The sequence below is a fragment of the Brassica napus genome, chromosome C6 (genome assembly GCF_020379485.1).
Source record: "Brassica napus cultivar Da-Ae chromosome C6, Da-Ae, whole genome shotgun sequence".
NCBI classification, from domain to species: domain Eukaryota; kingdom Viridiplantae; phylum Streptophyta; class Magnoliopsida; order Brassicales; family Brassicaceae; genus Brassica; species Brassica napus.
The window spans coordinates 44102082-44163029 of NC_063449.1; the positions used below are offsets into that span (position 1 = coordinate 44102082).

The 60948-nt window shown below is 35.8% G+C and overlaps 11 protein-coding genes and 2 pseudogenes across 13 annotated transcripts; 8 read left to right on the plus strand and 5 right to left on the minus strand.

Moving 5' to 3' along the window:
- Positions 1-3121: 3121 nt before the first annotated feature.
- Positions 3122-3943, plus strand: LOC106405187 (kunitz trypsin inhibitor 2-like). The gene has a single exon (XM_013845774.3). The coding sequence runs from the start codon at positions 3167-3169 to the stop codon at positions 3821-3823; it is 657 nt and encodes a 218-aa protein (XP_013701228.1). The 5' UTR covers positions 3122-3166; the 3' UTR covers positions 3824-3943.
- Positions 3944-11402: 7459 nt separating this feature from the next.
- On the plus strand, positions 11403-12605 carry LOC106405415 (annotated as a pseudogene).
- Positions 12606-12991: 386 nt separating this feature from the next.
- On the plus strand, positions 12992-15862 carry LOC125589111 (annotated as a pseudogene).
- Positions 15863-20666: 4804 nt separating this feature from the next.
- On the minus strand, positions 20667-24546 carry LOC106405993 (tyrosine-sulfated glycopeptide receptor 1). The gene has a single exon (XM_013846564.3). It carries the CDS (start codon positions 24146-24148, stop codon positions 20885-20887), a length of 3264 nt encoding a protein of 1087 aa, XP_013702018.2. The 5' UTR covers positions 24149-24546; the 3' UTR covers positions 20667-20884.
- Positions 24547-30645: 6099 nt separating this feature from the next.
- Positions 30646-31966, plus strand: LOC106406256 (RING-H2 finger protein ATL3-like). Its single transcript, XM_013846882.2, has one exon. It carries the CDS (start codon positions 30903-30905, stop codon positions 31809-31811), a length of 909 nt encoding a protein of 302 aa, XP_013702336.1. The 5' UTR covers positions 30646-30902; the 3' UTR covers positions 31812-31966.
- A 733-nt stretch (positions 31967-32699) lies between these two features.
- Positions 32700-37370, minus strand: LOC106406780 (pumilio homolog 23-like). 2 transcript variants are annotated; one of them, XM_013847513.3, is made up of 12 exons: positions 37130-37370; positions 36511-36721; positions 36082-36445; positions 35711-36013; positions 35419-35592; positions 35097-35240; positions 34847-34966; positions 34573-34758; positions 34319-34467; positions 33999-34181; positions 33512-33895; positions 32700-33057 (listed from the first exon to the last, which is right to left on the minus strand). In XM_013847513.3, exons 2-11 carry the CDS (start codon positions 36696-36698, stop codon positions 33514-33516), a joined length of 2193 nt encoding a protein of 730 aa, XP_013702967.1. In that variant the 5' UTR covers positions 36699-36721; positions 37130-37370; the 3' UTR covers positions 32700-33057; positions 33512-33513. The 2 variants fall into 2 exon arrangements, with proteins under 2 accessions (XP_013702967.1, XP_013702969.1); XM_013847515.3 differs by having other exon boundaries at positions 36511-36742; positions 37130-37361.
- A 278-nt stretch (positions 37371-37648) lies between these two features.
- LOC106404686 (60S ribosomal protein L16-like, mitochondrial) lies at positions 37649-39395 on the plus strand. Its single transcript, XM_013845551.3, has 3 exons — positions 37649-37960; positions 38317-38451; positions 38544-39395. The coding sequence occupies exons 1-3, from the start codon at positions 37664-37666 to the stop codon at positions 39174-39176; spliced, it is 1065 nt and encodes a 354-aa protein (XP_013701005.2). The 5' UTR covers positions 37649-37663; the 3' UTR covers positions 39177-39395.
- A 703-nt stretch (positions 39396-40098) lies between these two features.
- LOC106402537 (translation initiation factor eIF-2B subunit alpha) lies at positions 40099-41893 on the plus strand. Its single transcript, XM_013843301.3, has 5 exons — positions 40099-40552; positions 40767-40919; positions 40989-41130; positions 41217-41458; positions 41539-41893. The coding sequence occupies exons 1-5, from the start codon at positions 40139-40141 to the stop codon at positions 41743-41745; spliced, it is 1158 nt and encodes a 385-aa protein (XP_013698755.2). The 5' UTR covers positions 40099-40138; the 3' UTR covers positions 41746-41893.
- Positions 41894-42276: 383 nt separating this feature from the next.
- Positions 42277-44295, minus strand: LOC106403274 (MADS-box transcription factor 23-like). Its single transcript, XM_048761369.1, has one exon. The coding sequence runs from the start codon at positions 43294-43296 to the stop codon at positions 42655-42657; it is 642 nt and encodes a 213-aa protein (XP_048617326.1). The 5' UTR covers positions 43297-44295; the 3' UTR covers positions 42277-42654.
- Positions 44296-45286: 991 nt separating this feature from the next.
- LOC106405225 (ethylene-responsive transcription factor ERF073-like) lies at positions 45287-46326 on the plus strand. The gene has a single exon (XM_013845804.3). It carries the CDS (start codon positions 45408-45410, stop codon positions 46170-46172), a length of 765 nt encoding a protein of 254 aa, XP_013701258.1. The 5' UTR covers positions 45287-45407; the 3' UTR covers positions 46173-46326.
- A 1681-nt stretch (positions 46327-48007) lies between these two features.
- LOC106406427 (40S ribosomal protein SA-like) lies at positions 48008-49594 on the minus strand. Its single transcript, XM_013847092.3, has 5 exons — positions 49337-49594; positions 48901-49163; positions 48628-48825; positions 48333-48540; positions 48008-48246 (listed from the first exon to the last, which is right to left on the minus strand). Exons 1-5 carry the CDS (start codon positions 49470-49472, stop codon positions 48173-48175), a joined length of 879 nt encoding a protein of 292 aa, XP_013702546.1. The 5' UTR covers positions 49473-49594; the 3' UTR covers positions 48008-48172.
- Positions 49595-49755: 161 nt separating this feature from the next.
- LOC106405778 (protein PHYTOCHROME-DEPENDENT LATE-FLOWERING) lies at positions 49756-55845 on the plus strand. Its single transcript, XM_048761370.1, has 12 exons — positions 49756-50118; positions 50199-50253; positions 50329-50393; positions 50468-50551; positions 50960-51040; positions 51343-51480; positions 51570-51668; positions 51748-53099; positions 53351-53568; positions 53645-53790; positions 53910-53948; positions 54034-55845. Exons 1-12 carry the CDS (start codon positions 49990-49992, stop codon positions 55669-55671), a joined length of 4044 nt encoding a protein of 1347 aa, XP_048617327.1. The 5' UTR covers positions 49756-49989; the 3' UTR covers positions 55672-55845.
- Positions 55846-58664: 2819 nt separating this feature from the next.
- On the minus strand, positions 58665-60407 carry LOC106404523 (chaperone protein DnaJ-like). Of its 2 annotated transcripts, none has more exons than XM_048761372.1 (6): positions 60032-60407; positions 59808-59892; positions 59638-59711; positions 59358-59414; positions 59068-59260; positions 58665-58888 (listed from the first exon to the last, which is right to left on the minus strand). In XM_048761372.1, the coding sequence occupies exons 1-5, from the start codon at positions 60119-60121 to the stop codon at positions 59084-59086; spliced, it is 483 nt and encodes a 160-aa protein (XP_048617329.1). In that variant the 5' UTR covers positions 60122-60407; the 3' UTR covers positions 58665-58888; positions 59068-59083. The 2 variants fall into 2 exon arrangements, with proteins under 2 accessions (XP_048617329.1, XP_048617328.1); XM_048761371.1 differs by having other exon boundaries at positions 59063-59260; positions 60032-60405.
- Between the last annotated feature and the right edge of the window lie 541 nt (positions 60408-60948).

A 60948-nucleotide genomic window follows, 5' to 3' on the forward strand; every position in this document is an offset into this window, starting at 1 on the left:
TTTCTCTATAAAAATGAAAACTTTCTAAAAATAGAATTTTTGAGAATTTTATCTAAAATATACAACCTATTGATCAAAACTTTTAAAAGAATGCTCATCTATCAATAAAAATTCTCGTTGTTCTAATTTCTAAATCAGAACCTCAAATCTACAATATTTCTCAATAAAAATAAAACTTTCCTAAAATAGAATTTTTGAGAATTTTATCTAAAAAATACAACTTATTGATAAAAAAATTCTAAAAGAATACTCATCTATCAACAAAAATTCTTGTTATCCTAATTTCTAAATCAGAACACCAAATCTACAATATTTCTAAATAAAAATAAAAACTTTCCTAAAATAGAATTTTTGAGAATTTTATCTAAAAAATACAATCTATTGATCAAAAATCCTTAAAGAATACCCATCTATCAACAAAAGTTCTTGTTATCCAAAATTCTAAATCACAACCCCAAATCTACAATATTTCTCTATAAAAATGAAAACTTTGTAAAAATAGAATTTTTGAAAATTTTATCTAAAATATACAACCTATTGATCAAAAAATCTAAAAAATACTGATATATCAACAAAAAATATTGTTATCGTAATTTCTAAATCACAACCCCAAATCTACAATATTTATATAGAATATGAAACCTTTCGTGAAATAGAAATTTTGAGAATTATATTTAGAAAATACAACTATTGATCAAAAAATCTAAAAGAATACTCATCTATCAACAAACAATTCTTGTTATCCTAATTTCTAAATCAAAACCCCAAATCCACACTATTATTCACAAAAATGAATACTTTCCAAAAATAGAATTTTTGAGAATTTTATCTAAAATATACAACCTATTGATCAAAACTTTTAAAAGAATACTCATCTATCAACAAAAATTCTTGTTGTCCTAATTTCTAAATCAGAACCCCAAATCTACAATATTTCTCAATAAAAATAAAACTTTCCTAAAATAGAATTTTTGAGAATTTTATCTTAAAAATACAACTTATTGATCAAAAATCCTCAAAGAATACTCATCTATCAACAAAAATTCTTGTTATCCAAAATTCTAAATCACAACCCCAAATCTACAATATTTCTCTATAAAAATGAAAACTTTCTAAAAATAGAATCTTTGAGAATTTTATCTAAAACATACAACCTATTGATCAAAACTTTTAAAAGAATGCTCATTTATCAACAAAAATTCTCGTTGTTCTAATTTCTAAATCAGAACCCCAAATCTACAATATTTCTCAATAAAAATAAAACTTTCCTAAAATAGAATTTTTGAGAATTTTATCTTAAAAATACAACTTATTGATCCAAAATCTTCAAAGAATTTTATCTTAAAACTAGAATTAGACAACAAGAATATTATAAAAGAAACTTAATAAAAAACATTTTTGAAAAGATACGTGAAGACATAATTATTGCACAAATTTAAATATTACAACAATACTAATAATCTAGTAAATTTGCTCTCGAACCTCTAAAATATTTTCCAAACAAATTTTGTGTAATTGAAAGTGGATCATTGCCAAAATAATTTTATGGAATAATGTGATATTTTGCTTGTACTTTAATAACTAAGTATGTATTACTACTTATAATTTTATATTTTAGTGTAAGATTTTATTAATAATATTACTGTAATATTTTTATATATGTGCTAATCATTTATAAAACTTTAATGGATTTATATTAATTATGACAAATATAAGGATCTTAGTGTAAATCACAAATAATTTTCAAGTTAAATTTGAAGTTTTGTTTTTAGATAAGAACACCTTGAAACTTCAAATATAAAGTTTTACAAACTCTAAAATAGAAAGTCTTTTTTAGAGCATCTCTAAAAGCACTCTCTCTATTTTGAAGTTTGCAAAATTCTATATTTGAAGTTTCAAGAGTTCTTCTCAAAAACCAAAACTTCGAACTTAACTTCAATTTTTTTTGTATTTTACACTATCGTCTCTATATTTATCATAATTAACGTAAATTCATTAAAAATTATAAATAACTAGCACATATATATAAATATTACAGTAATATTAATTTATAAAATCTGACGCTAAAATATAAAATTATAAATAGAAATACATAATTCAATGTTAAACTACAAGTAAAATACCATATTATTCCATAAAATTATTTATGTAATGCTCATAATTCGGTTATACAAAATTTGTTTGGATAACATTTTGGAGATTCGAAAGCAAATTTATGAGACAATTAGTATTGTTGTAATATTTAAATTTGTGTAATAATTATGTCTTCATGTACCTTTTAAAAAAAAATATTAAGTTTTTTTTGTAATATTCTTGTTGTCTAATACTAGTTTTAAAATATAATAAATCTTATTTAAAAAATTATTTAATTTTATGTGTAAAACTTGAATTTATAAAAACAAATTCGAAAAATTTATGAGATATAAAATTTTACGGATTAAAATAATAAATGATAAAATACTTAAAAATTATAAATGTGATATATAGTTAATTGTAAGTACTAAAATGTAAATAAAAAGATGAAACTTCAAATATAAAGTTTTGAAGTTTTTTTTTTTTTAGAGCAAAAAACTTTGTGCTTGAAATTATAGAGTTTGTTTTGGAGATGTCTTATTCTTTTTTTTGTTTGAAACTGGAGATGCTCTTATTCTTGTTACGGTTACTTACAAAACTGGAATTTTCCTATTGATATATATATATAGTCCGACGGAAAGAATTAGGTTTCTTTTCTTTTTCGTTTTTAGTAACTATTTAACAGAGAGAAAAAAGACAAAGATGTCTAGAATCATTCATACTTTGTATCCTCCATCCCATCACTCTGTATGAAGTTATTGTCTTCTTCCCATCAATTATTTGACAAGAACCGTTTTGCATGATCCTCGTGTTAAAAATCGAAGATGGAATTGAATAGCATAAAGTCTAAACCTCTATTTTTAACCCTTACAGCTAAAATGAATGAATGATCAGAATGCGACGTGAGTAATAAAAAAACCTTTGAAATTTTTTTCAAAGCTGATTACTGTAGATATTTATTTAACAGAAATGAAAGATTTTCAATCTTCTTTTGAACATTAAGCGGTTTAAAATTTAACCCCAAGACTTCCTATAAATACGGATACAATGTGTATGATCTCTATAACTCAACTCAAACAAACAAAGAAAAACAATGGCAATCATGACATCATTGGCCTCTTTTCTCCTCATTCTCCTGTTGGCTGCAGCTGTCTGCACCCACGGAGAAGAATCGGTAAGGGACAGCAATGGGAACGAAGTTCGACTCAAAGAACAATACTACATACAACCGATCAGTAACGGGATTAACGGCGGTAGTCTTGCTCCACTTGCTGGTATAAATCCCTTTTGTGAACCACGTGGTATTAGCGAAACATTTACGGGAGAACCGGGAGTGCCAGTTAGCATAGCATATCCACCGGGGTTCATCACGCCATTAGAAGTTGTCAAAACAAATTTCAGTATAACCATCGAGTTCAAGTCCAACGACTGTAAGGAGCTATCCAAGTTCTGGGAAGTCTATGAAGCACGGTATATCATTGAGCCTCCAATTCTCATCGGTGGTAGACCTGAGGAACCAAATAGCCGGTTTAAGATAGAGAAAGTCGGAGAAGAAGATGGAACAAACATTTACAAATTGACCACTTCTGCCGGAAACGTTGGATCCATCCCACTATTGGGAACTACACCACAACAAGTTCTAGTTCTCACCAATGATGTGGCTAAGACCATATTCGTCAAATTCATCAAAGTTAAAGATGCTACATCTCGTGTTGAGAAGTTAGGTCTAAGGATGATCCCATTCTACTAATCAAGACCATGTAATGTAAAACCTTAAAACCCGGCCCATGACCAAAAATAAGGGGGTTGAGATAATTTAATACCCGTCAGAATAAATAAAATAAATAAAATTATGTTTTCAAACATAAAATTCGATATCCAATATTCTTAATTCTGTTTGAAGTCAAGTAACCCATCAAACTTAAATGGAATTCTAAAATTATTTATTTTCAAGTATATTCGTAAATCATTGTGAGACTAGGCATTGAGTCTATCTAACAAATAATTTTCATGAAGGTTTTGTTAAACCGGCACATTGATTCCCCGCTTAATCATCAATTTTCAAAAGTGTACGTATTCAGAAGCTACAAGCATAAAGCAAACCATTCAAAACCAAAATAATTTAACTTTTGAGCCTTTTGAGCTTTTGACGTTAGTATATCTCTTGCGGCCGAATCAACTGGGATTTAGGCCAATCTTACCAGAAACCAGGAACATGTACCTTGTTCGAGGCCAAAAAGGGTGCAAAGATAGATACTTTTTGTACACAAATCTTCCTAGAAACTTCTTTGTTCGACATCTCGTTGACATACATCAACATCAACTAAACTTCTCGATTAAAACATACTTAAAAAGAACTAATATACAATGAGAAAAAAAAAAAAAAAGAATACTAAAAATTCCGGAAGTCAAAGTTACATATGTAGGCAGACGCATCGTAATTTTTTTTCATATACAAGTGTATGGTTTTTTTTTACAAGTGTATGATATATATAATGAATTATATGATTAAATCTTTTGACGTTATATGTTACAACTTGCAAGTAAATCTCGTTCTCGAACGGCGAGATATTTGTCGAGGCCAAAATCAGACCACATTCAGCGTCTTTGAGATTCCTTCATATCCAAGAAAATCAGCGGTTTCTTGATCTCTACGATACTCTTTTAGCCCTTATCATTATTCACTAGCTCCATTTTCTATGTCATTTCCAAATTCAAGAACAGACGTGTATATATATAGTTATATCCTCATACTTAGAATTATCAGACGAATGAATTTAAAGTCCATGGCTGAGTTTCCGGCAAAGAAAAACTCTAATTCCAAAACAAGAATTAATAGCTTCACGACCAAATGCTCTTCGTTAGGGAAACAGCATCGTGCCCGTCTATATATACTCCGCCGCTGTGTCACCATGCTCCTCCGCTCCTACATCGATCAAGATGACTAAATTATCAATATATATAGAACACCTTAATATATGAGTTATATGGCTATATTCTAGTTCTTTGTCTTCTAAATTTCGTTTTTTTGTTGGCGAGTCTTTTGTGAGCCTTTTCCCCTCAACATGGATTAGGGTTTTGGCTACCGTGCTTGCTTACTTGCTTCATAAGCGACTTAGGAAAGACGTTTTGTTGGAGAATATACTTCAAGTAATATTGTTTCCCCACAAGGTTGACAAATATTACTAAGATCAAGAATAGAGAGAGAGTATAAAGAGGGTCTACTTGTTAATTTTAATCTAAATAGATTAATTAGATCGTTTTGTTCTCTCCCTCTGTATCATGATGTTCTTCAAGTGTATTTGTCCCTGCTATTTTAGTTGTTGGTCTTCTCAGCTACATTTGTTAAAATTACAAAAGATTCAACAAATATAACTTGTTGGTCTTCTCGACTACATTTGTCAAAATTACGAAAGTGTCAAAAAAAGAAGTTAAAGCCCCAAATTTAAAATTATATTATTTTTGGATTTCAAAAGAGAAGCTTACCTAACGAATTTATTTTTCAATGGAGATTAGTTATGATTATTACCGCATCTTCTCCCAATAACCACCAAACGCCGGCGTGTTAGCTCCGTAAGAACCCTTCCAAACCTTCAACAAAAATAATCTTCGTCTCTTCGTCAACGTCTCTGCTTCCTCTCCAATCTCCATTGATGTTTAGGTATGTCTCAGATTCTAACCTTTACGTTGCTTCCTCTTTCTCGTGCGCCATACTAATCATTGCTCTATGTCTAGCCTTTGTTTTTTTTGCTCGATGTCTCTTAACGTAACTATGCACACAAAGCTTCATACTTTCCCATGTTCTTTACATCATCAAGGCTTATATCACCATGAAAACTTTTAATTTACAAGGAAATGATGGTTAACAATTTCACCTGACAAGAAAGAAAAAAATAAAGTGTATATTTACTTATGCAGAATGTGTGATAAAAGTATAAAAAGGCATACAAGTTACTACGTCTCTTCATCGACTTCTTCTCTGTTACTTTGGTTTGTTGTTTCCTGCGTCTACATCATTAAGTCAGTCCACAACTTGTTGTATGACTGGTCTTTTCATAGGGTTTTGGTTCACACACATGCAGGCTATGTCAAGCACACGAAGCATCTCTTTTTCCTGACCACTCTTTCTCAGCAACGCATCAAACACCTCCTCCGGTTTCTCTTCCCTTCTCATTTGATGCACCCATGCCACTATTTCTCTCGACATCTTTGGTCTGAAAACCTACATTGGTCTTTTCCCTGTGAGAAGCTCGAACATTACGACGCCAAAAATGTACACGTCACCTCTCAGAGTGGCTACCCATGCTTGTCCATACTCTGGGGAAATGTAACCCAATGTTGCATTAAAAACTAAAAAGACATTAAAGTAGTAGGTTGCGCCTCTCTGCTGTTTTCTTCCTTTATCTTGGATTCGTGTCATTCTGTGGTTTATAAATCTAAATTGTGATAGAAATACAGTTGGAGGATATTGATGTCAAGAAAAGAAAACACCAGATAAATCTTAAGCGCAACCTCCAACTTTAATTTCTTTTAAAAGCGCCACTTCCAACTATAATTTCCTTTAAAAGTCCAACATCCAACTTTAATTTCTTTTAAATATCCACCAACTGTATTACAAAGCAGTTATTTTTGATGGATGTTGCTTTCTCTAATTAACTATTGTGGTCACTTATTTGTTTGCTTGAAAAAATGTCTATATCATTCTGTGATTCTTCTTTTAGCTAGTGGCCTGAAACAAAGATGTTAACAACCCTACTCTTTCTTTTTTTGTCAACCAACAACCCTTCTCTATGCTTTGAAATCTTGTGTTCTTGCCATGAGTTATTGGTTTGTGATATCTTTCGTCTTTATTTTCTATGTTAGTTATTATATATTTATATTTTTTGAATTCAATGTTAAATATAATTTAAAAGCCTTTTTTACATTAAGTGTAACCTATAAACAATAATCAAGGAAAAAGTTCTATGTTTTCCTACTTTTATTTTCTAAACTCCATATTCCTTTTGATAACTGTTGGAACTCGTTTTTGACAAAATGGTTTTAGACCATATTTCGGTAAGTTTTCGGACGAAGGCGTTTGTCGGAATAACCGAATGTTAGGCACTACGAAGTAGTGTAGATACATGTCAAAATTAGAGTTGGTTTGAATGAGAAATGAAGATCCAAAGTGAATGTTTTACAAAGATGGTAAAACTTTAAATTGACTAAATATGAAAAATTAGCAATTGTTTCACTTTGAAATATTTGGTTTGAATTTAGATTAAATTTGTTAATTGGATACTAAGTCCATTAACTTATTAATCTTATTCACAAAAACATTTTATGTTTTTAAAATATAAAATATGAACTCATTAGAAAGTATTTTGTTGCAATTGATTTGGTCAATCAAACAAAATGAACTTTGAAAAGTAACGTGTTATCATTACTCATGGGAATCATTTCACCATAATGATAATTCAAACGTTATTGAATACACCATAATGGTCACAATAATGTACGTTTTACTCTTTGAGAGTTATAAAACAACACTTGTGCTCTCATTTAGAAATATGGATTCATAGGATCAACAACAACAAAACCAAGATACTCTACTTGAATATTTATTTTTTTTATTTTTTGAGTCTGAGAGTACATCACAGAAATAGGGTCGATAGATTCTGTTTTTCGGTGATGGTAAACAGAAACAATGCTGCAATTGTATCCTGGAAATCTGAGCGCCATGAAACTGTCACACTACAGAGGCATTTAAAGATTTAAGGAAAGAGATTAACTATCTCGACTCTGCAATTCTTCTTTATTTTTATATTTCGATATTGAAATTTTAATTTATGTTCTTATTATTCTTTACAAATATCAGTTGTCCTATGGTAGTAAAATAAGGTTCATACACTCTTAAATCTTTAAATATTGTTTATGCTTTTGCACTAACAATACTGATATTTCTTAAAAGTTTTTATTTTTAAGAACAGGTTAAAGAAGCCGGAATCGGATCTTGTTTTATCATAAAAACATGAATTTGAGAATTCGAGAATTCATGGTGATGGAAAATACAAGCAATTGTTATGATCTTTTCAGATCGATTATGTGCAGGGATCTTTTATAATAATCTTAGCTATTGCTTTTCTGTGAATCGTCTTTATCATCAAGCGTTGATCATTAGTTACAGATTGTCTGGAAAAAAAAAACAATTTGATTTGATTTTTCTATTGACGTGTTGAAACCGTCGTGTTGCACTTTCGCTTTGATTTTTAAAATTATTTTGAAACAAAAGTGTGACTTGTATGATCTAATTTTGGTTTACTTCTGGTTTAACCATGCTTATACGGCTGGTTTTTATCAAAATTCAAGCGTTTGATCTTGCATATATTAGCAAGAGTCAAGCGTTTCTTGTAACATTTTTAATATGAGTTAAATGATTAGTATGCATATATTAGCAAGTGTGGAGCGTTTGTTCCAGTGGCATATTTAAGCTTTTAATGCATTTATTTTTGTGTATTTGTTTTGCATTTAGTTGTGAACAAATAATTTATTTGTTCAAAATATGTTACTGCTTTGACTTGGTTAATGGTTTCTTTGACTTGGTTAAAGATAATTATTTCGCTTTAATTATCAAAAATGTCTAACGTTTTGATTTCTTGTTTCAGATATTTTCCTTGTGGTGTATAATTTAATTTAATTGTTAAGTACATGTGCGACCAATGAAAAAAGAAAAAGAAATCCGAGGTTTTAAGTATGGTGAAATACATCAAATTATAAAAACATTTTGATCTTTAAGAGATAAAATGGTATATATGGAAATAGATTTAGTGAGTCGACGCCCCAAATTTAGTTTGGGAGAAGTCTGCCACATATAAATCATTTGTCATAGAAAATAAAATGTTTGTTGATACTTATCAAAACATTTATATTTCGTCAATGCTTAAATGCAATTTGTAAAAATATTGACCATGCAAAAACAATGAGAATTTTCAGACCAATATGACTAAAACTCACATGTGTATTGTAGTTTATAAAATCAATATGGTTGAGAATAATCATATAAAATTGTGTGGTTTTGATGGAAAAAATAATATCTTGTAATGATATGTATATTTGCTAAAAAAATGTTTGTAAAAGATCCAAAACATACAAGTTAGATTTATTAATTAACTTGAGAGAACTATGAAATATGCATATTCTTAAGTTATCTCAAGAAATGCGGGGGAAACTTTGCTTACCATATAAAGTCATTGGCAAGACGCCAAATGAACTTAGTGATAGTTATCACAATATGATTTTATTTTTAAAAGAAAAGGAAAAAAAAACTATTGTCATGCACTGAGTTTTGTGTACAATGATTAATTGTATCTTAAAAAAAAACAAAATGACAAAAATCATTAAACAATTGATCTCGACTAATCTCAAGTGATTATGTTCATTATGATTACAACCTAGGATCCTTATATTAAAGGTGTGTCATGAGATCAAGTTGTTATATCATCTAAAGGAATGGGTAGCCTGTGAATTAAGATGAAGTTTGGCGGTAACTCTACCTAACTGACTGGAGATCCCAAGAAATAGGTTCAACGAGACAACTAAGTCAAATTAAATCTGCCCAAAGCACTGTAAGACTTCGGTCTATACCCAGTTCCTATGATGATTAAACAGTGCTACATGTAAGGAATATAGAATAAGCATTAGCTTTTAATGATTTGTGTCCATTGTTTTGAAATATGAATGGAGTAGTACATCATACTCCTCTAAACAAAACTAATGGCAAATCACCTGATGAGTGTGAAATGCGGCCGTTTCTAGGAGAATGAAGGAAAGGCTATATCCACCAAGTTCACTCATGATTAACCAGGACTGTTCACGGCCAAAATGAACACAATAGAGAACGTAGTTCTGTGAGAGAATGAAGCTGTGTTATAGCTATTGTCTAGGTTTACACCAAAGCCCGGTAGGTTCAAGACATCATGGTCACCTCCTGGCCGAGTAAATTCGATATCTATTAACAATGACTGGTTCAAAGCTGAAAAATTGCTACCAACTCATCATGCAGTAGATTTTTCGTTTGTACTCTCAAAAGTCATTAGGTCGAGTCTTGTCTAGGAAGTCAAGTCTGTCGAGTCCTCTAGTGTCTAGAGTAATTTCTATTCATGTGGAGGATTGTTGGAACTCGTTTTTGACAAAATGGTTTTAGACCATATTTCGGTAAGTTTCCGGACGAAAACGTTTGTCAGAATAACCGAATGTTAGACACTACGAATTCGTAGTGTAGATACATGTCAAAATTAGAGTTGGTTTGAATGAGAAATGGAGATCCAAAGTGAATGTTTTACAAAGCTGGTAAAACTTTAAATTGGCTAAATATGAAAAATTAGCAATTGTTTCACTTTGAAATATTTGGGTTGAATTTAGATTAAATTTGTTAATTGGATACTAAGTCCATTAACTTATTAATTTTATTCACAATAACATTTTATGTTTTTAAAATATAAAATATGAACCCATTAGAAAGTATTTTGTTGCAATTGATTTGGTCAATCAAACAAAATGAACTTTGAAAAGTAACGTGTTATCATTACTCATGGGAATCATTTCACCATAATGATAATTCAAACGTTATTGAATACTCCATAATGGTCACAATGTACGTTTTACTCTTTGAGAGTTATAAAACAACACTTGTGCTCTCATTTAGAAATATGGATTCATACGATCAACAACAACAAAATCATTCTCTACTTGAATATTTTTTTTTTTTTGAGTCTGAGAGTACATCACAGAAATATGGTCGATTGATTCTGTTTTTCGGTGATGGTAAACAGAAACAATGCTGCAGTTGTATCATGGGAACCTGAGCGCCATGAAACCGTCTGAGCGCCATGAAACCGTCACACTACGGGGTGTTTAAAGATTTAAGAAAAGAGATTAACTATCTCGACTCTGCAATTCTTCTTTACTTTTATATTTCGGTACTGAAATTTTAATTTATGTTCTTATTATTCTTTACAAATATCAGTTCTCGGTAGTAAAATAAGGTTCATACAATAACTCCATAAGTTAATTAGTTATTATATGCAACCACTGTGCATTTCCGTCGTACTAAAGATCAAAAATCTGATCGGGTACCGAAGAGTTTAAATTCTAACCCCATCATTTCAGTCCTAAACTACACGGAATGATCATAGTGTGAGATGAGGAAAGAACAAAAAGTATTTAAAGCTGATAAATACCTTTAAGTTTTATTTACCCAAAAAAATGAATTTTCTTCTTTTTTTTTTTTTTCTTACCGTCCCACCGCGTTAACCGCAGAAACTTCCTATAAATACAGGTACAATGTGTTTGATCTCCGCAACTCAACTCACTGAAAGGCTAAAACACAAACAAAACAATCAAAATGAAGAAACCTTCAATGGCCACTTTTCTCATCGCATTCCTGTTGGCTGCAGCTGTCTTCACCCACGGCAAAGAAGTGGTGAAGGACACCAACGGAAATCCAGTTAAGCCCGGTGCAAAATACTTCATCCAGGCGGTTGAGACCGAGAGTAACATGGGCGGTGGTCTTATTCCAAACGCCATTAAATATCCGACTTGTCCATTTGGCATCACCCAAACACGCTTTCCGTACCAACCCGGTACACCGGTTAACTTTGAATATCCATTTATCGACCGAGACAGCTTTGAAACGTCTTCCGATACACATCAGGTTCAGGCCTGAGATGTGGGTTTTCTGCACTGAGTTTTCCAAGTTATGGGCAGTCGATGTTTCCTCATCGGCTGCCAAGGAGCCTGCCATTATCATCGGTGGTGAGCTGCGGAGACCAGATAGCGTGTTTAAGGTAGAAAAAGCTACAAGAGCACACACTTACAAGTTGACCACCTCATACGGAACCGTTGGAACCGTCCCAGCGGCTTTCTTCGATGTACGATAGTTAGTTGTCACCCAAGATGAGGCTAAGACCTTATTCGTCAAGTTCGTGAAGGTTGTTGATGTTACTACGGCTACTACTACTACTTCTAGTGTTGAGAAGTTATAGGTCTAAGGATGTTTCCATTCTACTAGTTTAGATCATGTAATATTAAAAAAAGCCTGAAACTCGTCCATGGCCAAAAATAATGGGTTGAGATAATACCCGCACGCATATGTATGTGAACGCGTCTTTACTTTCATAATTTAATCCAATAAAGTTGTGTTTTCCGGCGCTGTAATTATGAGACATAACTTTACACTAAAAAAATTATCCAATAATCTAGTTCTATGTTCGTATGACCTATTACCAAAGATCATGTATCCGTGGAGGAAAGAAGCAATAATTCAGTTCAAAAAGCAAAGAACTATCAAGTTAATGTGAATGAGAGAATGTGTTACAAACATCATGCATGCAATGTCACCGTGGATGAAACATCATGCAATGTCAAAGCTATTAACTGCACACACTTAACTTTAATAACTTTTACTAGTCATGCCTCTACTTACGGGTGGGCGTTCGGGTACCCATTCGGGTTCGGTTCGGGTCTATTCGGGTTTCGGGTTTTCGGGTTCAAAGATTTCAGCCCCATTCGGGTATTTCTAAATTTTGGTTCGGGTTCGGTTCGGATCTTTGCGGGTTCGGTTCGGGTTCGGATAACCCATTTAAATTATTTTAAAATTTTAAAATTCATTATATACTTTAAATTTCTCAAAATCTATAAACAAAACAATATATTACATATAAATTTGAATAACATATGTCAGAGTACCTAAAATTAACATATAAATTGGTTTGGTTTGAATATTTGGATTGAGAATCAATAAGTATTGTTGGTGTTTTGAGTATACTTTAGCTATTTTAGACATGTTACTTTTGACTATTTGTATATATTTATAAGTATTTTGGATAAGTTAAAAGTATCTTATATATTTTGATGTTCTTAATATATATTAAATCTAAAAATAATTAATATATATAGGTATATAAATCAATTTCGGATATAATCGGGTACCCGAAATATTTCGGTTCGGATCGGGTTCGGTTTCGGTTCTCTAAATACCAAAATTTTGAACCCATTCGGATATTTAATCAATTTCAGTTCGGGTTCGATACTACTTTTTCGGATCGGATTCGGTTCGGTTTTTCGGATCCGGGTTTTTTGCCCAGCCCTACCTCTACTCTAGGTCCTAAACTAGTTTACAAGCAAAGATAAGCAATTAACGTAACTTAGCTAATTAGTTTCTAATTAGGGCAACATATACTCCTTTTCTCATTGATGTATAACTCTTTGTTACAAATCTTTTGTTTTAAAAAAACAAAACTTTTGTTGTCTTTCATCTTCTTTACATATGTCTTTTGCCATAATATATGAATTATATGACTATTTCTAGTTCTGTTTCAGCCAAGTTTCACTTTTTTGGTTGGCTTCCAAGTTCCAACACCTCTAGCTATCTCTTGTGGGTCTTTTCCCTTCAAAGTTTGCTTTGGTGCCAATTAAGGTCCCTCTTCAAAACTAAGAGAGTTTGCGATTAACAAACTAATAAAAACAAAACAATTTACTGCAATTTTCTTTTCTTCTTATTTATTCTCTTCCCAGCTCATGCCTAAATACAAAACTAAAGAAACAAACAAACTACTACCAGCACATCCACTACACCCTTCCACTAAACATAACATTAAATAAAGATAAACGTTCGAAATCATTATTTTGATCTAGGGCCACGTCATCTTCTTCTTCTTCACATTGTATCTCATCATCATACTACTCATTGCTCTACGTCTCGCCTTTGTTTTTTCGCTCGATAAAAAGGCACATAAGTTGTTACTTCGTCTCTTCTTCAGCTTCTTCTCTGTTACTCCAGTTTGTGTTTTCCGCGTCTACATCATTAAGCCAGTCGGCCCGGTCTTCAACTTGTTGTATGACTGGTCTTTTCATTGGGTTTTGGTTCACACACATGCAGGCTATGTCAAGCACACGAAGCATCTCTCTTTCGTGACCACTCTCTCTCAGCAACGGATCAAACACCTCCTCGGGTTTCTCCTCCCTCCTCATTTGATTCACCCACGCCACTATTTCTCTCGACATCTTCGGTCTGAAAACCTCCATTGCTCTTTTCCCCGTGAGAAGCTCGAGCATGACGACACCAAAACTGTACACGTCGCCTCTCAGAGTGGCTACCCATGCTTGTCCGTACTCTCAGGGAATGTAACCCAATGTTGCATTAAAAAGACATTAAGGTTGGAGGTTGCGCTTCTCTGCTGATTTCTTCCTTGTCTTGGATTTGTGCCATTCTGTGGTTATAAATCTGAATTGTGAGTTTTCTTTTCAATATCCTCCAACTATATTATAAAGTAGCTGTTGTGATACAGTTGGAGGATATTGAAAAGAAATACAGTTGGAGGATATTGGTGTCAAGACAAGAAAGAAAACTCTGGAGAAGCTCAACCTCCAACTGTATTAAAAAGTAGTTGTTGTGTTGTTACGTACAGTCACAGTCAATATTTATGTAGAAATTAATACCTAAGAAGAATAATTAAGATAACCGGTGAAGCCAAGAAAAAAAGAAGCTAATCTTGTGGTGTCATTAAAACATTGAAAAGAATCATCCATTTACAGAAAAAAAAATCTCAAGTGCATACGTGTTTCTTTTGTGATTTCCATTAATTGGATCAGCAACTAAGGATCAGAGTAGGGAGGGGTATGTGTCTTGCCGAAGGATTAGCAATCAGGGAAGCTTTATTTCAAGCTCAAGCACACGGCTACACCAAAATCGAACTCAAGTCAGACGCTCAGGTCTATCATCTGAGCCATCAATGAAAGAGATCAAATCATTGATGCAGTAGTGTGAGGATTTTAATTTCCAGACATAATGAGGATATGGTCCACTAGTGCATAATGTTTCTGCATTTTCCTCTCTTGTCAGCATTAATTAATTAAGACAAAAAAAGAGCGGAAATTTCCTATAAATACAGGTACAATGTCGTTGGTCTCCACAACTCAACTCAACTCACTCAAAACACTAAAACACAAACAAAACAATAAAAATGAAGAAACCTTCAGTGACCTCTTTTCTCATTGCATTCCTGTTGGCTGCAGCTGTCTGCACCCACGGCCAAGAAGAAGAGGTGATGGACTCCAGCGGAAATCCAGTTAAGGTCGGTGAAAAATACTTCATCCAGCCGGTTAAGACCGAGAGTAACCCCGGCGGTGGTCTTATTCCATACGACCATACCCCATTAGACGATATCATGTCCACTTGGCATCACCGAAACACTTTATCCGAACCAACCGGGCGTATCGCCGGTTAGCTTCCAATATCCATTCGTTATCGGCCGAGACACCATTGACACATCTTCCTATATAAACATCGAGTTCAGGCCTGGGATATGGCCTGTCTGCACTGAGTTTTCCAGGTTGTGGGCAGTCGATTCTTCCTCACCGGCTACCAAGGAGACTGCCATTATCATCGCTCGTAACCGGGAGAGCCCAAATAGCGCGTTTAAGATAGAAAAAGTAAGACGAATCACTTACAAGTTGGCCACCTTATACGGAACCGTTGGAACCATCCCAAGGGCTTTCTCAGGTGCACCACAGCTTATTGTCACTAACGATGAGGCTAAGACCTTATTCGTCAAGTTCGTGAAGGCTGATGATGATGCTACTACGGCTACCTACTACTACTTCTCGTGTTGAGAAGTTAGGTCTAAGGATGTTCCCATTCAACATCATGTAATATTAAAATAATAATGGGTTGAGATAATACCCGCACGCATGTATGTGAACTCCTCTTTACTTTCATAAGAAAATCCAATAAAGTTGTGTGTTTTCCGGCGATGTAATATGAGTACACTAAAAACAATATCCAATAATCTAGTTCTATGTTCGAATGACCTATTACCAAAGATCTTATATCCGTGGATGAAAGCAAGTACATGCAATGTCACCATGGATGAAACATCTTGCAATGTCAAAACTTACTGCACACACTAAGCTTTAATAACTTTCACTAGTCAATACCTCTACTCTAGGTCGTCCTAAACTAGTTTACAAGCAAATCTAACTAGGGAAATATATACTCTTTTCCTTATTGATGTATAACTTCTTGTTATATACAAAAAAAAAATTTATTTCTTTGTTGTCTTACATCTTATTTACATATGTCTTTTGCCATGACTTTCTAGTTCTGTTTCTGCCAAGTTTCAACTTTTTGGGTTGGTTCCAAAACCTCTAGCTTATCTCTTGTGTGCCGTTTCCCTTCAACATGGGTTAGGGTTTGGGCTACCCTACCTGCTTATTTGCTTCACAAGTGACTTATTTTATCAAAATCAAGAAGACAGATAGTATAAAGAGGGTTTCTTGTTCAAAAAGAACTTTTTGTTCTATAACTCATTTTCTCCCTGCTTGAAATAACATGTTGGTCTTCTGGTCTACAGTTGTCAGAATTACAAAAAGTAATATTTTTGAAAAGAAAATAAGAGAAGTTAGCATCAGCAGCGATCAGAGATCATACATGTTTCTCAACAATAGTAAAATTATAACATTAATTTTCAAATTAATTTTTAAACAGCTTAATCAAATAAATGAACGACATCTGTAGAGCTTTGGTGTTTGTAGTACCTTTAAGAAGAATCGTATTTTCTCATCCGTTGTTCTCTCTCCTTCTTTTTCAATATTTTTTATTATTTAAATTATCATAAATCTTATAAGAACCCACCACTAAGAGAGCATGATTAATCCATAATATGGCTCTCTTAATCATTATTTTACTAATTATCTAATAGTAGTCTCTTATTTAGGGGTTCTTAATTAAAAATAAATAAATAATTTTAAATAAAATAAATTTTTTATTAATTAAAACATTATAAAAGATAACATTTTAAACATAAAACTTAAAAAAAACATAAAAACAAAGATTACTAAATTAAACGAGAATATTAAAAAAAAAATTCAAGCTCAGTTGTTTTCTTCATCACGTCCAAATTTACATCATATATGTTTAACCAAATCAGCTTTCAGTTATTGATGCATTTGTCTATCACGAATTCTAGTTCGAACACCCATATGCATATTTGTAGGGATATCTGTAGAATACGTGAGATCGACATGTGAACTTTCGGTGTCTTTTCCTTGCACTACAAGAAAACAGCGGTATTCTGACGGACATTCTGACGGAAAATGAAATCCTCGGAATTTCCTCGGAATATACCGACGGAATTCCGAGGAAACATCAATCCGTCGGAATATTCCGAGGAAATTCCGAGGAAAAATGTGTTCCTCGGAAAAAACCGACGGCATTCCGAGGAAACATCAATCCGTCGGAAAATTCCGAGGAAATTCCGAGGAAATATTATAGGGATTTTACAAAATTCCGAGGAAATTCCGACGAACTAGTGATCGATCGATGCGTTTTTGGACATATACCCATCGATCGATCACATTGTTACGCTTTGGTCCATCTTAGTGATCGATCGATGCGTTTTTGGACATAAATCCATCGATCGATCCGTTTATAAAAAAACATTCGAGATTTTGAAACCCCAAACACTAGTTCCTCGGAATTTCCTCGGAATATTCCGAGGAAATTCCGAGGAACACTTGATATCCTCAATCGATCGATGGGATAATCTCATCGATCGATCACATTCTTACGGCCCGATGCATCTACGTGATCGATCGATGCGTTTTTGAATATATATACATCGATCGATGCGTTTATAAAAAAAAATTGACGTTTTGAAACCCCAAACACTAGTTCCTCGGAATTTCGTCGGAATATTCCGAGGAAATTCCGAGGAAGAAGAGGGTTTCCTCGGAATTCCCTCGGAATATTCCGAGGAAATTCCGAAGAAATAGGGTTTTTAAACCGAAAACAACGTTTTGCGGTTTGAATAACACCTATATAACCCTTATTAAGGGTCTTACGTTCATTATGAAGTCAAAAATTTGTTCCTTACCCTATAATAAACACTTTTCCGATTGTATGAACGAAATCCCCACAACATAAGAGAAACACTTATACACTTTAATGAACGGTAAAGGGAATACTTACAATTCGTTTTGAAATTTTTTATTCCATGGTTTATGCTCATCTATACAAAGAATCCTCAATGGTATGCATTACAATTGTATAAGAAATGAAATACGGCAAAAAAAATTGATGTTTTGAAACCCCAAACACTAGTTCCTCGGTATTTCCTCGGAATATTCCGAGGAAATTCCGAGGAACACTTGATATCCTCAATCGATCGATGGGATAATCTCATCGATCGATCACATTCTTACGGCCCGGTGCATCTACGTGATCGATCGATGCGTTTTTGAATATATATACATCGATCGATGCGTTTATAAAAAAAAAATTGACGTTTTGAAACCCCAAACACTAGTTCCTCGGAATTTCCTCGGAATATTCCGAGGAAATTCCGAGGAACAATATAAATTAATAGAAATACATGCACAGGATATTTTTTTCCTCGAATTAATGAAAATATTCCGAGGAAATTCCGACGGATATTTAAGTGGCCGTCGGAATTTCCTCGGAATATTTTCATTTAACCGGGCAAACAAGCCGCCAAATATTTAGCGAAAATTGAAATTGAAATACTGAGGGAATTCCGACGGAAAATATCCGTCGGACCCAAGGTTTTATAAACTTGAAACGCATCTTCTTCCCCATTTCTCTCTTCTTCCCCATTTCTCTCTTCTTCCTCTCCGGCGATCTCTCTCTCCTTCCGGCGTTCTCCACCTTCTCTCGCGACGATCTCTCCGGCGAATCCTTTCCATTCCCTTGCAAATCATGTAAGGACCCTATCCCACTCTCTTAGGTCCTATTTGTTAGGTTTTTAAGTAGATTTGATGATTTTAGAAGGTTTTTGATAGATTTTTGTTAGGGTGATTGGTTAGGATTGTGATTTGTTGTGTAATAGGTTTAGAATTGTGATTTGGTTGTGTTGAATTGATTTAGAACTTTTTTTATAAATTGTTCATTATTTTTGTATTTACAAAACGTTTTTTCTATATAAATTCGATTTTACAAAACGTTTTTTGTATATAAATTCGATTTTTGGATTTATAAAAGATGATTTCATATTTATTAAAATATTTATATTTATTAAAACTAATTTTGTATTTATAAAACATTTTTTTGATTTATAAACACTATTTTTTTTATTTTTGTATTTATAAAAACTATTTTTAAATATACAAACCGTTCTTTGTATATAAATTCGATTTTTGGATTTATAAAAGATGATTTCATATTTTAAAATTAATTTTGTATTTATAAAATATTTTTTTTGATTTAAAAACACTATTTTATTGTTTTTTGTATTTATAAAAACTATTTTGTATTTATAAAAAGATGATTTCATATCTATAAAAATATTTATATTTATAAAACTAATTTTGTATTTATAAAACATTTTTTGATTTATAAACACTCTTTTATTATTTTTTGTATTTATAAAAACTATTTTGTATTTATAAAAAGATGATTTCATATTTATTAAAACTAATTTTGTATTTATAAAACATTTTTTTATTTATAAAAACTATTTTATTATTTTTTGTATTTTAAATATGTTTTCTATTTCAATTTTAATTTTATATTTTCGAATTTCAATTTAAAAAAATAAATTTATAATTTTTTTTTTTAATTTTGGAAATATTCCGAGGAAGTTTATCCCTCGGAATATTCCGACGACATCTTCCTCGGAATATTCCGAGGAATTTCCGACGAACTTGTGGTCCTCGGAAATTCCGAGGAAATAGGGTTTCCTCGGAAATTCCGAGGAAATAGGGTTTCCTCGGAATTCCGTCGGAAATTTCCGAGGGATTTCCGAGGAAATATGAATTTCCGAAGAGTTATTTCCGAGGATTTTTTTCGTCGGTATGTCGTCGGAATAGCGTTATTCCGACGACATACCGACGATTTTTTCCCTCAGTATGCCGTTGTTTTCTTGTAGTGTTGTTGGAACTCTGAAACATATATTAAGTGTAATCATCTCGTTTGTTTTCTACTATCATATTATAGAGTATGATACATGATCTCATAATCTTTTCAATTTTGACTTTATTCCAAAAAAATGCTGGATTTTTAACGATCGCAAAGCTAAGGTTACCTAATGGTGCTCTTTATGGCCTTAAATATAAAAATAATATTTTTTTCATACTCCTATGTCCCAAGAGAAGCTTACCTAACGAATTTATTTTTCAATGGAAGTTAGTTATTACCGCATTTCTCTAACACCTAAACGACAGCGTTTTAACTTTTAGCTCCTTCGTACCGTTAAAAGTCCATATCTTTGACAAAAATCACTTCTTTCGCAAAATCTCTCTTTGTCTCCGTCTCTGCTTCCTCTCCATTGATGTTTAGGTATGTCTCAGCTTATCGAATTCTCACATTTCTTTCGATTCCTCTTTCTCTTGCGTCCTGCATACTTCTCATTGCTCCATGTCTCGCCTTTGTTCTTTGCTCGATGTCTCTTACGTAACTGTGCACACCAAATGTTCGCTGAAATGCCTCTTAGAAACCTCAGTTCGATTTTACAATCTTAATTCTTAGAGCATGATAGGTCTAGGGAGGTGTTCAATGAAACCCATTTTGATTTTAGAAAAATGGTTTTGAAATTCTGTGATTCGAGCATGTTTGCATATATAGATCTCATTCTGGAAAGCCACAAAGGTTCATACTTTCCCAAGCTCTTTACATCATCTATGACCATCAAAACTTTTAATTTACATGGAAATGATGGTTAACATTTGCACTTGACAAGACCCACAAAGAAAAAATGAAGTGTATATTTACTTAATGCAGAATGTGTGATGAAAGTATAAAAAAGGCACACACAAGATGTTACTTCGTCTCTTCTTCTTCAGCTTCTTCTCTGTTACTTTGGTTTCTGTTTCCCGCGTCTACATCATTAAGCCAGTCCACAACTTGTTGTATAACCGGTCTTTTCATTGGGTTTTGGTTCACACACATGCAGGCTATGTCAAGCACACGAAGCATCTCTCTTTCATGACCACTCTCTCTCAGCAGCGGATCAAACACCTCCTCGGGTTTCTCCTCCCTCCTCATTTGATTCACCCACGCGACTATTTCTCTCGACATCTTCGGTCTGAACACCTCCATTGGTCTTTTCCCCGTGAGAAGCTCGAGCATCACGACGCCAAAACTGTACACGTCACCTCTCAGAGTGGCTACCCATGCTTGTCCATACTCCGGGGGGATGTAACCCAGTGTGCCCACAAGCTCCGTTGTAACGTGTGTGCGGTACGGAAGAATCAGTCTCGACAAGCCGAAGTCTGCGAGGTAGGCCTTGAAGCTTCCGTCCAAAAGGATGTTGCTGGACTTGATGTCTCGGTGTACTATGTGCGGTTCGCATATCTGGTGCATGTACGCTAGTCCGCAGCTTGCTCCTCTCATGATGTGAAGCCTTTTAGCCCAATCCAGCTGAGCTGGACCGTCTGGATTCTCGTGCAGCCAATAGTCAAGACTTCCGTTTTCCATGAACGAGTAGATAAGTATCCGGGCACTATCATGGACGCAGTAGCCTTGTAGAGCGACCAGGTTCTCATGTTTGGCTCTTGACAGAACTTCTACCTCCGCCTTGAACTCTTTCTCCATCAAACCATAGTCTCCGGTGAGTTTCTTGACCGCCAGCTTCGTCCCATTGTCCAAGACAGCCTTGTAGACAAGACCAAACCCGCCGCATCCGATGATATTAGCTTGGCTGAAGTTGTTGGTAGCTTTCAGGAGCTCGAATATAGTCAGGTCTTTAACTTCGTATCTACTGTTTCCGAACAGCAGCACAAGGCTTATATCTTTCTCCGAACCTGGAGGAACTTCGGAGTACGAGGCGTTGGAGTTTATCTCCAGTTCTGCGTTCTCAGAGTCTCCTGGGTTTACTCTCCTCTTTGACATCACCCACAAAGCAAGCATCACCAAAATCAAACTGACGCCGAAAAAGATCCCAATGACAAGCCCCAAAACAACAGTTGTGCTCGCCTTTTCGTTTGTATAAGGCTTGGGTGCAACCGTGCAGGAGAGTTGCAGTACACGGCCACACAGCAATGGGTTTCCTTCAAAATACGATTTTGGGAAAGTGTCGAACTGAGATCCTGTAGGTATCTGCCCGCTGAGAGTGTTGTTTGCAACGTTGAAATAGGACATGAAATGGAGTCCCGTGAGCGACCAAGGGATTCTACCAGATAGATTATTGTTGGACAGGTCCAGCCTCTCTAAGCTTGTGAGGTTTGACAATTCATCTGGGATGCTACCTGAAAACTTATTACCTAAAAGCTCGAGGTGCATGAGAACCTTTAGCTGTCCGATCTCAACTGGTATGCTCCCGGTCAGGTTATTCCTTCGGATATATATCGCAGGTGGAAGGCTGGCAAGCTGATTGTATTGTTGATTGCTGGTGATATTATTGGGCTTTACAAAAACAGGTAGCTCTAGATAGGTCCTCTCTGTTGCATCATATACCTTTTGGGACATGAGTGCTCTCAGCTGAAACAGTTCCTTTGGAAGCTCTCCTGTAAGAAGGTTATCAGAAAGATCCAAGTAAAACAGGTTTGGAAGAGTTCCTAGCCAACCAGGAATCGACCCCATGAATCGATTTTGTGACAGGTCCATAAGTTCTACGCTCTTGAGCTTGATCAGCCAAGCTGGTATTTCACCTTTCAATCTAGATCCACCGGTACCGAAGATTTGGAGCTTTGGAAATGCACCTGATGCTAGAAAATCCTCGTTGCTTGGTATTGTTTCGTCGTAAAAGTTCTTTGCAATGATGAGAGTAGACAGATTCTTGCAGCCTTGCAGAATACTGAGAGCTCCTGTAATGTTCGTCATGTTATTGTCTGAGAACGTAAAGAACGTCAGAGACTTCAGTTCCAGTACTTGTGGAGATATCTGTCCCGTTAACTTGTTGCCTGCAAACCTCATCGCTGTCATGTTTCTGCAGGAGTAAACCGTCGAGGGGAAGTCACCGGTGAAGCTATTGTTTCCGAGGTCCAGAATGCTGAGGCTCTGAAAACGAGAAAAGTCTACCGATAAGGTTCCTCCCAGCCGGTTAACCCTTAGATTCAGCTTCTCGAGTTTGGTGCAGTAGGAGAGAGAGACCGGGACAAAACCTGTGAGGTTATTGATATGGAGCCGGAGGCTGCGCAGATTGATTAGTCTACCTATATCCTTTGGTATATCTCCTTGGAGTTGATTGAAGTAAAGCTCAAGCAGTGTCAGTTTAGTGAGACGAGTGATCCCATCATCGATCCTCCCTGAAAGATGGTTGACTGGTAAAGAGAACACCTCGAGCTCAGAGAGATTGTAGACTTCTTTTGGGATTTCACCAGATAGATTGTTGAAGCCTGCTCGAAGAGAACTTAGCTTCAAACATCTGCCTAACCCTCCAGAGATATCGCCTGAGAATTTGTTATAAGAGAAGTCCAGTTTGGTGAGCTGCGGTGAAGTGGTGCACATGAAGGAAGGGATTGGACCGGTGAAGCTGTTGTTGCTGACGTTGAAGCTGGTGAGATTGAAAGCGCCTTGAAGGAAAACAGAACCGCTTAAGATTTGGCCTTGAAGAAGATTGCTGGAGAGATCAACGGTCTGGATTGGAAAATTTCTGCTGGTTCCATTGGCTTCGAGTGGCAACTCACCGTTGAAACTGTTGTAACTAAGATCAAGAAACGTCAGCTGATCAAGAACGGAGAAGAAGCCTTGTGGGAGAGGACCAGAGAGACGGTTATGAGAAAGGTCGAGACGAGAGAGACGAGGGAGATCCAAAACAGAGGAGGGGAGATTGCCTGAGAGTCCTCTAGAGGGCAAAAGAATCGAAGTGACTCGATTTTCTTGAGAATCATCATCGCAAGAGATTCCTTCCCAGGAGCAACAATCAGTGGATGAGTTCCAATGCAAAGGAGAAGCTGGAGATGATACGTTGCTGGAGAAGAAAAGGAGAGAATCTCGATCTTGGAGATTACAGACAGCTTCTGAAACTGTAAGGAAGAAGACAGAGATGGAAAGAACGTAAATAAGGAGGAAGAGGAACATGGGTACTGGTCTCAGAAGGAGACAAATGGATTTGGTAGATCTCATCTTCTTCTCGTCAATCATGGCGAGAACAAGAGAACAAAACTTAGAAAGATTTGAGTAAGCTTGAAGGAGAAGGAGGAGGAGGAGACGAAAGAGAGGGAAAATAAGCAAAAGACATCATTATCCAATCTGGGTTTGTGTGTCTGAAACTTGTAAATGGCTCTCAATACCATCGTTGACCAAAGGGAATAGTCAGACCAAACAGAAGAAAACTTCTTGTCACACCCAAAGTTACTTTTTAGTGCCTTTATTTTATTTTATCATGTTATCCTGAGTGTGGTTGTGGCCTGTGTGTATTGTTTTTTTTGTTATACTATCTTTTTATTATTCCTCCTGTAATAATAGTTTTTTTGTTATTCCTCTATGAATACCTACGTAATTGTTAAAGTCAACGCTAATATATATTTATTTTTGTGAAAATCAATATAGTTATGTGATTTATCTGGTTATGTTGTCAGTTGTCATTTGTTTATGGTTTGATATAATTCTTCTTCTTTTTTCTGCTGTATGCGTTTTAACTAGTGATCATGAAAGAAAAAACAAGAAGGAAGTTGGGTCATTTCATGTTTTTGGAGATGGAGGTGCGTGCGTGCGTGCTATGATGTTGATCATGAAAATTGAATTTGATGATATTATAATCATGATGAGCACAAACATTATGATGTGAAATAAAATAAGATTAACAAAAGTCTATAAGAAAAAAAAAAATAGATGGTGAGGAATAGTATGATGATTATTTTTTTTTTGTATAAAAGATGAGAGGCGTTTACCTTTTGGGGCGGCTTGGTTAGTAAGTGGCGCGTAGTGGTGGTGTTGCACCTTTTTCATATATCTTCGATTTTTAATTTTATTTTTATAATCATCTTTTGTATTTTGCTCTTTTTCTTTATTCGTTCTTTTATTGCGCCAAGTGTAAGCCACATTTAACATTAGATAGTGGTCATAAAGAACGAAAGGTAGATAAAGAAGATGATCAAATGATACGTTTTTTTAGAAAGGGATACTATTTATTTTGTTTGACTTTAAATTTTTTGTGGTTATAAAAATCCTCGAAGCTGTTCATGTGTTGTTGTTTTATTTCTTAATTTACTAATGGCCAAATGGCGTATATATATGATAGCTGACAAGTTAATTAAAACAATATGGTATTAAACTTATCAAGGTCTTCTACTTTTCGGATTATTGTATTATAAAGTATCATCCCAAACTGAAGAAAAAACAAACAGTGCAATAGTAAATTAAAAACTAAACTAAAAACGAAATTCAAGTTGCTATATTAGTTAGTGTTTAAAAACAAAAATTATGTTTGTGTGCGTAGTAGAAACCAAAAATGTTATGGAGTCTAATTAAAAAGATGCTATAATGATTAATACGTGTAATACTTTTGATTAGTGTTTAGTAACAGTATGTAATGATGGTGTAATTTTATTTATTTTGTTGGAATAACATATATATATTGTAGAATTCGAAAGGCATCCTATAAGAATAAATAAACTGTTGTGTGACTTTACACATCGATAACATATTAGTAGCCCTTAAGCGATAACATATTATTATTATTTACCTTTCGGTATAAGCGGATCTAATCTTTCATGTAAATAAGAAAAAAGCTATTTCATCTTAGCTATTGTTTTCCACTGAAATATTTTAGGTTAAATCATATAGAGAATCTCTAATGACTTATTCTCAATCCCGAGCAATTTGTTATTTATATATTCACGTACCTCAAATCCAGGTTTAATCAAGCTTGTCGTTTTCTCAGCTCACGATCAAATGAGGAACAGCCAATAGCTAATGTATATTTATTTCATGTATATATAACCTGTTTTTGGTTATTTTGTTGGTTAGAGATCGTATCCATTTCAGAACACAGCACATCAGCTTAGAGCATCTCCAACCCCACTCCATTTTGCAGTAAATTATGGAGTGGGATTGGATATGCTCTTATATGTTTCTCTGTCTTGAAAACAACTCATTCAAATATTTTTTGTTGTCTGAAATTTTCTTCTTTTTCTTCTTAATTTACAGTTTCAATGTTTCTTGTTAATTGATAAATAATTGTGTAGCTTGTAAGACAGTTCATTTCAATTCGACGACTTGGATTAAGATATTCCAATTTTATGCATACAATTCCACTGAAAGATAACATGTCCTTAAAAAAAAAAGATAACATGTCCTGGCTTATATTGTCCTTTTGTAACATGTATTATCCTTTTTCCCTGCTCCAGATACAGCTATTTAGTAGTAGAATATTAATATATTACGTCACCTTTTACATATTTTTCGAACCATTTGCAAATATTCAAAGAAGTGCTACTTGGAGTTCTTAATTAAATAGACAGAAAAGTATAAAAGTCAAACCCTAATAACATAAACTTTGTTTTGGTACTACATATATGAATAGCATTATGTTAAATACATTTTCTGACGAGGCGAAATATGTGCTCTCCTCGTGAATTTTCATTGATCAAGGGAGAGAAAACGTTTGACTTTATACAAAATAGTTTTTTTTTAAATCCGTACATATATTATGAATTTTACACATACAAAATCTGGAGTATTGCTTATCTTCTATATTGATCGTGTAAAGACGTAACATATGTATGCTTTGAGTTGGACCGGTAAGATCATGCGAAAAGAACAAAATCTAACCACTAGGCCTTTTAGAATATAAATGCATATAATATTTGTGTGTGCGTCTTAAACTATGGCCTTTAATGGCTGTAGTTTTTAAATTTTTTTACAAAGAAATGTTTAATCATTCAATCAAATTTTAAGGAAAACACTATATCTAGGAGCTGGGAACATTTTCGGGGATTTTAATTAAGCTCGGTGTGGTAGATTTAGAAGGAAGCCTTTATTTGTGTGCTATTTTAAGAAATATCTTAACTTAGCAAAAACAAAACCAAAGGTATACTATTTAGGTTTTGGAAAAAAAAATCTAAAGCAAACAAAAAATAAAAATAAAAACTAACACCAAAATCATATCTAGAAACTAAACCATTCAAAACAATATTTGATGAGAATTCAAAATGGTTTAGTAAATATTCTGTTTGAGTTGGTATGCCCAAAACAAATCATGAGATGTTTGAGTAAAGTCAAAGCAAAATTAACCATACATATAGTGATTACTCTGAAAAGAGCCAACAAAGAAAAATAGGAGACAACTAGTCAGACCCATTTTGAGTGCAAATTGACCTTTGAAAAGGACGGATCAGTATAGGGACCGACCCGTTAGTTCAATTAGAACCCATTTGGGCCATAACCTGATTCGGCGCATACAGTTAACTAGCTACGGCCTGATCCGACGCTCCTCCCTTATGGATTTTAATAAAGCCCGTAAATGTTCTGTCTACAGCCCAAAAAAAATCTTCGTAGAACATAAATGATTTGTAAGAAATACGCCATCGTCCATGGAATGGGTCGACGATTCTCGGGTACAGATTCATTTTCATTTATGACAAGTTCTTGTAACCAAAAGTAATACTATCTCAATGTTTTGAAGAGACATGAATGTATAGTAAGTATAATATAAGATTAATGTGAAATCCATATGAATCTAGGGAGAATGATTTAAAGAAAAGGATATATGTTATTATAGGAAGAAGAGGGTGAAGGAGATCATAATTCTTGTCTCATCATTTTGCCTAGTAACCATAATCTTTTGACTTTTAAGAAAAACAATGTTACAGTTTCTTAACATTCCTTTCGAGTAATTATCGTTTAAGAGGACTTGGGACACTCACACTTTTTAAAATGTTAAGTTATTGCTTTTCTTGAGCAAGAAATCAGGTTGCTGTGTGTGTTGTTGGTTGAAACTTTGATTATAATATAACCCAAGGTTCAACGGACTGAAAATACGGTTTTGATTATATACTAAGTTAATAATATGAGTCGATAATCTAAATCTAACGCATATATTTATACTATTATTTGCGAAATGATTTTTCGCATTCGAACTCTCACGTTAAAAGTTATTGTAGTTAATATTATTTATACCGTTAATGAATAAAATATATAAACTTGAATAAAATATATAAACTATCTACAAAATAAAAACGAATTTAAATTTAAATTATTTTATTAAATAAGTGACTAAAATTAATAATAATAAAAATTATCCAAATCTAAATATTATATTTAAAAATAAGAAGATAATTCCTATACATAATGTGTTATTATCTGAAAGTTTCTTTTCATGAAAAATTTAAAAACAGAAAACACATAACTAAATATTAATGAAGTAAAATTCTTAATTTTACATAATTGAAAAGATATATTAAGTGATTTTTAAATTTTATCTATTAATAATGAACATAATGTACAAAAAAATATACGTAAGAATATTTAAATGAAAACATAAATAATAAATGGTTTAAAATAAAAGAAAACATAAATATTATTTTATCATTATAAACTTTTAATTGATAAAGAATGTATTCATAAAATAATTATAAAATGTTTATGCCTACATACGCGGGGCGAAATACCTAGTTTATATTTATTAAGATTAGAATTCTAATTTATTTTTATAAAAAAAACATACGTGGGCTGATTAGATATTTTAATTTCATAACCATTTTAACCTCTCAAAATGATTCTTTCAAACATTTTTCTGTGCATATATTTATGAGTGCCTGAAGCTGCAAATGACTTTACGGTTCCACTTCGCGAAAAGACAAGATCCTTAAACATAGGACTCGAGCAGGAGGATTGTTTTCCACTCCCTTTGATCTTGAAAGCCTAAAAGGATCTTCATTAGCTCAAATACGTATACAATATGATTTTAGCTATCTAAGTTATTTTCAGTATTAGTGGGTGTCCCAACGTCATCTATTACATTTGACTTGCTTTGCTTGTTTATTCAAAAAAAATTAACGCATGTTAAGAGAGTAAAAGTTAGTGGTGGCCTAGAGGGTTATCGATATTGTGGAAAGACTAAAGAGTGTTAAAAGATGTGTAAACCAGTCGACACAGACCATCATTTTAGTTTATAATGCACTCCATATTCTTTGAGAATTTTTATTGGTAAGAAAACATTCATGCTTGTCTAGTAAGAACATTTAATTAAATATCATCCATAAGCTGCATTTGTAAATATAGTACTAATATTATTGAAATACAATAAAGACACTCAAGGAGACTCATCAAAAGTCTATTCGAATTGGTCGTACTGTCGTAGTAATATTTGAAGCTATGTGGCTATAATATTAAGTTCTTGGCTATAATATTAAATTTTATAGACGTCCAACTTAAAATCGACATAAATCTCTTATATATTATTTAAATCCACTTTTATTTTTGTGATGCAAGATTTGTTTATCTCCAACAACTTTTTTTTTTCCTTTGAGCTTTGTATTTGGAAAGATTTCTGTCTTCATCAGCATTGTCTCTGACTAAATTTCCAAATAACCTTTTTACACAAAAAATGGGATTTACCTACCAAAGCATAAATGGAATAGTCCCCTCCAAGAGAGGCAATGCAGTGATTGGTACAACCGTGTAGGTACAAACAAATATTACAACGGTTCACATTAGCAAGTTGCGGAATGGTCTTATCACTCTACAAGTTTTTCACTGGTCAAGTTTATTGCAGCATCTGTGCTATTTATTCAAAGATTAGCAAAGAAAAAAAAAATCTGCATTAGACCATTAACAATGGACCTGTTGAATAATTCATTCAACTGATTAAACCATTGTAAAGAAGATGTTGAATTAAAAGAGAACATATGTGGATTTACAGTAGTTGAATAATAATTTCAACTACAACTTAAAATGGGCTTTACTCTTCTACATCTTCTATTGTGATTGGTGTTTCAGATTTGTATGAATTTTATTTCCACCAAATATTTCAAACTTAATTATTTTATATTTGAACATTTTGCTACAAAATAAAAATTATAAATAGAAACTACTTTCATTTTATTTGGATATATATAATAAAAATGTCATTTTCATTGTAATTTTTATATTTTTATCAATATTAAATTTTAGGACTTCAACTTATGGTATATTTATTAATTTTAGGGTTTTTTGTAAGAAAATAGTAAAGAATAAAAATAAAATAAACTTGAAATTATTAAGTTACATCATTTTAGTTATTTCATTTAGTTACACTCAATTTTTTTAATTATTTAACTATCAAAATTATATAATAATAATATGAATTAAAATTTTTGGGGTAAAGTGTTGAATTTTATAAAACAAAAATATTGTACTGAAAAAATTTGTATGTGCGTTGAATTAATAGGTAGAAAAAAAAATGACGATGTGGATTGTAAAAATGTGTAAAGTAGAGCGTTAGAATTCATAGACCATTGTACGTGTCTTATCGCTAAGTTCATTTGCTTACTAATTTAAACATTTAAAATATATAATGTTTTCTACGAAATACACTGTTAAAAATAATATTTTCCGCAGTAAAATAATAAAGACATTAGTCAAGAAAATAATAATATATTATTTTCGTTAATGGAGAAGAATTAAGAAAGAATCATTGCGGTGGAGTAGAGTGATTTTTTATAGGGAAGAGTTACTTGGCCCCACATTCCTCGATGTCATCTCCTTCATTGCTTCTCTCTTATCATTCCTTCTTCTTCTTCTTCCTTCCTTCCATGACCATGGGCCATGAGAGAGACTGAAACCTTTTCTTGTTTTGCACTTTGCTAATCTCACACAAAGCTCCATCCTTTTCCAACAAAACCCCCCCCCTTATCTCACATAAAGTCTCATCCTTTTCCACCAGAAGAGCACTTTCAGCTTCTGGGTTCATCAAATGGACGATGATGGATCTGCTCATAGCTCACTCTTCGGAGACTTATCAACCGAAGAGGTCACAAGCAAGATCATCCTCACAGCAGTCATTGTTCTGTTCCTGGCGGTTCTCTTCGTCCTTATCCTCCACCTCTACGCCAAACTCTACTGGTGGCGATTAGATCACCACCTCCAGCAGCAGCAACAAGAACAAGAACAAGAACTAGAGCAAGAAGACCAATCACCTGTAATAACCACTCGCCGGCAACGACGCCGTTTCATCTTCGTCCCGGGGCAGGACGCTTTATCCAACACCGGAGGGCTTACCCCTTTTGAGCTCAGTTCACTGCCCGTTGTCTTTTTCAGACAAGACAGTTGTAAAGACGGTTTGGAGTGTGCTATTTGCTTGTCTGAGCTTGTCAAAGGAGACAAAGCGAGGCTGCTTCCAAAGTGTAGCCACAGCTTCCACGTTGAGTGTATTGACATGTGGTTTCAGTCTCATTCGACTTGTCCCATTTGCAGAAACGCTGTTCTTGAAGCTAGCTTAAAGGGGATTGAACAAGTTTCCGACAATGTATCAGATGCTTTGTCTCAGATTTCGAGTTCTTCTTCGGATTTTCCGACCAATGTGTTGGTATGGGGTCGCCAAGATCAGGTTAGTACCAGAAACACCAATGTTGGGTCTCAAGAAGAGGGTATTGGTCAAGATGCTGTTGTTCTTGATATCAATGATTCTGGAGCTAGGAGTCAAAATGTGCCGTCTTCATCAGCAATGAGGTTTATTGCTGAGGAGGAAGAGCCAAAGTCTCCAATGACAACGAGGTTGAGGTCCTTGAGGAGGTTTCTGAGCAGAGACAAGAGAGTCTCTTGTAGCAATAATAGTAGTGGTAGCTCCAGTGCTGCTGGTGCTGCTTCTTCTGTTGATCCTTGAAGGTTGTGATTAGATTAGTAGCTGAGTGAAAAGATTGCCTGAAGATGTCAAAACTGTGTAGTGGTCTCTGCTTTTGTTACTGGCTTTTGTGTTTTGAGAGGTTTCTTTGTTATCCAAGTATATCATTTATCTATGCCAAGGGAATTTTGAACTCAGAGTCTTTGTTTTACTTAGATCAACACAAGAGTCCTATACTGATTTTTAATCAACTTCTGAGACTAATAGAAGCAACAAATGATTGCAGAAAGCTCATCTCCACTAACACAAGACATTGTCATGTTAAAGTGAAACTAGATAGCTTTTAACTTTTTAAGCTAAAGAGCCATGAACTTGAAAGTTTTAGCAACACTCTAGGACTACAATGAGCTTAACCATAAATGACACGAGAACTAGCAAGGGGATCGTATAGACAAAATTCATTTGGTCTTTTTTACTGCATAACTAAACCGGTTAGATCTTTTGTTTGTTTCCACTTTTTTTTTGTCTTTTCTACTCTTTACAGAGCTTGTAATAATTAGAATAGAATGAAATAAAAAACCGTTGACGATTATTATAAAAGACATGATCTGTTAACCTGCAAACTTTCTTCTCATGGACTTAACAACTACTAATACTAGAAACGGGACCAGTAACCACGTGCCCTATCACATGATCTTCATCTGATCTGTAGGAGTAAGATGATCAAGTCATCTCAGTCACATATACCCTTCATGGCTAAGACGTGAATTAATTGTTTATCCATAGACTAAAGAAAGAAAAGATCTAATATTCATGTGTTTATGTGAGTACTAATCTTCACTGACTCAACGATAAAAAATATACACACCATCTGAAACACAAATGGGAAAAAGTGAATTATTGGCACAGGAGTCAAACTAGAGCACGTGATTAGATCCAAAAAAGTAACTTATAGAACAATAATATAATCTACAAGAGTTTTCAGTATCTCTTTCTTTTTAACTCAAAACAGTTTACTCAGTTGCAGTCTAAGGAACAGAAGAGCCTGAGAGCTCCAAGTTCAAAAGAAAAAAGATCAAAAAAGGAGAATTCACAATGAAGAGATTCCACACACCAGCATCTCTGATTCTTCTACTTCTACTTTTGTATAGCAGCTACGGAGAGGGTCGTCAGATGGTGCCAAGGAGTAAAACCGTGAGAAATTTGAACATAAACAAGGAGATGAAGGAGGAGACTCTACGAGGTGAAAAAGATAGTTTCAGAAGAATCCCAAGGAGTGGATCCAGCCCTATACAGAACAGGTAAAGACAACACAACACCAATCAGTTTTCAATCTTCTCAAAATGTTTTTTTTCTAACATCTCTCCCACTGTGTAATTGACATCAAGATTTGTGTATTTTTGTATCAGGAAAGGTCCCTTAACATATGCACGAAGAAGTAGAAACCAGCAGATCACAGCAACAGAACCATAAGACTTGAATCTTTCTAATATATATTTTTGGTAGTGTAGAATATTTACACTTATTTTTGGATCTGTAACTGAAACATTAAAAAAACTCATCTTATAAGCTTGCTACTGTTAACAGTTCCTAGAGTAGGCTTAGACCTCTATAAGTTCGTTTGAAGTGTAATCCCAATGAAAAAAAGTTTTACTTATCATTCTTGTGAGGGTAGATCTTCAACTAAGATGTCATCTTCAATAAAATTTAGAGAAAAAATATATGATTAAGAGCAGTCTAACCTTCAAATTCTCAGTTTATTTGAGTACCGATTCTTCCCAATCATCTCGCCAGAAAGAAAAGGCTTTTTCTTGGTAGCTGGTTTATCTGTTGCTTCACTAGTTTTGCTCTTCTTCTGCTTCGTCCCTTTCCCACCTGCAAAAGATACATTTTTATCCTTTGCATGTTCTTCTCGGTGGCGCTTAACCCCGGAAGTAGGACGATGGTCACTCTCCCTCCTTGTGCTCTCTACTTCTACGTCCTGAGGTGCATCTTCAGATGCGTCAGAAACAAAGGTGTTCTTTGGAAAGTTTGATTTGCTTGACCCAAACGCAGAACAAAACTCGTTGTATGTTGATTGCTTAGCTTCTTGTCTTGATTTCCACTGCTCAGGTCTGCTGGCATAACTGCAACAAATAAAATATTCCATACAAAAAGATGGTTAAGATATGATCTTACAATTTCCATCAAATTAAGCAAAGTAAGTTTTGTGACTATTAAGTTCTTTACCCATCGATATCTAGCTTCCTAAGCAGATAAGGCCCTTGCGTTGTTTTTAAGAGATCAGCTTTCACTTCCAACAATTCAGCTGCTATGGCTTCCCTTAGTGCCACGTTACATGCATCGAAGCACTTCTCGACAGTGAATGAGCCCGATTTGTGTAATGAGAGCTCGCCAAAATGTCCACGTAACCTGTCAGGAAGTTAAAGGTGAAAAGAAACATTATCAAATAACTAACAATTGTTGAAAGAAAACTATAACTTTGTCATATGCTTCAGTTCTGAATATGGTAATCATATAAATAAATAACATAAAGAAGCAGTGCATACTTTATGATTAGTCTACGCTTCTGCTTTGAAGCAGCATTTGAGGCAAGAAAGGCTTCGATGACTCGTGCTCCGCTGGGATCTTTTGCTGTTTCAACGGTATACTCAGGTTTCATTGAAGTTAAGCTTGTTATGTATGGCTGTATAAGTTCCTGAGAGAATTGCAATAATGTGAACGCTAATGAGCAGCCAAACTTGGGAAGTTAAAATCCAACGAAACTAGTTTTGTCAATACCAAAGAAGGAAAGGAAACATACGCTAGAAAACTTGAAAATCTCCTGAAGGATCAAACAACCCATGAGATGCATCTTTGCACCAGGTGCCCACTCCCATGTAGACTTATCTTGGGAATAAAAGTAGTTATCAAGAAACAACAACCGTGGAGCAATGGAGATACGAGTCTCGTTTTTGGAGCATAGTGCATCAGCAAGGGCCTCACAACACTGTCATCAAATCAGTAAAGAAATATCTGTATAATAATTCTCTTAAATAAAAATACGGAACAAGATTTTTTTCAGTTGAACTTTTAACCTTGTGTTCATGACTTTGAAGCCTTTGGCTAGCAGCTAGCAGAAAAGTCACAACACCTGACTTCCCTTGTTCAAGAAGATCCTTGAGTCTTGGAGCTAATTCTTCCCATATCAAACCCATCTATACCATATACAAAAGCAATTGAACATAAGTTTGTCGGCTTCAAGGAAATAGCACGAGGCTAAAAACCCTGAAATGAAAAGAAGCTGACACAACAGAAGAAGATGAAATGTTGGTTAGATCTCAATACCTGCTCTTGGTTTTTTGCATGGGAGATCAAAGCTTGAATAACAAAATTTGCAGATCGATCAAGAGATAGATCATATAACGAATTCTTGAAAACTTTGTTGAACAATTCGTTGTACAGACTTTCAGGAGCCACTTCCAAAATCACCTGAAAATGACACGAAGATGACTTAAGAATCATAACACTCTTACTACAGATAAGTGGGTATCGTACGTGACAAACAATACAATCTAGATACTGTTTCGAATCGACTAAAACATGCAACATGTCCGTAATAAGTTGCTCTTGTAATGTACCACAAAATTCGTAAAAGCAACTCAGTTACCTCCATCAAATGACTAAACGAGTTATCCTTCAATGACTCCAAAATCTCCTTGGCAACATCAGTCTCTATAAGAACCCCCTCTTCTTTTCCATTTGCAGAGTTGTTGCAGCCCAGAACAAGAGGAATGATTTCAAGCAACTCATCATCTTGTTTCACCATTAGTCCGAGAGCCGTCTGTCAAAAGAAATTTATTTAAACATCACCGTGAACCAGAGAGCATGATAACTAACATTCCATACTAGATAAACTGCTTGCAAACAAACAAAAGAGTAGAGAGGGAGATAACATATACCTGTAAGACCAGACTGCTACACTGATCGACTTGAAGATACTTCATGTCCTCTCTGCTACAGCTTAAAATCCCAGATAATAGGTAACTGAAAACATCTGGAAACCCTTGATGAGAGAACTCTAGATTATTCTCATCTGAATGAGACGTCTTCAGATTCAAACGTTTCGCCAGAGCTTTCGATGATTTTGCGCCACGAAGCTCAGTGGTTTCTACAGAGACTCCTTTGCAAAGACTAAGAAGCGTTCGAAGAACATAAGAACCATGGCAGTTGCATATCATCTCAAGAGGTTTCTCCACAATCACCTGACCAAAAAACGTTTTAAGTCACAATCAAAGCAAGCTCAATATGTAAATAATAGTATAATAACTACCTTGCATATGGAAAGCAAAGCCTCCTCGATAACAGAATAAGCATCTGGATTTTCCAGGTGTGTGGCCAAGGATTTGAGAGCAGACTCTGCAACATGAGAGCCTGATTTATCCATTGCAATGGCTGGGAACACAGACGCAGAGTTTCGCAGGAAGCTGCAGAGCTGATCAAGCTCGCATCCCTCAAGCAGAGTTTGCAAGACATGACTTATGATATAGTCAGTTGCGATTTCGTATTCCCTCCCTCTCGTCTCCTCGAGTGCGTTTCCGCATATCACCGAACGCTCCTCTAAATCAACTCCGTTGCTATCAAAGAGATTGGCAATCTCAGAGAAATACTTTGAAGTTTCTGGATCAATCTCTTTCCTGCAAAAGGTTAATCACAAGTCAGATGCATATTCTGTTACCTATAAGGCAAAGTCTCTGGTTACCTGACAAACTGATTCTGATGCTCAAATTCTGATTGTTTCTTGGACGCTGCCTTTACGTTGGCGGAATCGTTGGATTGGTTCCTCTTGTTACTATCTCTATCAAAACCACGACCACCTTTCTGGTCCTTCCTACCCATTCCTCTCTTCCTGGAGCTGTGGTTGTTGCTAGACTTTTCCCGTTGACCCATCAACGCTATCTTCCTAGATGATCCTGTGATGGCAATGATTTGAACTGAAACCATGAGAATCCCTAATTAAATCCTATAAAAACTACCTAAGAAAAACACAAAAGAAAAAACTCAAATAGAAAACAAGCAGACCATAACAATAACTGGTTAAAAGAAGGAAAGGTTCAATTTTTTTTAATATCCACAGCAGGAACCTAACATGTTCATGGGCAATACAGTGAGTTACCAACTCTAGCTTCTAACCATAACACTCATAGGAAAGGTTCAATTTTTAATTATCACAGAGCAAGAATCAAACATGTTCATGGGCAACAAGGTGAACTTTCAGGACTACTAACACAGCTCTAGCTTATATACATCAAATTAAGGGTTTCTAGTTCGACACGAGGTACCATATAACTGGGTTTGTGTAGTAGAGCAGAAACACAAACCTGAGGATGCGAAGCACACAGTTTGTGTGTTAAGAGGGAAAATCGAAGAAGCGTGACTGAGTGAGAGAACGCGGCGAGGATGGATGATAGAGGAATCACGAATTAGGAGGAGTAGAACGATTTGAATCAAATTCTTGTGTGTTTTGAAGTTCGGACAAGGTTTGATGATGTCTAGGGTTTTGTTCTCTCCCTCCGTTAAACGTCGCCGTTAGGGAAGGGAAGGGTTTGATTTATGAATTAACTGGCCTCTCAAGGCCCACTATAGCAGGCTCCACCCATCTCTGTTAATTTATTTTTTTTATCAATAAAACGGAATTTTAATTATAAATTTTGCTTTTAATTAGTTTTTTTTTTTTGTTTTACAGTTTATCCGTATTTATTAAAAACTATAAAGAATTCAAAAAATTCTCTTTTTTTTCAAAAAGTGATTTTTCTTTCAACAACAACCAAATAAAACAGAACAAAAAACTTATTTGAATGATAATATCTTGAATTTATTTTGTATCGTGTTAAGATTTGATACAAAAACGGGGTATGACGCAGTCAGTGTGGTACCATTGGGACCCTTCGTCCTCGCGATTAATTATTTTTTACCTTAGGGCTTGGAGAACACGTCCTGATCTCAAGATGCGGACATTCTTGATCAACCACGCTAAAACCCTCGCCGACCAAACTCGTCGTCAACCTCACGCAAGCCGACGCTTACTCTCTCTTCTTCCATCTTCGTCAGCATCATCTCCTCTTCTTACTCTGTCTCGTTTCTTGTATGCCACTTTGGATATGTCTGCTTCTGATTCCACTTCATCTCTTCTTGTCTCCATCAATCCGAAGGTGGTGTTCTCAACTTTGATTCATCCGGTTGCTGTTTTAAAATTGTGGTTTTTTGTGTGTTAATTTTCCTGGATTGATCTGGAACTGTTTCAAATTAGGTTAAAGTTTTTATTTTTTCAGTGGATTTCGTTTCATATCTTCTTATGAGTCACTTCCACTTCGCCTATGTCATTTCTTTTTATGAGTCACTTTTAATCATTGTAGATTTTGTTTACATGTGCTCTGTCTAGTGAAATCATGAACATAATCTGTGAGTATCATAGAGTTGATAGTTAACTGTTGATATTGTTACCTATCATAAAAACTCTTTATTTAGAGTCATAAACCCCTATCATTGAATGACTCTTATGCCTCAGGGTATCAAGGGTTTGCATCGCACAATTGCAGCTGAAATAGAATCCCGTGATGGTTTTAATCTTCCTCAAAAGGCAGCCGAACCTTCAAAGACCACACCAGATGCTTTCCACTGTAAAAGCCCTCGCTTCGGACAGGTAAAAAAAAAAAAAAAAAACTTCACAAAACGTACAAGTTTTTTTGAAAAATATATAAGCTGATTGTTTTTACACTCACTGTGGTTAATTAGGTTCCTGGAACATGGCACTTCAGACACACAATCCTTCCGCAACAAGAAAACAAGGTTCCAGCCGCAGTGAATCGTCACAGAGAGATGCACAGCAGCTCCGGTAAGAGTCCAGCCGCCGCCAAGCAACCCGCGGCCAAGAGTGCCAAAAAGGTTTCCTCCAAGAGCTCCAAAAAGAAACCCGCCAAGAGCGCCGGCGGCGGCAAGGGCTCCTCCGGCACATTGTTTCCGAAACGTAGCAAGTTCCCTAAACACCACCGAGGAAGACTAAGAGGTATATCTTCAGGCGATAATCGTATCTGTTTCGGAAGATACGCGCTTCGAACACTTGCACCGGCCTGGATCACGTCTAGGCAGATGGAAGCGGCGAGACGAGCCATGGTGCGGCACGTGCCGCGTAGCGCGAAGATTTGGATACGTATGTTTCCGGACAAGGCGGTTACGGGGAGACCGTGCGAGGTACGTATGGGTGGTGGGAAAGGACCTCAGGAGTATTGGGTCGCTGTGGTTCAGCCAGGTAAGATTCTTTATGAGATGGCTGGTGTGCCCGAAAGTGTAGCTAGAAAAGCTATTACAGTAGGTGCTTCCAAAATGCCTATAAAGACTCAGTTCATTTTTAATGAAAAAACTATATAACATTCTTGGAGGATGACAAGATTGTAAGTTTTATTTTTCTTGATAAACAGTTTTTTTTTTTTTTTACTTTCAATAAAAGAAGGGAGTCAAGAAATGATATTTGAATGCAGCATGTATTCATCACAACATGAGCTAGTTATCAATTCAATGGAATATGTACTGGTCTAAGGTCTTATTGGCTTTGTCTTTGAGAGCTCTATATTAAGCAAGTATTGTATATATGTTTATGGCTAATACGTGTGAATGAATGTGTGTGTAAGTGAGGAATAATCATACAGTGAATGGCCTAAAAATCATTAGATTATCCTCACCATCTGATACACAATTGTAGAAAAATTAAGATTAGTGGGACAGCAGTCAAACTAGATCACGTACAACACTAATATACAAGAGTTTCAATCTCTCTTTCTTTCTTTAACTCAAACGTATATAGTTTGCTACCCAAAAAGTCTCTTGATTAAGTTCTGACAAGCCGTAGAAGCACTGTAGTTTATTGGTTAAAGTTTAAAGTTTTTACGATTCGATTCTTATACTATGCAATTTCTTGCAGATTATATGATGCGAAGCTTATTGGAGGTTCCAGAGTACTTACTCTGTTGGCAGAGCCGTTCGTTGTGGTCGTATGCTGTGCAGAGAGCCTGTCCATCGAAGATGTCGTACATGCAGAACCGTCTGTCGATCCAAGTGTTTCAGAGATGACTTTATCGTGGAATCCTTATCCGTGGAGCTGTTGATCATATCTAATAGAATTAGATATTATACGATGACGTAAGGTGTTACTTAGCTCCTACAACTATACGATGCATCTTCAAAAAAAAAAACTATACGATGCAAGAAGAATCGAAAATAATCATTGGCTTATTAATGGGCCTAATCTGACCCAGAACTGAATAAAACATTTTTTTTCTCGAGAAAGCGACGTTTTAATTTTCTTTTTCCTAAAAATCGAAAAGACAAAAGCAATGTGGAGAAGATCAGCGTCGTTCATCCTCGACGACGAACGGCGACGAACCTCGAACTCACCTCCCATGGCAGACAACACCACGCGAGCCCCTTTCCAAAACCCTGACGCCATCTCCGCTTACTACCAAACCCGAGCGGCTCACCACGGCGTCATCACAAGCGACTGGCTAGCCCAAGCTCAAGCCGCCGTGGGCGGCGTCTCCGGCGAGGAGCATCCCGACTCATCAGTCGCCGAGCTCGGAAAGGAGAAGACTTTCAATGTAATCGAGGAGTTCAACGGCTGGAGGAAACAGCCGGATCTGGCGGAAGCCGTCGCGGCTATAAGAGCTTTAGCTGCGGTTATACGCGCGAGCGAGGCTAGCACCATGATGGAGCTTGAGATTGAGCTCAAGAAAGCTTCCGACACACTCAAGGTGAAAACTTAACTTCTTCATTACATGTTTTTTTTTTGGTAATGAAAAAAGACAAAGACTTTAGTGTTGTTAGTCATGGGACAAGACATCAATCTCCTTGTGTTTTAATTCACTGTCTGTTCATTCGTTTCTTGTTTTGGTAATGAAAAAAAGACAAAGACTTTAGTGTTTCTGTTTTTAATTTTTTTTTTTTTTTTTTTTTTGTTGTTGTTAGTCATGGGACAAGACATCGATCTCTTTGACTGCTGGATGCGATCTGTTTATCAGATACGTGACGAGGACGTCTGCTTTGGAGTACGAGGATTTTAACTCAGCTAAGTCTCGTCTCCTTGAAAGGGCTGAGAAGTTTGGTGAAATCTCTTGCAAGGTAACTTTTTTTCTTCTTTTTACATCATAATAGAATAAGAAGAGCTGAAAGGTGTTGACTTTGTTGCAGGCTCGTAAGATTATTGCAATGCTTAGTCAAGATTTTATATTCGATGGTTGTACCATATTGGTTCATGGACTCTCTAGAGTTGTTCTGGAGATACTCAAGACTGCTGCTCAGAACAACAAGCTCTTCCGAGTTCTCTGCACAGGTTCCTCTCTCTTTTGTGTCTTTTAAATAGACACACTCGGTAGCTGTATTGGAACTTAGTCATTGAACCTTTTCCATGAATTATAGAGGGAAGGCCGGATGGAACAGGAGTTTTGTTGTCGAATGAGCTATCGAAGCTCGACATTCCTGTGAAGCTGCTGCTTGATTCAGCTGTGGCGTATAGCATGGACGAGGTGGACATGGTGTTTGTTGGGGCAGATGGAGTTGTGGAGAGTGGAGGTATCATCAACATGATGGGAACTTACCAGATTGCACTCGTGGCGCACAGCATGAACAAGCCGGTCTATGTTGCAGCGGAGAGTTACAAGGTAATTTTGATTTGTTATTAAAGATCCTGGAGAGGGAGAGAGGATGCTTAATCATATGAAAGTTGTTTTGTGTTTTGTAGTTCGCTAGGCTTTACCCATTAGACCAAAAGGACATGGCACCAGCGCTGAGACCGATAGAGTTTGGTGTGAAGATTCCGGCGAAGGTGGAAGTAGAAAGGTCGGCTAGAGATTATACTCCGCCACAGTACCTAACGCTACTCTTCACGGACCTTGGTGTTCTTTCTCCCTCTGTTGTTAGCGATGAGCTTATTCAACTCTATCTCTAATTGTCACTCCTAATTAAATAACTTCTTACTTTTCAGTTTTGCTTCCACTTTAAAGATGGTCTAAGATCATATGCTTTTCATGCAAAAACCTTATTTCCATTTTTGTATAATGGACAATGGACCAAAACACAGCCAGGCTGTTTATTTTTGGAGTCGTTTTTTTTTCTTTTGTTAATTGAGGTGTCTGAACCGAAGTCCCACGTTTTAATGACTAGTCGAGTTAGTGTTTTGTCCATGATGTATCTTCGTCTAGTCAAATATGACACAAAAACCCAATGTTTAAGGATCACCTAGGTGCTAGATATGCATTTTATACGAGATTATTGATTAGGTGAGCAGTATTTTTCGAGTGAGTTGATCAATTTTTTAAAAAATCAATCTTGAAAAATCGTTTCATTTAAGATTTGATTTGCTAACTAGACAGACGCCTCTTATACGTAGCCTATATTGATTTTTAGAACACCTATAAATCAAACAGGAGTTCGGGAGTCTGTCTTGTTCCAAGCTACCAATTTCTAGAGAATCCCAATAAGCTATGAATTCAAGGAATGGACTCTCATCACTTGAATGAGCATCCCCCGAACGCACACGGAAAGTCGTGTACTTCATCTAACTATAGGAAAGGTATCATATAGATTGAAGAGTGGTAAGTCTGACAGCTGGGACTCTGTACCAACCAACGCCTTTCCCTTTGTAGACAGCTTCGTTGTGTCAAGTATTTACTTTAGAATGGACAATATAACAGGGTCTTTTGTGTAACATTTTAACAATATTAAACGTCTGAGTTAATTGAGCTAAACGAGTCCATATCAAACGTGAAACACATGAGTTAAACGAATGTAAATAATTTAGATAAACATACAATACATAAATATAACACCAAAGTGTAATACATATCAAGAAAACACTTCATCGCTTACGGATTTGAGACAGAAACGTACCAGCCGCAACGTCTAGGTATCCATCGTCACCTGCTTGACCTTGATCATTCCTAACCGTCACATTCTCATCCGTCAGTTTCCATTCAATCTCAGCCATCTGATTCTGAAACACCGGAGCATTCATCTGAACCGTCTGATCACCACCCAGCTGACAGATCCTCGTCCATAAATTGTCCCTTAACCCATTCAAAGCCGTCATGTACTCTTCCATCTCCTCCTCCGGCACACTCTCCACCGTCCTCTCCCACCACTTCAAACCGTCTACCTCCTCACCTTCGTTTGCCATGTCACCACCGGGATGTGACCTCAGCATCACGGGCGTCCTCCGCAAGTAGTTTTCAACGAGTGTGTCCGCGTTACCAAACGTGTAGATCCTTCCGCGACGTGAAAACGTTATGATACCGATCTGTGCGCCGCATAGGACGCTTAACTCTGCCGCTTTTTTGAAAAGTCCCGTTCTGCGTTTTGAAAACGTCACTTGCCTCTTGCTCTCCTCGCTGATCTGTTTGATCTCTATCTTCTGTCTACCTTTGGTTGTTTTAGGGTTTTGTTGGAGCTTTTCTTCCTTGAGCGGCAAGCAAGCTGTTGATGAACGTTCTCCATCTTCCATGGTGAGGAGCAATGATGAGAGAGGAGATCACAAAAATATTGAGTTAACCCTAGTTACACAAATAAAAGACTTCTTTAAGGAAAAAAATATTCCGACATTTATTTATATACCCATAGTTTGAAGTCAGTTAAGGAAGTTTTTGTCTCTTCATTATACTTATGCTAATTTGAGGTGTTAAATGCTCGTCATAATAATAATTTCATTATTATGGAAAGATTCCATAAAATGAAACTTAACCCTTTCAATCTAATTTGTAATATCCTATTATTTCCTAGATTTACGAAATACGCTACTTTCAATTTTGCGTGTTAATGAAACTACGGGTGATTGCTAGCTAGTATATGTACGGTCCAGTAAATTTTAATTGAGGATTTGTAAATAGATACCAATCTTAGCCGTAATCACAATGTATCACTTAAATACATTAGTCAAAGTTAGTCAAACCCCAAATATACGTGAAAGTTTTTTTTGGTGTAAAATATACGTGAAAGTTATAGAATAAATTTGGATTTTACTGAAAAATCGAGGTACTCATTCGTAATCAAACTTAGCTAAACGTTGTTCAAGAAGTTGTAATCAATTTAATTATCCAACCTACCACTCGGCATAGCATCAGTGTGATAAAAGAAATGAGTAATTTGACACTTTTTATACAAATGATTATACAAATAGAAGAATAAATTAAACATGGTGGAATTTGACATTTTAAAAAAAATCACTAATTGAATAATAATAATAGAAAAAAGATCCCACTAATAGTCTAATTCTGATGTTTTTTTTTTTGAATTTCTAAACGAAATATGAAATTTTGTGTCTTTACTAAATTTAAGAGAAACAAGTTATTCCTATACCTCTAATTCTACTCACCACTACTCGATTAATCGTTATCTCACTAACAACCATTTGGAATATCTTCATTTTCTACGGTTTTGAGCCGAAACGGAACCACCGTAAAGTCTAGATGATGCCCATCGTTACCTGCTTGACCTTAAATCGTTATTTTCCAGTGAATCGGAGCCATTAGATTCGGAACCCCTTAATTACCGCTTAATTAACTAATCTTCCGCTCACGCTCAGTATATCAAATAGTCTTCTTTTTTTTTATGAGCAACTATAGTCTTTTTTATTTATCACTCAACAATACACTATTATACACACATACATACGTGCGCACACACACACATATATACAACTGTAATATATACTGATTATCTTGCTGTAAAAGATTCAAAGAAAAGTTGATAGATTCATTTAGATTTGAAAATGGTTAATGGGGAAAACCGTGGTTCAGTTCGTCAGTATTAAAGACTGCTTCTGGTTTCAAAATTTAATGCCATATTTAATAACGACATACCCCTATAGCTAGGTTAACAACTCGTATTACACTATGATTAATTAATGTTTATATTTTACATATATATCAAGTTGTAGCTCACATCGACTAGTCCAAAAGCCATGGCGACCTCCTGAGAGGTGCTGGTAAAACAAGCCCGAACCAATATACAATAAAATTTACAATAAAATTTTTAGAAAAAGTGAACAAATATGATTAAAAATATTGTACTAAATGGAAAAATTCGTAGAAATCTATATAGAGCTTCATATCACTGATCATATGCTTGGCCACAGCAATAGGTCAAAATTACATAGAAATCAAGAACGAATATTAAACGATGCATTAAATTGGGTAGACAGAAATCACCGTCATTAAACTCAAATATATTGTGATCAAAAGAGGCTTAAAAGAAAAAAAAATCTTCAATGTACGAATATATTATTCATTAATGAAAAGATATGATGATTATAGATAAGATCGAATACCAAAGATTAATAATCCGATTCATATCCCATCTAATACAGATTCATTACAGCAGCAGCCAACTTGTAAATATTTTAAAATCTACAACAAAGCTATGCAAGGGTAAAACAGTAAATCAGCTAATATTCAAATTTGGCCCAATTGTCATTCCATGAAACACGCGTGGTCATTTTGCATATAAAAGAGGAGAGTATTGCAGCTTCAAAGCAAACCACATTCAACATTTGAGAGATATTATATTTCGAACCCCAAAACTTTTAACTCACACCCTTATTTAAAAGTCTTGAGCAAAATGTGTGGAGGAGCAGTAATTTCCGATTACATAGCGCCGGGAGCTGGCAAGCCTTCCTGGAGACGCGACAACGTCGTTGACCTGACACTCGACGACTTGGAGGGAGATTCTCAGTATTATCCATGGCTAGGTGTGAAAAGAGAAGATGGGAGGATGAGGAAGAAGAAGAAGAGTGGTAGTAGCGAGTACAGAGGAATCAGGAGACGGCCATGGGGAAGATGGGCGGCTGAGATTCGCGACCCGATCAAAGGAGTTCGAGTTTGGCTAGGGACGTTCAACACTGCAGAAGATGCTGCGAGAGCTTATGACTTTGAAGCTAAGAGGCTCCGAGGAGTTAAAGCTAAACTCAACTTCCCTAACGATTCTCCAGCATCATCATCTAGAAAGCGTAAAGCCTCTTCACCACCACCAACACAGCGGCGGCCACAGGTTCAGAAGATAGAAGAGAAGCATGAAGGTGATGATCTTGGTGGTGGCTGTTTTGATTTCTTGTGGGAGGAGAATAACAATGCGGACGCGAGTCAGGTCGACACGCAATGGCTTGAAGATGTTATTATCATGGGCGATGATGCGGAGAAGAGACAGAGAGGTTCTTATGATTGTGAAGGGGACGTGGATGGTTTGTTTTCGGATGAGCTTCTGGCTTTTGAGAACGAGACGGAGTGCTTCTTACAGACGCCGTTTATGGAGGGGGGAAACTGTGGTTCCTTGACGTCTTTGAGTAGTCTCTTAGATGAAGTCAATGTCATGGATCTTTGGTCTTGAAGGGGGTTTTTATTGTATAAACGACATGAGTCTTTGGTGTTCTGTTTTGTGCAAATGAGTTCTTGGTCTGTTTGTGTATGCCTAGTTAGTGTCTTGTGACTCTTGAATTTGTTTTGTTCTGCTCTCTTGTAAATACTAAAAGAAATGCCTTGTTTTCCGGCTTTTCAACATCGACTAGCGACTGTATCCATTGCAGTACAAAAGATCTAAACTTGTAAAAAGTAAGAATCGAAGTATGTTTGGCAACACAATGGGCCATAGGGGTGGCGTTCGGATACCGTTCGGGTTAAGATCAGGTATTTCAAATTTTAAAGTATTTCGGTATAGAGGTATAGAACCCGGTCGGGCTCGGATATTAAAATTTTGAAAAAAAATTATAAATTCTTCATTGTTTAAGTTTTTTGTATTTAAAATATATACTTTTAACTTACCTGTTTTTTTTTTAATTTTAATAGATTAAACTAACATCAATATAAATATTTTGAATGAAATTAGAGAAGTAAACTAGAAATATAGGATAAAATATTCATATGTTCGGTTATTTTCGAATATCAATTCGGGTTTAGATATCCAAACTCTCCTAATTTAATAACCGCTCGAATATTTTACTACTTTGGTTCGGATTTTTTAGTTCGGATTCGGATATATAGCAAAATGCTCACCCCTAGGCCACAACATCACCTTGAAGTCATCAGAGTCCATCGCAAGCTTTGCTATGACATGTGGCACGACCTCAAATCCATTTAACTTTGTCCCAAACCGTCCCATAGGACTCAACGTAGTACCATACATCTCTCCATCTTTTTTTCCCATGACCCATCAACATTGCATTTCAACAAATCACCTGATCCTTCTAGTGCACTAAGCTTGCTATCCATGATGAATCCATATGCTCCATGGCCTTCTCATTTGTTTCTTGTAGGCCTTGGCAAAAAAAACCGGAACTGAAATACCTGAAACCGAAACTATCCCGAAACCCTCAAATCCCAAATAGTTTCTATGTTTCTATATCTGAAATAACCGAACCGATAACCGTACGAGTACCCGAATATATAAAAAAATTATTATATACATATAATATAATTGAATATATATTTATAAAATCTTTTAAAAGTATCCAAAAATATTAAAAAAACTAAATTATTATAAATATCGAACCACCCGAAAGTATCCGAAAATTTATGGATAGTTTTATCAGAAATATCCAAAGTAATCGGAAACATCAGAGATTTTTATCCAAATCATTCTAATTATTTGATATTTTACCCTAAATACTTGAACTACTCGAAATAACCGAACCTGGACCAAATGAGAACCGAATTTTTTCCGGTTGTTTTCCGGTTCCTAGTTTTACTATCCAAACCGAACCAAACTTGAATCGAAAATAGATCAAGTAGTAAATGAATCCGATCCTCTAACCCCTAGAAATATCCAAACCGACACCCGAAATGCCCATTCCTAGTTTCTTGTACATAAAACTTATAAAACTGCACGTCTTTATAGATCAGCTCATTTCTCGTTATCACATAGCCGCCAAAGCATATCCAAGGAAAAAGCTTCAAACTGTCTTCCACTGTGATCCTGAGTACTAGCAAAACAGCCTGTAAACTCTCTATCTACCATCACACCATTCGGACAACATGGCACTAGTGATACTCGTTCAGGAACACTGTTTTACCACCATTGAAGGTTTGATAGGATGTTAATGGCTAATCAATACCCTGACTATTGCAGTATAGAAGAAACCAGATTTAATCAAAAAGCTTTTGATTTGTTTTCATTATTTTGCGATATATTGGGCAAAGAACCAATCTGTATTTGTGATAAAGCGCAAGAGATAAATAGAGATTCCATTCAACAACAAAAAAGGAGCAAAACAGAGTAATCTAAAGTATCTTGTCTCAAGAGAAAAAAGAAAAACAGTGAACTCTTCGATCCCAGCAGTAACAAAAAAAAAAAACAGGTCTATAGCCATTTAGCTATTGTAAAGGCTATCAAATTTATTCCCAATTGGTCACTGCAGTTGTGGGTGGCACAGCCGCGTCCCATCCACCTTCTGCTGCAGCTGGAGCAGCTGAAAAATAAAACAAAGACCAACAATTAATACTCGTCAAGACCAAAAAGGGCCAAGATAGGATTATTATATATGTCAAGACTAACCGGAATCATTCCATGAACCAGCGGCGGGAGCAGCAGAGATCGGCGCCTGAGCTTCTCCAGGCCAGGCGGCGTCAGGGATAGCAGCAGTGGTCCACTGGTCTCCACCTCCATACTCAGGAGCAGGTAATCCAAACTCAGCCTGAGGTGCAACTTCATCCTCATCCTCTGGCTTGGCCTCCTCGGGCTCCCTGTAGAAGAACAGGTCAACCTGTACCAACAAAACAACATATAAAGAAGTCAAACACCAAACAAGAACGCAAGAAATGAAATTACAGACTTCTATGCCTCTTCTTACCATGACATCCCACTTCTGAGCAGGGCGAATGGTTCCACGCATCTGAAGGACCATGCGAGCAAGAAGCCAGAAGAGACAACCAATGCTGTGCTTTCCCTTGTTGTTGGCGGGGATACCAATGTCAACAAACCTCATGGGAGAGTCAGTGTCACAGAAAGCAATGATTGGAATGTTTCCCAAAGCACCTTCCTTGATAGGCTGCAACACACAAGATCCCAAGTTAAGACAAAACCAATCAGGAAAAAGACTCATCAGCCCAGAACTTGACATTACCTGGTGGTCGGTACGTGGATCAGTGAGAATCAAAAGCCTTGGCTCGCTGAACGAAGTCTGCATCTGATTGGTGAATGTACCAGGAGTGTGCCTTCCAGCAATGGCGTTGGCTCCAGTGTACTGAGCGAACTTCAAAACAGCTCTCTGACCATAGGGCCTAGCTGACTGCACAATGATGTCTTGTGGGTTCTCGATAGCAACGATGACTCGTGCAGCCATCATCAGCTTCTCCCATGTCTTGCCAAGGTTAAAGATGTAAATCCCTGACAAGTAAAAACAAACAGATACTACAAACATCAGCCGAGCCGACCAAACCTAAACTAAAACTAACAGCTGTCGGAACCAAAAAAAAAAAAAAAAAACATCTCAATGCTCTAAATCATAACTACTTGGAAGTGAAACATTTTTTTTGAAAGAGGAGAAGAGTTGTTATTACCGTCGTTGCGTCTCTTGAAGACGTAACGCTCCATTTGGTAGTTGCAGTTCTTGGTTCCGAGGTGAACCTCAGCAGCGCACATCATCTTGATGTCAGCTTCCTTCTGTGAAAGCTGAGCAGATCCGTTAGTCGCCATTTTGCGTTTTCTCTCTTCTTCTTCTTCTGCAAGTGTTGAAAATTACACGAGAGAGAGAGAGAGAGGCGAGGAGGAAGCTTTAAGTGGCTGCAATATATGAAGCGGAAACCCTAGTTTGTGTGTGTAAAAGTCTGTTATACCCTCGTCCTTAACATACGGTTTTATCAAATCGGATTTATAATCGCCGGTTTTTTGTATTTTTTAACTATTTCGGTTTTCCCAATTTTGGTTCGGTTCGGTTCAGATTACAGATTCAGTTTGTTTATTATCATCTCTCTGATCGCCCCAGTCAGCAAAAAGATCTTATCTCTGTGTTATCTCTCTAACCTATAGAAGTTTAGAACCCTAATGATCTTTGAATCCTCTTTGATTCCTCTCCTTTTGAATCCGATTCGAACGCAATTGGAGTTGTATCACGATCCTCTCTTAAAAATCGAGCTCATAAAGGTTTCAAATTCGTGTTTTGTTGCAAGTACCCAGACGGTTTTGAGATTTGATCATCTTGGTGAGAGAGCTCATGGGCGTCACGTTTAAGATATCGAGGACTGGTAGAAAGTTCCGCCCCAAGGCTTGTACTGAATCGGGTACTCCTGAATCTCCAGAACAGCTGAATCCCAAATCAATCGTTCTATCAGAGAAATCAAAGGTAATGTAACCAATGAAAAAATCTGATTTTGAGGAATTGTGTTATTACTACATCACTGTGAACAATTGTTTTGATTCCAGGCCGTTGTTGAGGGCTCTGGGTTCTCGCAGTCATCTTTGCTTCATGTATCTCCAGGTTAGCAGCTTCTTGACAGAGTCATGCTTTTTTTTAGCTATGTTAAAATTTGGGTGATTTTGGTTTTATTTGCAGATCATGAAGTTTCCTTTGTGTTGAGTCTCTATCCGAATGGGTACTCCATTGGAAAACCCTTTGAGGTATGTAATGGAGGTTCATGTGTACTGAGAGTCTCTGTATGATTAATTCACAATTTTTTGATTTTTTTTTTTAGAATCAGGCCGTGCAGCAGACGTCGTTTAGAGATGCTCCAAAGGTCTTGCATCTATATGATAGAGCAGCAGAGAGTCTACTTTCGGTAAATAATTTTATTTTTTTTTATAAAAATGGAGTTAATATTTGGTGAATGATTACGATGTACTTTGGAAAGTAAGTTTTTTGAGTTTGTATTATTAATTAGAGCCACTTAGATCTGCATTCTTAGTTGTTGTTGGTTTAAGGCTTTTGCTTAAGAAGTTTGTGAAATCTCTATTGTGGCTGTCTGTTTTCAAGAATTTATTTTGAGTTGTAACATTTGGGATCTTATGCCAGTGCAAATGTTTTTTTTTTTCGTTTAAGTTTAGCATATGTGAGGATGATGTTTCTCTTTTTCCTCATTCAACCCAAATTAAAGTTTTACTGCACTACTTGCTCGAATTTCGTTAAATTCTTTTTGTAGCTATTATTCCACTGAGTATGTTTTTATTTCCTCTGGTGGTTGCTATAGGCTATTGAGGGTGGTAGACTTCCTGGGGACATTTTGGAAGATATACCGTGCAAATTTGTGGATGGGGTGGTCATATGTGAGGTGAGTTATCTTCAGTACTATTTGAATTGAGCCTAAGCCTTCCATGACCTGCCATCAAGTCAAAGTAAACTAGTAGTCTCACATGGTCGTCCCAGAAACTAAGGCTTTAATTTAGTTATATTTACCATGGTTCTAATTCCTGCATTGCCTTCCATAAGTTCTTAAATTTAGTTGTATTACCATAATTTGTTTACCAATGAACTTCTGAAATACGTTGGAGTAATTAAAAACATACTACTCAGGTATCAGCTTACATAACGTGCTTTCTTTAATTTTTGGTACATGGCTACATGCTATTGTAGGTGCATGACTATCGGAAACATACTCCAGAGCAAGTCTCTCCTGTGATAAATAAAGTGCGCCTTAAGATGTCACTCGAGAATGTGGTAAAAGATATTCCATCAATGTCAGACAACTCATGGACATACGGTGATCTCATGGTAGTTACTGACTTACTGTTAGTCGTGCATTAAAGGTTGAATATCTGACTATTGAAACTATTCTGTACTAATCCTTACATTACCTGTAGGAAGTGGAATCCAGAATATTAAAAGCCATACAACCTGAACTTTGTCTGGATCCTGTACCCAGACTTGATAGGCTGAGTGAAAACCCTGTGTCTGCTAAGGTAATATCTCGTTAAAAAGACTGCTTGTGCCTTCTCTTCTCACTTGCTTGTCTAAAAAGATTTTGTTTATGCTTCATAGCTCGACTTGTCTCTTTCTACGTTGCGGAGAAAGAGATTGAGGCAAATGACAGAAGTGACAGTCGTTTCTCAGAACAAGATTCATGGGAAAAAGGTTTGCATTGATCGCCTTCCTGAAAGTTCAGAGCGAGGAAATATGCAGGGACATTTGTTAATGCATCAAACTCATCACAACCAGGCTATTCAAAATCCTGGTACGAACATGCTGGCGGGATTAAGAAATCAAACCTTGCAAGATGCGCCAACTTCCCCACTGCCTTTGGTACCACCTCAGCAACAAAGGTACATGGGAACTGGAAATATTAGAAACGTGCAGGATCAAGTATCGAATGCTGTCAGTGTCTCTGGAGCTTCGCCTGGAGGACTAGATGCAATGTTGCCTTATGCCTCTGACAGTATGAACCCCGGTCCATCTTTTCATAGAAAGAGAGAAAGCCAAGAAGTACAACTGTCTTCTATGCCTGGTTTGAATAAGCGAACAAGGGTTTCTCACATGGGTCCTGATATGGTTCCACAGCAACAGTTAGGGCAACGCATAGATGGTCCTCATGGAACCGATACAAATTGGAAAAATGCGCTTCTACAACAAGACATGCTCCGTAGAAGTATTCAATATCCAAATGCAAATATGCAGAGGTTTTCACCCCAGCAAATTGGAGGAGCTATGAATCAGGAAGCTGGTCCCATGCAGTTTCCAGCTTCACAACAGGGGCCAATGCGTTACACTTCGAAAGAGGAGCCATTTGAGACGGGTAAAATTGATGGTAATATCAGAAACAATATGCCGGGAGTGGGAAGCGATGCAAATGATTTGGATCCGCGTATTCAGCCTAGGATGCCCCATAATGTATTTAACAGATCAAATTTCCCTCAGACATCCTGGAATGCTAATCCAGGCCAGCAGATTGAAAAAGACTTCAAAAAAGAAGAACAATTCAGTAGAAGGGTATCGTCTCAAAGCCCTCGTTTATCAGCAGGTGCTCCTCCACAGTCCCCGCTTTCATCGAAGTCTGGAGAGTTTTCTGGTGGTTCAATGGGGACCCATTATGGAGCAGTTGCAGCAGCTCAAAAGGACAAGGCTGTTACTTCAATTCCTGCTATCGGTGCTACTCAGTCCGTGGGTTCTAGTGGTAATGATGCTATGCAGCAAAGGCAACACCAAATGGCTCCAAAACGTAGGACAAATTCTCTTCCTAAGACGCAAGTTATGACCAGCGTTGGTTCTCCTGTTAGTGTCAATACTATGACTATGAGTGTCCCAGTTAATGCAAGGAGCTCTTCAGTGGGAACCCAAGCTTTGGGCGACCACTCAATCCTCGACAGATTCGCAAAAATTGAACTAGTTGCTGCAAGGTATGGCTTTTATGAATCATGTTTTATTGAGGTTATTCCCATCAAAATCTTCTTCTTGCGGTTAGTATAGTTGAGAAACAAGTAATCGAACCAATAGCCTTTAATGATTTTGACACATGTGATACTTCTCCTGATTTTGGCTTTACACTAGATCTTTATACAAATTAATTATATCTGTTGGTGCACGAACAAGTTTTTGATGTTCTATGTCGTTAGATTTTTTTATTAATGGTGTTTTGTTCTATTTCTAGGTACCAACTAAACTGCAAAAAACATAAGGTGGACGAGTATTGTCGGAGACCTCGCTCTTACGATCATCAGTACCTGATGGATTGTTTACCGAAGCTGTCCAACAACGAGGAATTCAAAGACGAGTGCAAAGTATTATCAAAATCTATTCTTGGTGGCAGTATGAATACTTGCAAGACAAGAGTCATGAACTTTCTTCGGGTAGACCGTATAATGCAAGGTCTGTTTTCTGTTCTAACCAGATATATGGCGATTTGTACTTTTCTCTATTTGCTTGACTGACTCCATCTTTTCAGGTAATGTTTCCTCCCTCGTTCCTAGAATAAGAACAAGACTGGTGATGTCAGAGAAGCCCGACGGGACAGTAGCATGGTATCAAGGGGACATAGATGATGGTGATACTTGTCCGTCTGAAGATCATCTTTTAATGTTGCCAAATACTGTAAGTTGTCCGGAAATTTTAGCAGTTATCGAACTCACCCTACATTCTATATAGATCAGCAATATATCTTCAACTTGCATTCAATGTAATACTGACTTATATTCATCACTTTTTCACAGCACATCGCCGATCTACTTGCTTCTGAATTCAAATCACTGGTATTTCTCGAATTCTGAATTGTTTATGTCACCTTCCTGGTTCTAAAGGAACGCTGCTCACAGATGGATTTATATGCTTATGCAGATGATGTCCCGTGAAGGATACCTCATGGAAGAACATATTCAGGCAAAGTCAAATCGTGGTGATGCTGACCCAAGCAGCAGCCAACCGAATGCTGGGAATGGTTTCCCAAGAGGTAACTCTGCAAATGATATGCAACAGAATGGAGATGGAGCTGTTGGACAAGCGCCCAGTGAAGCATCGAAACAAGGGACTACTGGAAGTGCGCCTATAAACTCGACCCAGAATATTCATGCAAATGCAAGGATGCTCCCTCCGGCAAATTCTCAAGCCATGCAAATGTCGCAAGGACTGTTGTCTGGTGGCTCCATGCCTATGCAACCACAACAGCTTGACCCACAACAACAGGCGGCGCTACTGTCACAGCTACAGCAGAAAAATCAACAGTCCATGTTTACACAGCAGAATCCGCAAATGCAGAGAGCATCTATGAATATGCCTACAAATCCGCTATCAGCTATCAACTCGATGAGCCAGAGCTCTGGCATGCAGATGGCGAACAAGTACTCACCTTATCAATTGCAGATGTTACAGCAGCAGCAGCAGCAGCAGCAGGCAATTCAGAGAAAGATATTGATGGGGCAAGGATCAGGTGTAGGCATGGGGAACAATATGGCTGCGCTTGGAGCTTTTGGCAACCAATTGAACATGGCAGGAAGAGGGATTGGAGGAAGCGGAATGTCATCATCGATGTCTGGTCCTGGCATCAGCAATATGGGCCAGAACCCAATGAATCATCCAGCTTCAAATTTGAATGTTATAAGCCAGCAAATCCGATCTGGTGCATTACCACCACACCAGAGCGCTGCTGTACTTGCAAATCTTAGGTTAGCGAGCCGAGGAGGTGTGATGGGTGCTCCCCAAGCCGGGATAAGCGGCATGTCAGGTGCCAGGCAGATGCACCCCAGCTCAGCTGGCCTTTCCATGATGGATCAGAATATATTAAATCGAGCTACCCTGCAGCGAGCTGCTGCTATGGGCAACATGGGCCCACCTAAGCTGATGCCTGGAATGAATATGTACATGAATCAACAGCAACTCCAGCAGCAGCAGCAACAACCCCAACAACAACAGTTCCAGCAGCAACCACAGTTACAGCAGCTAGCTCAGTCCCAACCACTTCAGCAGCTAGCTCAGCCTCAGCAGCAACAGCAGTTAGTTCAGTCTCAGCAGCAACAGCAGCAGCTACAACAACATGAGCTGCCTCAACAGCCACAACAGCAGCAGCAACAGTCAACAGCCTCCCCTCTTCAATCTGTGCTGTCACCACCCCAAGTAAGCTCACCATCAGCTGGAATTACCCAGCAGCAGCAGCAGCAGCAGCAGCAGCAAATGTCCAGTCCCCAGCAAATGAGTCAGAGAACTCCAGTGAGTCCCCAGCAGATGAGCCAGAGAACTCCAATGAGTCCCCAGCAAATGAACGCACGAACTCCACTCAGTCCCCAGCAAATGAACCCAAGAACTCCTATGAGTCCTCAGATAAGCTCGGGTACGATGCATCCCATGAGCACAAGCAACCTAGAGGCTTGTCCAGCGAGTCCCCAGCTAAGTTCTCAGACACATGGATCTGGTGGTAGCATCACCAATTCCCCAATGGAGCTTCAAGGTCCCAAGAGCAACTCTGCTGGTAATAACCCGTAATCAAGAAACCTAATGATTGGTACTAAAAGTCATGGATCTTCAAAACATGAATTGTGTAATTTGACTTAGTGATGTACATTAAATAAGCTTTGGAAATTAAAAATTAGCTTCGTGGCATGTGCCTGTAGAGAATCCTTTGTGCTTCAGGCTATTTGGAGATTTTGTTTTCGAATATCTTCGTCTCTCAGGATATGATTATAGGATTCCAATAAGATGTATCACCACCATTCAGGTCTAAGCAGCATTATATAATTTTCATGATTTGTGAAGCAAATTCACCGAAACATGAGCCAGCGGTTTTACGCCCAAGTTGAAAAGAAAATGTAATGAATCAGATTCAGTGTAGAAGGGCCACCAATAATTATCAACTTGGTAACAAAATAAAACACAATTATGCATCACTTCATCCAACTTGTAATATCATTTTATCCAACTTGTAATACATTTTATCCAACTTGTAATTTTGTTTGCCACATAAAGTCCACATAAAGTTATAGTAGTGGATAACATGATTTTAGTAATTTACAAATACCCTATATATTAATACTGGAGACACGTGTCATCACGAAAATGATTCTTAGAATTGTTAGAAAAATATATTAGTCCACATAAACATATACTATGTTTTTTATTAAACTATAAAGTCCATAGTGTACAAAACAATATTTTTTCTTTCCTTAAATAAAAGCTACGGAATTACCTAATATGGTTAATATATATATAATAATTAATGATTATGAATAATACATATTTGATAAAAAAATTATAACCTCTATTTTTTGTTTAATTTAATATTATTAAAAGAAATTAAACAATCACATTAAACATATAATAAAAAAATAGATTTTTTTATATTTTATATTTTGAATTTTTTAAAACGACTATATATTACTAAAAAAGGTACAAGTCCCACATTAAAAAAATTGTGATCAATAATTTAACCTTTTTTTTGTTCAAACAAGATACAAATGATCATATATCATAGGGGTGGGCGTTCAGATACACGTTCGGGTTTGCATCGGATATTTCAGTATAAAGGTATAGAACCCGTTTGAGTATTTCTACGCTTCGAGTTGGGTTCGGATATTTTATGTTCGGGTTCAGATATTTTGAGTCGTGTTTGGATATTTAAATTTTGAAGAAAAAATAGATAAATTATTCATTGTTTAAGTTTTTTTTGTATTTAAAATATATTTTAACTTAGCTGTTTTTTAAAAAAAAAATTAAAAAGATTAAACTATTAATAGGTTTGGAGATGAAACTTTAAAAATAGAAAGACACTAATTTAGTTGTTGTTTTGAAATTTTAGATGCAACTTTTGTTAATGCAAGAAACAAGAACTTTAAAAATAGAAAGACACTAATTTAGTTGTTGTTTTGAAATTTTAGATGCAACTTTTGTTAATGCAAGAAACAAGAACTTGATATGTATTTTAAGTGAATAGCAAATGATTTTGTTCATAATTATATGTATATTATCTAGTTTTGAGCAATAAGAATCATTAATATAAATAATTTGAATAAAGCGAGAGAAATAAATTAGAAATATAGAGTTAACTATACTTATGTTTGGTTATATTCGGATATCCATTCGGGTTCGGATACAGATATTATCTGAACTGGTGAAATAAGTATTTTGTTTTGTTGTTCTAATTAGATGACTTTTAGACCGAGCTGGTGAATATATACTAGACAAACATTTATATTTCGAGCATGCACTTATATTCTATAACAATTTGATATATTAGATTTGAACACTAACCTGTTAATATAGTTTGTCGGTGGTTTTTTTTCAAAATTTTGATTCTTAGATATGTATATGGAGTGAAACTAATTTTTACAGATGTCCATTTTTTTAACTGACACTTATGTAATTCACTGAATTCATAAAAGAAGTTAAAAAAGAAACTTAACTCATATCAATGAAACAAAGACGAGAACGAAAGCACAATTCTATAGAGGTAGAAAATGAAATAACTTATGGAGAGTCAATACTAAACAAATCGAGAGCAAAAAACATAATCCCATTTCATACAATCGATGTTGCCTATTTGGTTTTGGTGATTTGTGTCAGCCGCAAAATTTAATTTTCTTTTGTGCATATGAAATCTTAAAAATAATTAAAATGAGAGGTAATACCTTAACTCTTCAACAACGATTATATATTTAAAAAACCAACATTTGTATTCATCATTTCATAATCGATAAAAATTATAATGTTGCAAAATATTAAAATTATTTCATAAATAAATATTATTATAAGAATTCATTCCGCAGATGCGACTGGTTATCATTTAGTGTATAATAAAGATTAAATAATGTATATTCAAAAGAGAAAAGAAGACTAGCATAGTCGGTTGACAAAAAAAGAAGACTAGCATAGTCGCATGTCTAAAAGAATACAAATGACAAGTTGAGTAGCTTTTGTCCCCGGTCCCACTTTCCTTCAAAAATATCCTATTCCTAACGTTGTTGACCTTACCCTACAGTGAAGAAAAGATACTCCTAGTTGCAACCAAACATCTCTCACTCATATCGTCTCATTTGATCCACCACAACTTCGAGCTATCTATTTTGCATCAACTTGGTGGTGCCCACTGTCTCCGACAAAGCCTTTTTAGTTCTGCCAACTTATTGCTAGCCAATTTATCTGGCTTGTACATCGTCTCATGTTTTTTTTTTCTTGCTTAAAGTTTTAGTAAATTCTCATGTGTTTTTGTTGATCGAAAATATTTACTACAATGCCCGACTAATCTCCAAGATGCTAATATGGACAACCAGTTCGGTTTTGGATTTGCTAATAAACCCTAAAATGTCGCGTCAATTTTGTCTGATCAAACAGCAGTAACTTAATTCATAACAAACAAAAATCGAACATATAAGACCGACAGATTTCACGTCTTAGTTTTCTTTTTACTACAAGACTATAATTTTCTTACTGTATCAAGACAGTTATTCAATTGTCTAGTATGAATTGATACAATCCGAGCATTATACGAGTTGAAAATTGAGATTCAATATTCAAACGACGTAGAAGATTAGACATATTGTATATTAAAAAAAAAAAAAAAAATTTACATATCATATTTTACAGTACCACGACGACGAAAATTTAATTTAGTGAAATTCTAAAAAAAAAAGGAAGAGAAAGAAAGTAAGCTCTAGTAGTTCGTAGATCTTCTATTGCCAACCCGGGAACTCGTCGATGGACCACTCACCTTTATTAAAAACATCAACTGTGTCAACATCCATATTCAATCCGAACTACAAACACACATTTTCATTTCTTCCTTTTTAACAAGTTTCTAGATATCCTACAACTACGATAGTACATTATCACCTAAATGGATTTTATATTCATACATTTTTGAGAACAGAGCAGATCTAAATACCTCACCAGAACTTATACAGCATTAATAACTGTCAAGGTTAACTTTGTTCGGTATATCATCATTTGACAAATCATCGCCATAGACCGTGCCATTAAATGGTGTATACGGAAATGAAGATGGAGGAGTTTTCAATTGATTCACATCGTCCATCAACAGTTCTTGAAACAACTTTTCAAATTCTTCTAAGGTTTCGTCTCCCTGTGTTCCAAGTAAAAGCCACCATCACCATAAGTAACCATCATTGTATATAGAAGGATACATTAGCAATTAGTACTAGTAACCAAGTGACAATTACCGTAGATTGAGTTTGAGCCATCAGAGTCACCATCTCATTTATGAAATCAGCCATTCCCTACACAACGCAACAAAATTAGAAGAAAAAAAATTGTGTGAAAATTCTATATTTATCAATTTTCTACAAAACGGGTGTATGCGGAAAATAAAGTCTAAATGATTTTTCTAAAATGATTTAATAAATCTATCCCGCTCCGCTTGAACACTAATCCCCTACTTAATCACCGAGAACATTGATATTTATGTTTTAATGTAAAGTAAAAAAATATTTAAGAACTTACAGTTTCGTCGCCGTCATCATCACTGTCGTATGCTCCGATGTCATACAACATCCTCTTGTTCGAATCCGACAAAACTGTTGACAACAAAACACTATTTACTTAAACCGAAAGAGCCAACAACCATACGGTCCATACCCGGTTTAAAAGTAAACCATGGTGAAATTACTTACCAGAATAGGCTCGTTGAATGGATTGAAATTTCGTATTGGCTTCGTCTCTCTCATTTTCTTCACTAAACCGATCTGGATGCCATTTCTACACATCAAACCAATAAGAACAAAACAATTATTTCAATGTTTCTAACCAAAAATTTACAGAACCGGATCGCATTCATGCACTACTACTATATCATATATGAAAAAGAATCAAAAGAGAGAAAAGTTTTGTAAGTAACCAGAGCAAGGTTCTTGTAAGAAAGTCTGACATCTCCTTGTGAACATTCCTTGTTCAAATCCATAACAGCGTACAAGTCTTCCTTCTCCATTGATGATGATGATACTACAATGAGTTACGCAGAGAGCTTTGGTCTCGTTTAGTATGTGTTAATAAGGTCAAGTTGACGAGTTATTCGAAGGAACAAGACAATAAAATATCGAAATAAATGTGTATAGATGCAGAGGATATGCAAACGTGGAATAAAAGAAAGAAGAGAAAAGAAAAGAAGAGAAGCGGCGAAGTTTTTGAGATTTGGGGTATCGTGCTTTGTGTTTGTTATACTAATATATGGTTTTTATTTGTTTTATATATTGGAGAGAAACTAGTAACACAGAATGATCGAGAAACTCGCCACTTGAACTACTTGTCTTTTTATATTTATCCACGTTTTTAGCCTACAGCAACTTTATTAAAGTGCATTACTACTAATTCTTTTCTGTTATAAAAAAAACAAAATTTTATTGTATCGCAAGAATTTAAATAAAGACAAAATTTATATTCGTAGAAAGAAGATAACACTGATAACAAGAGAGAATGTGTTATTAGAAGAAGAAGAGATGATATGTTACAATCGATCGAAATGATTAATTTATATAAAAATGAAAAAGTTGAAGTTACTGTGCATGTATAGTGACAATGAGCTTCAGATGATTTATCTTTGTCAAATTCGGTGCTGTCATTTTTGACATTTGATTCATGCACGTTTATAATATTTTCTTATTATATGAAACCATTTTTTTTTTGCACATATCTTAAAAGTAATTAAAAACTATTAAAGTAAATTACCACGAATTCTTCTTATCATACGCAATTTTCTTTTTGCAAATATTTTAAAAATAATTAAAACTATTCTTCTTTCTGCTTTAATAATTTAAA

Excerpts from the sequence above, each read along its gene's own strand:
- LOC106405187 (XM_013845774.3), top strand. The coding sequence starts at position 3,167 with ATGGCAATCATGACATCATTGGCCTCTTTTCTCCTCATTCTCCTGTTG.
- LOC106405993 (XM_013846564.3), bottom strand. The coding sequence starts at position 24,148 with ATGATTGACGAGAAGAAGATGAGATCTACCAAATCCATTTGTCTCCTT.
- LOC106406256 (XM_013846882.2), top strand. The coding sequence starts at position 30,903 with ATGGACGATGATGGATCTGCTCATAGCTCACTCTTCGGAGACTTATCA.
- LOC106406780 (XM_013847513.3), bottom strand. The coding sequence starts at position 36,698 with ATGGGTCAACGGGAAAAGTCTAGCAACAACCACAGCTCCAGGAAGAGA. Across the intron at positions 36,014-36,081 it reads CTTTGCTTTCCATATGCAAG|GTGATTGTGGAGAAACCTCT; the intron begins GTAGTTATTATA and ends TTTTTTGGTCAG. Across the intron at positions 33,896-33,998 it reads AGGAAGCTAGATATCGATGG|TTATGCCAGCAGACCTGAGC; the intron begins GTAAAGAACTTA and ends TATTTGTTGCAG.
- LOC106404686 (XM_013845551.3), top strand. The coding sequence starts at position 37,664 with ATGACGCAGTCAGTGTGGTACCATTGGGACCCTTCGTCCTCGCGATTA. Across the intron at positions 37,961-38,316 it reads TTGTCTCCATCAATCCGAAG|GGTATCAAGGGTTTGCATCG; the intron begins GTGGTGTTCTCA and ends CTTATGCCTCAG. Across the intron at positions 38,452-38,543 it reads AAAGCCCTCGCTTCGGACAG|GTTCCTGGAACATGGCACTT; the intron begins GTAAAAAAAAAA and ends GTGGTTAATTAG.
- LOC106402537 (XM_013843301.3), top strand. The coding sequence starts at position 40,139 with ATGTGGAGAAGATCAGCGTCGTTCATCCTCGACGACGAACGGCGACGA. Across the intron at positions 40,553-40,766 it reads AAGCTTCCGACACACTCAAG|TCATGGGACAAGACATCGAT; the intron begins GTGAAAACTTAA and ends TGTTGTTGTTAG. Across the intron at positions 41,131-41,216 it reads CTTCCGAGTTCTCTGCACAG|AGGGAAGGCCGGATGGAACA; the intron begins GTTCCTCTCTCT and ends CATGAATTATAG.
- LOC106403274 (XM_048761369.1), bottom strand. The coding sequence starts at position 43,296 with ATGGAAGATGGAGAACGTTCATCAACAGCTTGCTTGCCGCTCAAGGAA.
- LOC106405225 (XM_013845804.3), top strand. The coding sequence starts at position 45,408 with ATGTGTGGAGGAGCAGTAATTTCCGATTACATAGCGCCGGGAGCTGGC.
- LOC106406427 (XM_013847092.3), bottom strand. The coding sequence starts at position 49,472 with ATGGCGACTAACGGATCTGCTCAGCTTTCACAGAAGGAAGCTGACATC. Across the intron at positions 48,826-48,900 it reads ATCCACGTACCGACCACCAG|CCTATCAAGGAAGGTGCTTT; the intron begins GTAATGTCAAGT and ends TGTGTGTTGCAG. Across the intron at positions 48,541-48,627 it reads CTCAGAAGTGGGATGTCATG|GTTGACCTGTTCTTCTACAG; the intron begins GTAAGAAGAGGC and ends TTGTTGGTACAG.
- LOC106405778 (XM_048761370.1), top strand. The coding sequence starts at position 49,990 with ATGGGCGTCACGTTTAAGATATCGAGGACTGGTAGAAAGTTCCGCCCC. Across the intron at positions 50,254-50,328 it reads TTTGCTTCATGTATCTCCAG|ATCATGAAGTTTCCTTTGTG; the intron begins GTTAGCAGCTTC and ends TTTTATTTGCAG. Across the intron at positions 53,949-54,033 it reads CTTCTGAATTCAAATCACTG|ATGATGTCCCGTGAAGGATA; the intron begins GTATTTCTCGAA and ends ATGCTTATGCAG.
- LOC106404523 (XM_048761372.1), bottom strand. The coding sequence starts at position 60,121 with ATGGAGAAGGAAGACTTGTACGCTGTTATGGATTTGAACAAGGAATGT. Across the intron at positions 59,712-59,807 it reads CATTCAACGAGCCTATTCTG|TTTTGTCGGATTCGAACAAG; the intron begins GTAAGTAATTTC and ends TGTTGTCAACAG. Across the intron at positions 59,261-59,357 it reads TGGCTCAAACTCAATCTACG|GGAGACGAAACCTTAGAAGA; the intron begins GTAATTGTCACT and ends CTTGGAACACAG.